Genomic DNA, 72,089 nt, shown 5'->3' on the forward strand with positions numbered 1-72,089 from the left:
TATATGTTTATCTCTCTGTTTATATACTTTTTATACATTTTAGATGCTTACATTGGATCTCAGGTCTCGCAACAGCGATGTCTATTTAACAAGAACTTTATTTTACTCTTACCTGTCTGCCCCAACATACCCCATCTCGTGCACTAGTCGGAAAACAGAGATCTCAGTATTCTGAGATTTGTAAGGCCATACGTGTACACAACGCAGCGGGTTACCGGCAACTGTTCCACGGCGCCGGGAGCAGCAGGCAGAGCCGACCACGTGGCAGTGACGCCCGCCTGCGGCTGCCCGCGAGACGGGAGCGCCAGAAATGCGCGCAAGCGCACACGGGCAGCTCCGTAAGCTTCAGGCCCACGCCGCGCAGGCGCGCTCCTGTTCGCTCGGCTGCGTGGGAGCGGAATCCGGGAGCCCAGCCTGGACTTGAGGCAGGTCGGGAAGATGCTGGGCACCAGCACTGCCTGCAGGGACAGAAGAAAAACTCTCTGAAGGATTGTGCGGCAGTGGCTCGGCCCCGCGAGGTCACACACTCACTGATTTGTGAGCAAAACGGAGACCAGTGTCTACTTTACGGTAACGACCCTCCCAGCAGGCCGCACCTTGACCTTCTGGACGTGGTGTCCCACAGTTTCGTTCACAAGGCATTGGTGGAGCGCCGTGCCACTCTGGCAGCCAAGGAGCAGAAGCCACGGCTCAAGGCCCAGAGGTAGGACCGGCGGGACCAAACTGCAGGGTGCAAGGGGCAGCAGCGAGAGGCCCAGAAGAGGAAGAGCCTGGTGGACATGAAGAGGGCACGGGCAGAGGCGAGGCCAACAGGGACAGTGATGCTGAGGACCCTCGACTAACTGCGAACCGGTGAGTGGTGGAGGGGGGTGATGGGCAGCGAGGAGGGGGTGGGCGCAGAGGAGGATTTCCACCAGGTGGTGGGCGACGAACCTGATGAGGACAAGTTCCTCAAGGTGGCCAAGTGGAGACAGTCTCCCCGGCCCCCAGGCTAGAAGCCTCTGGGAAGTGTGCAGAGACCAGACCCAGGCAGGGACAGAGGTGGTGACCGGAGGCCTCCAGAGACCGCTACTAAGAGCATTTTTACACTTTTGTGAGTTTTATTGGTGTCTTTCTATCTCAGTTTGGTGACGACGCACTTGCTAGTGGGAGGTAAAATGACAGATATATATAGGAAGAGTTAATTTATTTAACTTCTGCATAAACTCTAATCCTATCTCCAAAAAAGTTTGATTAAATTAAAAAGATTAAAGTAAAATCCTATTATAAATTCAGACATAGTTCCCTTGGCGATTGTCTCTTATCCTCCTCCTTAAAACAAGGTTCTTAAGGATTGATGGAGGACAGTGGGAAGAGAGAGGAGAGGATGGCAAAGCCAGGTGGAAACACAAAAGTAACCCAATCTAGGGGCTCAGGGAATTTATCATGAGTCCTAAGGGCTCTCTATTCTCCTAGTGAATTCTCCTGGGATGGGACCAACAAAAAAAGATAACTTTCCAGGAGATTCTATGTGAGCATGGAACCTAGAATTATCACTAAGGGTGTTTAAGTTATCAACTCTCACTAAATGGCCCCAGAAGTCAACCGGATGTCAGAAGGATTTAAATCCTGTAGCCAAAAGTAGGATCTTTACCAACCAGAGGCTTGTTTCCTACTCCCGTAGAATTTTATGAGATTGATTTTTTGGATCATACTTAGGGGTTTTTTGGAAGGGTTTTCTGTAGTTGCAAAGTAAATATGAAATATAATAGAAAATTCAGGTTGCAAACAGCTGAACTGTATAATGAGGCAATTTATAAGGAAGGAGATAAATAGCTATGGGAAGACTGAGTCTGGAAAGCATTTCCAGGAAGCCATGATTAATTGTTTGTAGGGATAAACTCCTGTTCTCTTAAGAAAGTAGTATTGTGTGTAGAGCTCTTAAAATATCCACTGCTCCCTAAGGAAGATCAATTATACTAAGTTTAATACTGAAACAGCAGTAGAAAGATAATAGTAAATCAATAGTGAATTAATATAGAAAAATATTGAATTTATTTTCCATTTAATTTTCATAGAAGTGCTGGTATGATCTGTGAACTCCAACTGGAATGGAAAGGGTTTTTTCTTTTTGTTTTATTTGCTTTGATTTTTAAATGATCATTAAGAGATGTGAGGATTTTAATAATATCATTTGATTGTGATTAGGAAATTGATTGCAATGCTATGTGTATTAGCTAATGTTAAGTCAAATCACCTAAGGTCTTGTTCAGTTATAATGATATTTAAATACATGGAGGAGTTACTCTTTATCATTCACTCATTTATTAGACAACATTTGTCTAGAGCCTGCTGTATGCCTGGCACTGTTAGAGATCCTGAGAAAACAGCACTACAGTAAAGACACAAATGGCCTTTCTTTACGTTGCATATATTCTAGAAGGGACAAAAATTATGAGTAGGCCGGAAAATTAATATGTATTATTCAGTAGTAAGAATAAAGTAAGTTAAAGGGACATAGAGTTTGCTGAGTTAGAGGACTCAGGAAGTGTCCTTGAGAGGATGTCATTTGTCTTGAGTAAAGTAAGGGAATAAGTTGTTTGACTATCTGGGGAAAGAATATTTCAGAAAAGTAAACAGGAGGGGCGAATACTTTAAGGTGCAATGTATTTTCTGAGTTTGAAGAATTGTGTGGTCAGGTTGATTTGGTGATCAAGGAGGATATTGATAGGAATGAGGCCAGAGAGATGGTGGGGAGCCCGATCATGTAAGGACTTGTGGGAGACTTTGAAGGATTATAGGGCAAGAGAGTGACATAATCTGATTTACCATTTGGAAATCTCTGCTCTGTGAACAGTGGTTCATAGGAGGAAAATGGCAGAAGCAGAGACCAGTTTAATAGCTATTTTAGTTGTATAGGAGAAAACGTTGTATAGGGAGATTACAGAGGAAGGGGTGAAAAGTGGTATATTTCAGAAATATTTTGAAATGTGAAGAACTATGATAAGTTCTTTATATATGTAACATCTCATTTAATCCTCAAAACAACTGTCTGAGGAAGACATACTATTATCGCCCTCATTCCTGGAGGAGGAATCTATGGATGAAAGATGTCAGGTAACTTTGTCAGTGTCCCTGCACTAGTATATGGTAGAATTAAAAATGATTAAACCTGGACTTGGCTGTCTCCTTTACTTGAGTTTTTGCTCACAACATAACATTGCCTTTTATTTAACCTCATCTACCAAGTAGACCATGACAGTAGAACAACAATAGGAAACTGACCTCAAATGTCAGACATAGTGTTAACAAAATGGAACTTGTGTTTTCTGTTGAATTGGTTACTTTGTTGCTCACTGGCAAAGGTGGATTTCATGCACCACCTTTGAGTAATAGCTTTAGTTCCAAAACTGGAGAAGGAAAAATTCTAGGAATTTTGGACAGTAAGCCTGTAGATAAAGGAGGAAAAAGCATGTCAAATATCCTTCCTTCCCCCAACATTTCACCGTGAGAACAAGGACAAATTAGGTTTTATTTATTCATTCCTTTTAGGCTGAAGAGTTTAATTTATTTCCTTAATGAATTATTTCAATTAATGATCAATTTGTAAGTGTAAATACACCAAATTTAACAATGGTTTCTGCCAACTAACTTAAAAAAATAAATTTACAATTCACACATTTAGAGTTTACAACCCTCACCATAATGGAGATTTAGAACATTCCATCATCCCCCAAGGTTGATCCCTGCTCCAAAACAACCCTATGAAACCACTGATTTTCTTTCCCTATAAATCTGCCATTTTTAGAAAATTCATATAAATAAAATCATATGTTGTAGTTTTTACGTTTGGCTTCCATCCCTTAGCCTCCTGGTTTTGAGGTCATCCACGTTGTGGCATGTATTAGTAGTTCATTCCTTTTTATGGCTGAATAATATTTCATTGTATGGCTGTACTACATTTTGTTTATCTATTTGTCAATTGATAAGCGTTTGAGTTGTTTCCAGTTTGGGGCTTTTAGGAATAATGATGCTATGAACGTTCACACACATGTTTTTATGTGGACCTATCTTTTCGTTTTTCTGGAGTAGATTCCTAGAAGTGAAATTAATGGGTTATACAGTAGTAAATGTATATATATATTTTAAGAAACATTTTCCTAAGTGGCTGTACCATTTTTATCTTCTCATTAGCAATGCATAATGGTTCCAGTTTTTCAACATTCTCTCTGACACTTAATATTGTCTGAATTTTTGATTATATCCATTCTAATGGGTGTGCAGTTCTGTCTCTTTGTGACTTTAGCATTTTCCTAGTGATTAATAATGTGAGCATATTTTCAAGTGCTTATTAGCCATTCATATATCTTCTTTGGTCAAATGTCTAATCGAAACTTTTTGCTGATTTTTAAAATGGTTTGTTTGTCTTCTCCTTATTGAGCTGTAAGAGTTTATTTTTATATTCTGCATATAAGTCCTTAGATATTATGATATATGATTTTCAAATATTTTCTCCCAGTCTATGGCTTGACTTTTCATTCTAATGATATATTTTGAAGCGCACAACATTTTAAAATTTTGATGAAGTCCATTTTATCAGTTCTTTTATGGGTCGTGTTTGAAGTCTAAGAATTTTTTGCCAAACTCAAGGTCACAATGATTTTTCTCTTCTTATTTCCTAGAGTTTAGTTCTTACCTTTAGGTCCGTGAGAATACTTGACTCATTTACATGGCTGTCTTTCCATTTATTTAGATCTTCTTAAATTTCTTTTTCAATGTTTTATGGTTTTAAGTGTATAAGTTATGCACTTCTTTGAATATTAAATATATTTGTAGGTATTTTATTTTTTGATGCTATTGTAAATGGAATTGTTTTCTTAATTTCATTTTTGTATTGTTCATTGCTAGTGTATAGAAATACAATAGATTTTAATCTGTTATCTTGTATCTTGCAATCTTGATGAAAGCATTAATTAGTTCTAACAGTATTTTAGTGGATTCTGCAGGATTTTCTATATAGAAGATTATGTCATCTGCAAATAAGAGAATTTTGCTTCTTTTCCTTCTCAGATAGCCATGGCAAGAACCTCCAGTACAAGGTTGAATAGATGTGGCAAGAATACACATACAATCTGGTGTCACTTTTTTGTCAGCCTAAAGAAACTCCCTTAATATTTCTTGTAAGGCAGTTCTGCTAGCAACAGATTTTCTCAGTTTTTATTTTACCTTTATTTTTGTAGAATTGTCTTTCCGTGTATAGAATTCTTTTCATTCCTTGAATATTTGCATTTTTTCTCCACTTTAAATATGCCATCCCACTGCCTTTTGACCTTCACTTTTCTGATGAGAAACAGTAAGATTAATGTTCCCCTTTATGTAATGAACTGTGTTTTCTTGCTGATTTTAAGATTTTGTCTTTGTCTTTGTTTCTCAACAGTTGGAATAGCGTGTATCTAAATATGGATCTCTTTGTAGTTATCCTACTTGGGTATGTTGAGTTTCTTGGTTGTGTAGATTATAGTTTTCATCAAATTTAGAAATTTTTAGTCATTATTTTATTAAATACTTTATATGCTTCTTTTCTCTCCTGTTACAGTGATCAGTCTCAATTAGGAATATGCTTGTCTCCTAACCACACAATATCAAACGAGTAGACATGATATGTTGACCTCCCCCACTCACCTACCTCTGAGAAATCACAACCTGGGGATGAGTATCACCTGTCACTCCAAATAAAATAATCCTCTTTTGCCTGATGCAGAGAATCTGAGAGTCCTTGTGGCTTTATGCATCCTGGCAGAGCCACAGTGCTGAGCTAGGAGGGAGGAAGAAGATGGGAGCATACCCAGGCCAGAATGCTCTAGATCTCGCTCTTCTCACTCAGTGTTCAGCAGTTTTCCAACCATAGATACTTTTCAGATCGTATTCTGCCTTTGGTTGATTTTTAAAGCACTGAAATTGTTTGGCTTGTTTTTTTTTTTGTTGTGTTTTTGCGCTATTAGTTTGGCTCTATACTTGTTTTTGCAGGAGAGCATTTGCCAGTCTTTTCAATCAGCCGTAGCCATAATTCCTGCCACTCTTAAAAAACAACTTTATTTTGACCAGTGAATGAAAGTGAGTTAGGGTTTGGGTCAGTGGAGCAAAAAAATCTGCCTCCAGACTTCCTGACACACTGCTTTCTGAAATAGAGGGGCTATCAATTAGGACATTTTGAGATGAAAAGTTGACTTTTCTCTCAGTTCTTTGTTCAAATACAATGCAAAACTTGTTTAAATTATCAAAAAGTCAAAGTTTGCACCACATACCGTGGGGAAATAGATTCTGAGAAAATTTTTCTTTAATGAGATTTTAAAACTTATCTTTAAAGTGCATTAATTCAAAAACTTATTTACTGTTTTTTGTTTTGTTTTGTTTTCCCTTCTATCTCTTGCAAGAAAAGAGGTTCATCTCAGGCCAAACTGTACCTTCGGCTGCTCAAAGCTTTTCTATGCTTTCCTGGATCCCCATCAGGGGATATCATTAGCTAAAGCAATTCAATTGTTAGAGTCTTTGCTCAAACCCTATGAGAACTCAGAAGTGGGTTAAATTGGAAAATTTGATAAAGAACAGTATTTTACAGACAATCACCTTGCTTCAACAAAATACCTCTTTATTTCAATGGGCAGGATAAAAACTAACATGCATTTTAAATGCCTTCATCTGTGTCACTAATTGCGTCATAAATTGCTTAAATGAAACGTTTGTTTCAATGCTTGTTAACTCTATTTCACTAAACTTGGTGGAAGTTCTCTTTCACCTAAAGAAGCCGTAACAAAAAACAAGCTATTCCTTTCTGCCTGAAAATTTATTAGAGATCTAAAGAAAAAAGCGTTTGCCAATATGGCACTGTATTTTTTAAGTATTTGCATTTAAATGTTTTATTTTGATTTAGATATAAAAGGCAAGTTTTATAGCTTTCTGTGTCAGACACTGCTCCTTCTGCCACAATATGAATTTTTATCACCCTCCTCTTAGTGATAGTATCACTTCAGTTTTACCTGTGTTTATACCTGCTCAGCTATTGGCTACATTCTCCTGTCTACTTTGCATCTTGGAGTAGGTATGAAACTCAGCCGCAGAGAGGTTAATTGACATGCCGGATCTCACACGGTAATCTCTTATGGAACTGGGACATGAACCATATCTTTAACCTCTAATAAAAACTTTTGATGCTAAAATAATTTTCTAAGCCATCCTTTAGGGATGGGGTACACTCAAAATTAACCACAGTTTCCTTTTAATATGGATTTCATTCTTGACAACTACTGATCCTATTACTCATGTTAAGGATTTTTTCTTTTGGATGTTTATGAATGAAATAAAAACTATTTTCAGTGAAGAGAGTTTATTCCTACCCTTTTTAAACCTAATCATGTTCAGATTATGTAATAGTAATGATCTACAAATGGCCAAAGAGGACTGACAATTCAAAAGGTCATGAAATTTCCATCAGTCCTAAAATGAGATTATCAGACATTGAAGGTACAACTGCTGTGTAATAGGCCATTCTAAATGCTGGGCACACAATAGAGTCAACAGACCACTAGTTCAGTTTTATCCACAAATAAAAGGAAGAAAATTAACAAATTTTAATATTTTGGTCAACCTCTGAAACAAAGAACATGTAGAATTTAGGTTATATGTACATCGTTTAAAATGGTCCAATATCAGGGATCAGTATAAAAGCAGACATTTTTATTTGGAAGTAATTTTGCATTTTTGTTATTTTTGTTGTTGTGAGCTTAGGTTTCTAGCTCTACCCTCTACCTCCACATCCTTTAGAATGGAGGGAGCCGTCTTGGTGGATGAAAATAAAGTAGCCAAATCTCTTTACTGAACCTGGTTTGAGAATAATTTTCTATTTCATTATTTCTAAGTCCTACTTTTTTTATATCACATTTTAACCTCTTTTAAATTGTCACCTTATAAGAGACAGCATGTTTTCATTCTTAGTTATACTTAAAATGATGATGCGTCTTTTAGTTGTTAGTGTCATTGGCTTGATCAAATCACCTCCAGTCTTGTAGAGGAAGTCTAGAAAAAAAGTTAAAAGTGAGATGCCATTTTAAGAAATTTCACTAACACTTAGGAGTAATGAAATTACTTCTACTTTCTAAAAATACATCTAGACAAGTGCTTAAAAACAAAAGTGACCATAAGGTTTGTTTAATAATGTCAGAACTATGTTCTTGAAATAAAACTTGATTCTCCATTTCAAAAGGATATATAATATATTGGTGAGTGGTGTGGAAAACTGAAAGATGAAAATCAAGACATATTTTGGGCATGCTTATCTTCAAGGACAAAGAAGAAATTCAATGTCAAGGTAGGAAAAGCAAGTTACCAATGAAGAGGAAAATTGAAGCTAAGTTTTCTTCCACAGCAGTATATATCAGAAAACTGTGGGGAAATGTACATTATCTTTTGAGTTAAACAAAATATCACAAAAAATTTAAACTCAGCCAAATTGTTCTTATTATTTAAATAAAGCCAAGAGACAGACATTCTGAAAAGGCAAGAATTCAGCAATTATAGCACTCATTCATTTTTCTTGGAGGATAAAAATCTTGATAATGAAATCTAGGCCACAGAAAAAATGAATTAATAATAAAAAACTTTGGAGTGAATATATGTGAAAGAACTGGTAGTGAGCATTGAGTCAATTTTAAATAAATTTAAAATAATGATTATAGAAGATAATATATATATATGTTAAGAACACTGACAGCTTAAAATTTTAATATAATTAAGAAAATTGGAAGAGGAATGAAATTCTTCCTCATCTTTCATAGCAGAGTCAATTGATATAGTTTAAGCTTCATTAAACTATAAGCTACAGTTAAAAACTAATTATTTCAACCTCAATATTTCTCATGGTTTTTAATTAAATTTTGTATTGAGACATTTTAGTAATACCTTTTACTGCTAAGTAACACTTATTTAAATTTAGTAACTGTTTTACCTAAAAGCCAACATTTTTGTTACATATATTCATTTTAATTGAAATTAACCTTAATATTTTATTTTTAAAAGTATGGAGAATGTTAATCCATGTTCAGTTATGTTTTTATAATTACAGCCTTGTGATTCATTCTATCTATCTATCTACACTGATAGAATGGATTTACAAGATCTTAAGATATATCTATTATCTCAACATCCTGAATTGAAGTACACTGAATGTTGGCAGTTGTTGTTTCTTAGTGGCAGGATTTGTGGTGATTTTATACCTTCTTCTTTATTCGTTTGTTATTTTTTAAAAACTAATGGTATATCTATTTATAAATCTAGAAAGGACAATAAAAGTAAAGTTTGTATGTATACATATCTAACTAAATCCTCTCCACCACCCACACACCCCACCGCACTTCTTGCAATCTGCTCCTGTCTTGTGTGGTTGTACTCTTTTGAACTCTGCTGGTCGTAGCTGCATTTTGCAGTTATTCCTTAGTCAGTCCGGAGGAGTCCATACAAAGATGTAGACAACTGTCTTGCATTGTGTTCTTCAATTAACTATCCCTGAAAAGGAACTGAAAATACCTTTTAAAAAATTCCAGCATTAGCCAATCAGCTGGAAAATCAGTTTTGCGTAGTGGTTAAGATTGTGTCGGTTGAGATCACATAACCCTTGGTCAATCGGGGCACTGCCCATTACGAAGTACACGACCTTGAGAAAGCTACCTAACATCTCTCAGACGTGTTTTTCATCTCTATAATATTGATTTAATGAAAGTATCAAGCTCACAGGTTATTGTAAAGATTACATTATATAACATTTGCAAAGCGCTTAGCATAATGACACGTGGAGAGCTTAGTCAGCAAAAGCCACACAAATAATCAATTGCCGTTGTCCTAATTTCTGCAAACGAGATGTAAAGGGCACTATGGGAGCACATAGCAGAAGGTCCAAACCAAATCAAGAGGGTCAGTAATGTTTCCAGTACTCTGTGAATCATTCATCCTCACCAGTGTTTTCACAAGTTATCTGGTGTAGTAGGGACCTCTGCGAGTTTCTGACGATAGGGAGGAAAAATGATTTCAATAATTGCATTAGAAATATGTTTTCTGTTCTCATAAAAATAATGCAGGAGATGTCATGTGAATTTGCAGGAATTACTTGCCTGAGAGTAGCTCATTAGGTAATAAGAGGTCAAGGAATCTTACCCATTTCATGACTTATGATAACTTTAAGCTTAAAAATGTTTTCCCCCGTTTCTTTTTAAAAATTTTAACAGGAAGTGAAGGAATTTGAAAGAAAAGTGAAATATACCCTGAAAAGTGCCATCCACTACCCAAAGGAAAAGGATTACCAAAAAAACCCAAAACCAAACCACACACTCTCAGCTGAAGATAGACATTTTTAATTGTAAATCCTGCTAGCTGCAGGTTGGTGAATTTTATTGTTCTGACCTAGACACCTTCATTTGATATGCTTTCTGAATCACGCCTTGTGTATAACAGAGACCTTCCTACCAACTGACGTGTAAGGAAACACAGTTGTATAGATAACACCAAATGGATGCTGCTCAGCCCAGGACTAAAATGCCTGCTGGTCACTCTTTTTCCCTTTTTTTTTTGAGGAAGATTAGCCTTGAGCTAACATCTGCTGCCAATCTTCCTCTTTTTTGCTGAGGAAAACTGGCCCTGAGCTAACATCTGTGTGCATCTTCCTCTACTTTATATGTGGGATGCCTGCCACAGCATGGCTTGACAAGTGGTGTGTAGGTCTGCACCTGGGATCTGAACTCGAGAACCCTGGGCCGCTGAAGCAGAACGTGCAAACTTAACTGCTGCGCCACAGGGCAAGCCCCCCTGCTGGCCACTCTTACTGGAAAAATCTCTCTGCTCTGCCTGTGCCACAGAGGGTCAGGGCAGTATTTGAGAAGTTGTGCAGTTACCTTCCCAGAAGACTGTCTGGAAATGGCTGTTAGAATGGAAGTGGCCAGCGCAGCAGATCCACCCAGGCATTCAAGCTTTAGGATGATTGTCTCGAGCGCCTCGCTTTAGAAAGTCTTAACTTACTGTTAATATGACACAGCATTGACTTAGTTAGTGAGGTAGTTGTGGAAAGTAGTGAAATGAACAAAGGAGGTGCTCAGACAATTTGAAAAATCTTTAAGTCCTCTCCATGAAATCGTCAATAAATCTTCAGGGCAAATAAAAACAGAATTCCTCCAGCACCTTCTCAAACATGCTCCAAAAGCTACAGTTTGTTTTATTTGTTTTTGTCTTCAAATCTTTGTTTAATCATCGCTTGAATATAACTTCCCCAGTAGACATATGTTGGGGGAAACGAGGGGCCTTAGTGGTCACTGCTCAGAGTGCCCTTATGTAAGAATGAAGGAAGTAACTCACCTGGGATGATACCCATTTCTTGCAATTCTCCTCTCTCCCCCCACAGGTTGAAGGGTATAGCAACCAAGCATATATCGTTGAAGGTTTTTAAAATTAGGTTGAAGAATCTATCTTACAAATACATTGAAAGAGCAAAAATATTATCAAGAGTCAGTTTATATCCACCCTCCACTGGCACTGGAAGAAACAATTGCTATAATTGCTTCTCTTGCAAAACGTTTTCTAAGTGCCAAGTTATGTAGGAAACGAAGCGTTACCTAGCAATATGGCAAACTTTCCATTATCCGTGCCAGTAGGAGACGGGGTAGTAGAGGTAGTTAAAATTCACAGACTGTCCCCAACCAAAGTTGAGGTTCATCATTTACGTCTCCTCCTCCCGCACTGTGTGTTGGAAGCACTACCTAGAGATGATGTCTTTGGTTCAGGTTTCATCTCTTTTTGTGTTCCTTGTCCTCCAAACAGGGAAAACAACAGAAGGCCTTATTTCATCTTTCTATCTTCAGGACCTAATAAAAAACTCGGATCATAGTGGATGTTCAAAAAGTATTGAATTGTTAGAATGAAATGAAATGGTCACAGTTTGGTATTGTGGAGGGAAAGGATCTTTGTAATTCCCAAATTGGGAGCTGGATATGATCCTTAGTTATTATCGCAGGTGAGACCAGCCAGAGTTTTATGGTATTCAAAGAATACAACTAGCTTTCCTTTTAACGTTATTATACTTAAACTCATTCATTCACAAATGTTTATTAAATGCTTGCAATGTCCTAGTCTTTGTTTTGAGTATTGGACGTTTAGCAGAGAATAAGATAGATAAGATTCCTCCCTTTATGGAGCTTAGAGTCTAGTTGGAGTAGTCTGACTAAGAGCAAATTAAAGAAAATATTAGTGGAGCCAGCCCTGACGGCCTAGTGGTTAAAGTTCGGTGCTCTCACTGCTTCAGGGGCCTGGGTTCGGTTCCCAGTCACAGAACAACACCATGTCTGTCAGTTGCCGTGCTGCGGCAGCGGCTCACATAGAACAATTAGGACTTACAGCTAGGATATACAACTATGTGCTGGGGTTTTGGGGAGGGGAAAAAAATATTAGTGGAATGTGTTAGTGCTCTGAGGAAAATACATGGAGGTACAATACAGTGTAATTAGGGTCAGGAGTGGCATGATATATAGCATAGTTAGGAATTCCTTTCTACTGAAAGATAAGATAGACCCTGCCATGCAAAGGGTTAGAGAAAGAGCGTTCCAGGTAAAAAGGGCTTAACCAGAGAAAGAATTTTGAATCTGGGGATCAAATATTGGGTAGTGTAAAATCTCAACTCTTACCTCACTCCCTCAAACTGGGATCAGCTGTGAGCCAAAAAAGTTATCCTTCTTTCCTCAGTCTCACATAGGACACTTTAAAATGGTAATTCCTAGGTCTAAACAGTGAGTCTTTATCATATTTAGGTCATAAACCCATTTGAATCTCAAATGTATGACTCTTTTGTCTACTTGTAACACACACGCACACGCACACACACACGAGGATCCAGTCTTTTAAAGTAATTCTGGCCTCCAATGACAATAGATAATTTTGTCTTTGGAAGCACAGAAATACTTTATTCAGTCATTTATTGAAAGCCGCTTTGTGTCAGTTACTGCTTTAGGTACTGGGGTTAAACACAGATAAACACCTATGTCTCATGGAGCTTTGTCTAGGGTGTAATTTTTAGGTGGCTTTACAAATTCCTGTGACCTTGTTTTCTGTTGTCACTGCTTTTGGGGCCAACATTCTTGTAATGCCCACTGCCAGGAGCCTGCTAATATGTCGGTGTGATCTCTTCTGAAATATGGGAGAGAAACATAGTGTCCTTCTAACTTTGAACAGTTACCTTGCTATTTTGTTGGATTGCCGAGAAAGTTGCACTCATCTCTATAACTCTGGTATTCAAATTAAGAGAGCCGAGTTTTACACCCTCCTTGAATTCAAAAGTAAATAACTCAAGAGTCTAACTCTAAGCTAAATAACATCTGCTTTTCATCCCTCTGAGCAGAAACAAGTCCAGCATGGATTCCTGTGGCTGGCCACTAAGTGGTGACTGCCAGATGCTTCATGAAGTTCCGTTATTTTCCCTTGCCCGTAGTCACCTATCCTAACACCTGTGAGAGTTGAGGTTTCACCCTAGGGCAGAGAAAAGTGATAAATGATGCTGCAACTCCAAGGAGCCTGGGAGTTGTTGCTCTGGATGAAGTTCCTCCATTTCCACAGTAGGGGGCAGAACCGAAAACTTAGTTTGAGAACCAGGTGTGAAAGTGCACAGCCATTCCCTGGCCGTAGGCAAAAGACCAAGGCTGGCAGCTGTCGCTGGTGGAGATTGGAGAGCTTACTCAGCGCACATCTTACTTCTCCTCCTTCCCAGACGCAGATTGGGCAGTGGAGATCTTGATGAGGGCCTCTCTGGGATGAAATTCAGTTTTTATTGTACTTCCCCTATATCCTATCTGTGTGGAAATAGCGGAGGTTTGTGGAGAAGAGACTAGTCAGCACCTGGGGTTTTTGTGATTGAACAAATCTGATTTTGAGGCTCATGGACTACAGACGTAAAGTTCTCAAAGTGATTGCTACTTATCAAGTCCAATTTGTTTCAGGGTAAAAATTGTATCAGCTAAAGGATTAATAGCACTTTTCTGGGTTTGACCTGTCTCCTCTCAGTGGATGATTTACTTACCAGCAATAGGTTCAGTATTTTTTTTTTCACTTGATCAGTTTATTAAGAAATAATTGCCTAATTTTTGGTCATGAACATTTACACCTGTTTTCTTCTAACGGTTTTAAAGTTTTATCTCTCACATTTAGGTGTTTGAGTGATTTAGAATATGTTGGGAGGAAGATGTCCAACTTAATTCATTTGCATGTGGATATCCAGTTATACTAGCACCATTTGTTGAAAAAACTATTCTTTCCCCATTAATTTGTCCTGGTGCCCTTGTCAAAAATCATATAACTATAAATGTATGGTTTTATTTCTAGAATCTCAATTCAGTTCCATTGATCTATATGTGTATTCTTATGCCAGTACCCTAGTGTTCATTGTGGAGAATACACATGAAATTATGACCAATTTATCCATACAATAGACAAAACAAATGGAACAGGAAAGGTATTAAGCAAATTAATGGCTATTCAGAGTATACAAAAACAATCTTCCTTGAGGAAATAAAGCAGATTATTGGCTGAGAGAAAAGGGAAAGTTATGAGAAAGGTTTTGAAGTCTAATTCTATTTGCAATTTTATTTTATTGTAAAATTTCTCCTTTTGCTGTCTAAAGTGTAATATGCTTCAAAAATAGACATGTCAGATGTCAAGGTCGTTCATGGATGCTTAACTTATCCATGAATTATAGGTTCAGCACCTTAGTCATAATCCGATGGGCAAGCACAGAGACACTTTCATCACTGCGATTAATGAGCTCTTCAGACATAATGAATTGTATTCTGTTTCCACATCCCATAAATCAAAATAAAATGATGATGAAGAAACACTAATTTGTTTACGGTAGTTTTCTGTTGGGGAGGACGTGGCAGGGGGTGGCAGGAAGCAGCAACATCTGAATTTTTTATGCATGTTCTCTTAATTTTTTGTTTGAATTTTGAAATAGAGCATGATAATTAATTTCATGAGAGCTGGCTCAGATTGGGCAGCCAATTCACAGGTGTGGGGAACATCTGAGTCAACCCCTTCCAGTGGTGAGGGTGCCAGAGTGAACACCTGGTTGTGCATAGGAGTTGCTTTGTCTGCCAAAATCATTGCTGTGAAATGATCAGCCGAATGAACAACAATCCACAGACTGAGCACAACTGACACTGAATGAAAAGTGGGCCCTGAGGATAAGAAATCCAAGGCTGGAGCAAATGCTGTTTAAAGGCAGCAAGTAAAATAACTTTTTCAATTATTGTTGTTAAAGATTTTTAACATTATTAAGATGGGAGAATCATTGATAGTTTATTAAAACAACATTGCAAACCCTAGTGATAACACAATCCTTTATGTATAATGTTGGAGTAGGAAGAAATTTTAAAGATCATTTAGACTAAATGGATTGTCTGATATCCCTACAGCCAGGAACTAAACTAATCATGGGTGTGCAGAGGTGAATATACGGTGCTGCCCTACAGAGAAACCATCATGCTGATAAACCATGGATCATAGCACATTTCTGATAAATTACAACAATAAATGTATTACAATCATATACACCTCCTGTTATAAGGGAAAGTATAGGAAATAAAGTTACATTAGAGAGGACGGAATACCAAGCAGGGCTTTACAAAGGAGATTATCAGTTGTGAAGAGCAAAGGGTTTCAGGTGGAGACATGAAATAGCAGAATAGCATGGCACATTCACGCAGCTGTATGCAGGTATTCCATTAATGGCCATCTCAAATTTACGTAGTTGTTTGTTTTCTTGTTTTATTGTTTTTAAGACCTGCCTCTCTTCTGGTGGTTCTTCCTACACTGTCTGAAAAGGACAAAGTTTCTAGCATTTCCATTTGTGTAATCATATTTAAATCACTCTGTAGCATTCTGGTAGTCAGTTTATAGAATTATACTTAGTGCCCTGGAAATGGTTCACTATGAGTGGAATATACTTCTCCATCCAATTATGTTGGGCTTGACCTTGTGACTTGCACTGATCAATAGACTTAGGAAGAAAATGATAGGGTTCCACTTCTGAGTCATGTCTTAAGAAGCAGATTGCCACTCATTTCTCTCAGACTCCTCTGATCCATCATGGGATCAAAAATCTGACCAGTCAGAGTGTGTTGTCATAAGGCACTGAGATTTTGGGGTTGTTTTTTGTATGGCAGTACTGCAGTAAAAAAACTAATAGAGGAGCTATGCTCCTTATTAAAAACTACTGCAAACAAGTTATTGTTGCTTCAAATGAAGAGTATGAATTTGAGTTTTTGAACCAACCTAATACTATGAAGAGGTAACTGTACTTAAAAGATTAAAAAACTAAATATAATGAAAACATTTAAAACGTGGGATAAATGCTATGAAATAAGATCATGCTACAGTCGTGTGGGACAGACTCTTTCACTGGCAATATGAGGGTAATGTAGAAGATTAAAATTAAAAAATTGATAAGTAAAATTAATAAGATAGTGGACCCACATTGTGAGCTTTGCAATAACATATTTGTGGTGATGTGTGACAGAAGCCTAATTCAAAATAGTTTCCCTGCCTGCTCTGTACACATTGTGAAATGCTCTTTCCCTTCAAAAGCACCCACATTTGTACTCTGTTTTATTTTCTTTTCCTTAGCATATATCACTACCTAATGGATTTTAAATAAATAATTACTTACATATCTTGTTTACTGTCTTTCTCTCCACTAGATTGTGAGCGCCATGAAGTCAGGGCTTGGTCTGTTTTGTTTGTAGCTCTATTTCCTTTATCTAGAAAAGTGGTCTAGCAAATCAAAGGCACTGAATAAGTATTTATTGAAAAAAAAGAATAAATGACTTGAGCAAAAAAGGAAATTACTTGCATGTTTGGCCAGAAAGGATGCAGTTTACCTATCAAAGAAATAATTACAAAGAAATAAATTCCTTGGTGGTGGGAATTGGAGAGTTATTAATGCCTCTAGAACACCCCCTCTCTTGTCCATTTTTCAACACTGTAAATCAGCTTTGTTGTGTGGGTTGGGGGGTTGGGGGGGATGTGTGTGTTCACATGTTGGTTATAATATTTTCCTGCTGGAGATGGTCATCTTCCGTGCAAGTAGGAAAGGTGGCCGCGGGCAGCTCCAGGAATATATCTTTTCATAGCAACTTCAGAGGGAAAGAGAATCCTGCTGCTTCTTGGATATCTTCCATCAGCCCCAGGAAGGAATATGCTTTTGGGTCATTTGCTCATCCTTTGTAAGAATTTCTAAAGCTGTGAGGACAGGTAATATAACTGGAAAGCCTGGAACACGTTCTGTCAGTGAGTTTGGCAGTTGTGTTTATAGTGTAAAGAATGAAGCTGCAACGAAATGAATGAGGGAGAAGTAGCGCTCTAAGTGAAAGAAAGCTGGGCAGGAGACGTGCTGCATGTGGACTATGGGTAGAGAAAGAGAGATTCTGCATCCCATGTCATGGCTAACTAATATTAATCAGTAAGTATGCTGTTTCTCACTGACCCTGGGTGTGGCCTTGAAATCTGTCTTATTGAGCCTTGTTATGGCCTTAGAATCCATTTCTGTGTAGACTTCCGTACATCTCTACAAATTGATTGATTTGGGACCTTCATATGAAACCTATTTTGTGTTAGTTCCTAAATAATTGCAGACCACCGGAAAGACCTACAATAACAAGCATGGAAGTAAATGGCTAATAGATCTGTCGTAGAAGAGGCAGTTCTACCTTCATCCAAGGAATGGGGATATGGATTGTATGCCAGGTGGCATGACGTTATTCATGGTAGCCACAGGAGTCAAACTCCTCCTGAGCATGATAATGGGAAAAATGAGTAAGAGGCGTAGCAGGGGTCACTCAACAGCCACAGCTTGAACAAGAATACCTATGCAGATCAAGATCTAGAGATATAACAGTAGCCGTGATAAAATTCAAGATGAAATCAGGGAAGCCGGGAATCCACATTAAAGAAGAAATTGAAGGGTCAATAGGATATTGAGTAGACTCTCATGAAATTGCTCTCGAACATTGTGATTCATCTTTTAGAAACTACAACTCAGGGCCTGTTGAGAGGCAGCTGAATCAGACCTATCATTTGGTTTGAGGCAATATTTACGTAGCCATCTCTTCACATAAATTCAGATCAAGTAATTTTTTTCTACTCTCAACTCCCTGAACTTCGAATAAATATATCATTTGCATGATATATTTCATTCAGTTGGTTATGTTTTTTGGATGTCTGCTGAGGCCATATACAATGTCCCACGCCCAGTCACCATCATTACCATTTGATGCATACTCATTCCTTGACTATTTTCCTTTGGAGCTCTTGGTTCCTTTTCATTCTGGTTCACCACAGTCACTTTAACCACTATCAGGAACCTTCAATTTAAACATGTTAATTACATATAATATCTAGTCAATTTTAAATCAACAATATTTAAATATTATCTTTTTCCTTTGTAAAATTTGGAACTTGTTATTTTCTTCAAGTGGCAAACAAAAGCGAACATAATCTGGACAAAGATTATTGTCTTAAAGAACTTTGAGGGTATATTGTGACCTACATCAGTAGAAATGTTTCATCTATTAAAATCAACGGAAGTGTTTCAGAACATCAGTGTATGGGGCTCTTGTTAGTCATATCGCTTTATGTTTCATGTTAAACATCACATAATAGATGTTGGTGATTGGACTCAAAACATTTACATGCATCAGTTAGTTAAACTTTTATGGACTGAATCGTTAATTTCTTCAAAATAGATGGTTTTGGCAGTTATAATCCACTTAGGAGGCAGGATTTTCTCCTGGTTTGCAGGTTTTCTCTCTCATTAGTTAATTTTTTTTTCCAACAAAACCCCAGGCTTCTTTCTCTTTTTACTTTCCTGAAGCGTAGGAAATCTGAGTTAAACATTTTTCTCTGGCACTGAGTATAGATAGTGTAAAAACTGAGTTACCTTTGGCTCAAATCCTTGCTGTGAGGGTTGTAACTAATGTAGATTCTGTGGTCATTTGAGAGAAAACTGTGCCTGGCCGGTTTAGCCCTGAGGGTTGTGGGCTGCAGATGATTTTGTTAACTGTTTTAATAGCAATTAATAGTGTAAAGTTGGTAGACCTGTTGTCTCACCAGTGTGCTGAGCATGCTCATATGCCCTGACCTTAGTCATTGGTGATGTGGTTCAGTTTTGGTCAGTGATTGCCCCATCTCCAAATTTTCCAGAGAAACTTGGCAAAGATATTTGCAGTTATTCCCACATGCCTCGTACCCAGAATCTAATACCTTGACTGTCAAGATCATGGGAAGCAGGGTCTGTTTTTGCTGTTGTTTATTTTTTTCTCTTTTTCTTTAGCTTTTCAGAAAGAGTATTCTATGAATGTGAAGAAGTCTGCGCTTTCTTTTTGGAAGTTTGGCTTTGGGTTCCACTTATCCTTCTCTGTTTTATAGTGCTAACTGATAAGAGTGTGTTATAAAATAGGGCAAAATATGAGCCTGATTGCTGGCTCTCCTGGATTGGAGCGTATGTGAAGGATTTGTACCTCTCTCCTCCAATTCAAACCTTGGGATGTATCCACTTTGTCTGTTAACCTACTCAGTCATTTGCAGGGAGGAACTCTGGAAGAGCTAGAACATAGGCTGGCCTGGGTTTATAGAGACAGACCATGATTAAGATGCCTTGAGACTGGATGTGAAATATCCAGTGTGCCCGGGTGCAAACAGGTCTGGGAGAGCCAGAGACAACAGGCTGGGTTGCACGTTAAGACTGACCCTAAGAGGGCTCCATCCTCTGGGGATATGGAGGTATTGGATTAGCCCTTCTTCCTCTAATGAGGAAAAGCTAGAAAAGGGAACAAATAAAAGAACCAAGATTTTTCACCCCAATACTATCACACTATAGGAGATAAGAGGAAGTATCGTGAATTTTTCAGGGAAATTTCTTTGCTGTGTTGAATGTCTTTATTTACATAAAGATAAGACCTGATTTAAAACTTAATATAGACAAAAGTAAGAAGAGTTTCAGATTACGTGACTTAAAATGAGGTATGCTGTCTCTGTCTAAAAGTGAAGTCCACAATATTGGCTACAGGTATTTGGGACAGATGTGTTGATTTTGACCCATAATAGATGATACTCTTGCATTATTGACATTCTTAATTAGCATGAAATATATGTATATGCCACAACTCTTTAGAAACCTTTGTCTAAATTAGTATTCCATGGCTGTTCAGAGTAAATCGCATAAAACATATCTTCACATTTGAATACGATTTTTTTTGTCAACACCATTACTCAAACCAGAAGTAGAAAGTTAAGGGCTTATACTCTACACCATCTTCCACTGTGCCTCCAATAATTCTCATTTTTTACAGAAATGCATTTTTAGTTTTGAGACACAACTCAGGGCAAACATGGGCAAATGCAATAGCTGTTTGTTTTTAGCAGGAATCACACATCCGAGAATCTGATAGACTCTATGCATGTTCTCTCTAGAAAAATACACATTAAGTACATATAGAAAATTTAGCATCCATTGTACAGGGATTTGGGGCTAATCCAGGGTCTGACACATATTTATCAGTCTTAGAGTCTCTAATTGGAGAGAAGTCATCGCTATTCGTGAGTTGTGAGTGGTTATCGCAGTGAAAAGACATAATCATTTTTCTCAGTTTCTTAAGCACCTAAAAAACAGCATTTGCTTATCTCTGCCTTCTTCTATGTAATATATTTTGGAAAACAGAAAGAGTTATGACCTGGAATAAGTGTATTTCAATAATTATATAGATTTTAGCCTGGGGTAGTGGTGTCCAAAGTTTTAGATAGAGTGCTTTGTGCTGTTCAATGTCCTGTACCACATTGTGGGCTCTTACGGTTATTGCAGTAATGAAGGGCTGTCTGGTTGAAGTCTTGCTAGTTTCTTATGTGACTTTCACTGATACTTGTACAAGAAAGGGTTCTCAAATTATCATATAGTATTTGAAACCTACATTACATGTGTGTTGTATAATATATAACACTTATATGTAGTATATTCATATCACATATTTGATGTATATGTATATATATGAGATATCTATATATATCATCTATATAGATAGAGAGCTATCTATCTGCCTATCTAGAGAGAAAGAAACTATGTATTTAAAATCTTCCTACACAACTTTCCAAAAAGAGAGGCAAATATACTATCACCCAATCAAAGAGATCAAGGAATCTTTTTTTTTTTTTGAGGAAGATCAGCCCTGAGCTAATATCTGTCAATCCTCCTCTTTTTGCTGAGGAAGACTGGCCCTGAGCTAACATCCGTGCCCACCTTTCTCTACTTTGTATGTGGGACGCCTACCACAGCATGGCTCGATGAACAGTGCCATGTCCGCACCCGGGATCTGAACCGGCGGACCCTGGGCTGCCCAAGCAGAATGTGCGAGCTTAACCGCTGTGCCACCAGGCCGGCCCCGGAGGAATCTTTTTTATATTCTTCTCTGTGGCAGCAAGGAAGTAATTTACTGGCAGTTCTTCTCAACAGCATATCAAAACATTAAATGCATATGAAATGACATGCAGCAAGCCGATTTCATATACTGCCTCTGCTTTTCCACAGCTGGGCTCCAGCCTCCCTCGTTTACATCTTTCCCAAACAAAACCTTCTCAGCCTTAATCTTGTGGAAGTGGTTGCCATATGCAGAGCCCTTCCTCTTCCAGCCCTTTCCACACACCATCAGTGGGCTTCGTCTGGTGCACGTGGTTGAGAGGGAAGTTAGTTCAGGAAGTCACACTAAAGCTGAATTTGTCCTTGCAGAAATGAAAGCAGTCACCTTCTTTATATTTATTTGGGGCATTTTCTTATGGGGGAAAAAAACCAAGTTGTCATATTGTTCTTCCTTTTAATAGTTATTAATGATCAAATTTGTTTTTATTTTTTCTTTTTTGGACTGAGCTGATCCAAACATCAAACCAAATTGACATGAGACTAGATTAACAGGAGAAAGCCTCAGTTTAATATGTATGTATGGGAGATGATAGAGAAATAAGTGAACAGAACAGGCAGTATGTATATCTTTTACGCGAAGAAACAATACATTTGTGAAGAATGACAGGACAGAGAGATTTAGATTTATGGTATGTGATTAGTATTTAAGGAACTTAAGCAGGTCCAAATCAGGCCCTTTCTATGTACAAATCTATGTAATAGTTGTTTCTATGGGACTTTCTGTGGGACTGTGCCTATGTTGGGTCCACCTCACTCTCAGTGTCTCTGTTGTAACCTCTTGATTTTCTACTACCTTTGGACTTTAGAATTGGGTTTTTCGGTTCTAATCATAGTGAAGGGGAATGGAATTTGTCACACAAAAATATGCCTCTTTGGCAGAAAGTTTATTTAGACTGATTATTTTTTAAAAACAGTAAACATGAGAGAAGCTCTGAAAAACAAGTAGAAGTTACCCTTTTATAACAGACATTTACATTTATAAGGGAAATCTCTATTTTTAATAGTGTCTTCCTCTGCTGTACTGGGAAGAGGGGGATGACTCAAACTCTAGAAACTCTTATCAATGAAGAAAGCAAGGACCTAAATCTGCATAATAACCTTACCCTTGTTAACTGTACTTTCTTAGTAACCTCCCGTAACTGACTCCTCATCCCCAACAACTTCTTGTGTCTTTAGCTGAAGATGGTATTTAAGGGGATGGCTTCAGCCATTTTGGTGAGTTGCTCAGTTTTCCTGGTTCTCTCCCATATATGCAGGTAGTATACATGTTATTAAACTTCTGTTTGTTTTACTCCTGTTAATCTGTCTTATGTAAATTTGATTATTAGATCAACCAAAGAACCTAGAAAGGAAGAAGGGAAAATTTTTTCATCCCTACAGCAGCTCTACTAATATTTGAATATATGCAATTATTTAACTTGTTTAAACCTTTATTAAATTATTTTTAAAAATGACTATAATAATTATTATTACATAGATTTGTCTTAAGTAATAACTGAGCTAATGTGTGTAACACACTTAGCACATAGCAAGCACTTATTAATGATTTATAAGTGCAATTTTTATTAGTGAATCAATTGAGTCTAAGCGTGAGACTAAAATTTCTGAAATGCAGCTGATTACAAAATCAAAAAGTGGATAACTTCAGGTATATGCGTTGAAGCATACTTTACACAATCAATTTATTTAATGTATTCAACTTTTGGGATATTTTATGAATGAAGCCAGTAAAGCCAACTTTGGAATCTTTATGTAACTAATTTTTTTAAGGTATTATTATTTTTCCTACAATATGTAAGAGTTAGTTAGTAATAGTATGTACTGTTTTCTAGGTCTCTACTCAGCATCTGAAAAATTACTATTTCCTCAGTGCCTCTGTTAGCGAACCTGAAGTGAGTTCACTCACCCATTGTGCAACAAGCCAATCTCTGACACCAGGGGTGGTGGAAGAAAGTAGGAATTTTATTTTTGCACAGCACTGAGCAAGGAGAGAGGGCAGCTAATGCTGAAATCCCAAACTCCCCAAAAAGCTAAAAGGAAGGGTTTTTATTTGGGGTTTTAGGTAGGGGAGGGGGAGTATATGGCCTTGCTGGTCGGAGCTTTCCCACCAGCCTGTCTTTGACCTTGAGACACTTGCAGAGAGGAGGGAGCCTGTGACCTTGCTGGTCAGCAGCTTTCCCACCAGCCTGTATCTCTTTGTGGCAAGGAGACAATGAATCCAGGTGCTTGTCCTTGGCTGTGTCTCGCTCCATGGAGGATAGTGGATTCTGGAGCCAGGAAGCCAGAGAGTAAACAGAGAATGAGTGTTTTGGTTTTAACCCCATATATGCTGTGTTTAATGTGGGGAAACTGATGTCAGGGTCGCTATCACCTCCTCTCCACTGAGCACTCTGCAAGGCCCCCCCATGTGTGCCGGCTCTGTTCTTCCTAACAACTTTACAAGAGAGGTTTCATTACCTCCGCATTACAGGTGAGGGAACAGAGTTTCAGAGTTTCAGTAAGACGCAGTTAGTAGAAGATTTCAGACTGATTTGGTTTTGGCTTAAAACCATTCACTATACTAAACAATTTTAAACTAGAGGTCTTCCAGTGAGACAGTTCTGCCCAGGTAGTCACTCATTAATTAATAGTCAATTAACATATGATCATTATCAGAAAATCATTTCGAAACGTAAAGTTCAATATATTGACTCTCCTATCACATTCTCATTAGCAATGATTAGTGTCATTATGATTGCTAGGAGGCCATCAAGACATGTTGCAGGAGTTTAGCTCATGTGTTTCAGGTCATATTATGGCTGTACAACAAGCAAGTGACTGGACTGAGCCCAAAATAATTGTCTTTAATAACTGCTCAATTAACTGAACATAAACGTAAAACTGACAACCTCCCTCTGAAACAAATGTATAACAATATGAACAAAGGATCAAACTATACTCAATGTTAAGTGCAAGCAGTAAATTAAATTGCTGTAATATTTGGGGAAACAAATTTAAATTGTAGTGTTTGGGTTGATATTATTGACATTTCATAAGAAGAAGCTGATGTACACTAGCACTGTAAATCAAGATTTTCAGTTGAGTTAAATATATGTATATATGGGGGTGTGTGTGTATTTTTTAAGTTAAATATATATGGGTATGTATACACATCCACACTTACTTTTTGTCTCAAATCTCTCAGTTTTTATGGTGAAGCAATAGCCTCACTCAATTATCTCCCAATTCATTCTTGAGAGAATTAATTCATGGTTGGAGAACAACAATCATAATTACTCAAACAGCTCTGAACAACCGATGCACTAGAATTGCAAGTTGACAAAGTCAAAAGGAGCTCTAATATTTGTAATTAGGAGGAAGAAATAGTATCAGCAGATGCTGCACAGAATCCAAACCAGTCCAATCATTGGTGGCACATGATACCTGTAAGCAAATTACAGCACTTGTTGCAGGACATTTGGAAAGTTGCTCACAATAAACCTGATATTCATTTGGCTTTTCTGGGATGAGCATCAAGCTGGTGAAGCTGACCCTGGAACCACAGAAGACACTTTTTTGCCAGTTATAGATAATCTCTCATAATTGAAATAGAATTAATAACTCAGCTTAGCCAAGTGTTGGGTTATTTAGCTGGCTGCTGTGAGGAGGAACTGCTTTGAAATCCAAAGCACTGTCTTAGTTAACAAGTTGTTGAGGCCTACATATGGGGGAGTTTATGTCTCCTTTCGGTCTCTTTTAACACAGAAGATGAAGAACATGTTACCTTCTTCCATATCCCCAAATTTAAAAAAACCCAAAAAACTGCCGATCATGATTAATATCCTTAATCACTTTAGTTGCTATACTATTATTTTACCTGGAGGGAAGTTGTTAAAGGTAAGTCTAAATTGAGCAAAATTAATAATAATATTAGTTAAAAATTCCTTAGTTTTATTTATTCATTTTATTTATTTATTTATTTGAGGAAGTTTATCCCTGAGCTAACATCTGCCTCCAATCTTCCTCTTTTTGCTGAGGAAGACTGGCCCTGAGCTAAGATCCGTGCCCATCTTCCTGTACTTTATATGTGGGACGCCTGCCCCAGCATGGCTTGCCAAGCGGTGCATAGTTCTGCACCCTGGATCCGAACCAGCGAACCCCGGGGCACTGAAACAGAAAGTGCAGACTTACCTGCTGTGCCACCGGGCCGGCCCTCCTTGGTTTTAAATAATACTTTAGTATTATTTCATTCAATCTTCACAACCCTGTAAAAAATTACCTTATGAATTTTACTTTAAAGATGAAGAAATTGAAGATTAGAAAAGTTGAGTGCTTTACCCAACCTAAAAACTGAAAGAATGAATATTTAAAAACTGAGGCTAGTGTTTGTTCTTAATCATTACACTATACTGCTTTTCCTGTAGAGTCTAACAGACTATAATAACTTGAACAAGCTAATATTGTATATATACCGGGCAGGCCGGTGGCGCAGCGTTTAAGTTCACACATTCTGCTTCGGCGGCCCGGGGTTCGCCGGTTCAAATCCCGAGTGTGGACGTGGCACCGCTTGGCACGCCATGCTGTGGTAGGTGTCCCACAAATAAAGTAGAGGAAGATGGGCACGGATGTTAGCTCAGGGCCAGCCTTCCTCAGCAAAAAGAGGAGGATTGGCAGCAGTTAGCTCAGGGCTAATTCCGTATCTCAGGTGTGCCAGGCATAAGAACAACAAAGAACACAATGGTTTGAAGATATCCCTGTCCTTTTAAGTGCACAGACTATTGTATGAGAGAGAACACGTGTCCAAATAAAACTACAGTCATGAATGTCAAATAAAAGATACAGAAAAAGCACAGTGAGATTTCAGATGCGAGAGCCAGTACTGCTGGGGATAAGTCTAGGTGAAGGCTGTAGTAAAAAAGGAACACCTAGATAGAGTGTGTAGCAAAGTACCTGTGTTTGAACTTTTGCCTTTATGTTTTAGTAATATGTCTTTCGTAGATGAAATTTTTCTGACATTTTGTTGTTATTGGTAAACAAAGCACTTGCTTTTCCTCCCAGGAGATTCCCACCTGATTGCTACTCTCATTACCAATTGCATTGATTCTATTTGTTAAAGGCAACCCACCTGTGAATGTCTTTCCTTTAGCAAGTGATGGGTGAATGCTTCTACAGCACTTAATGAGATGAGATAAATCCCATTACTTTGCTTTTCTTTCTTTTTAAAATTTAGCCACAGTAGAAATGTTCATGTATGCATGAACAAAGTCTACCAGGAATGATCTTTCATGATTTGAAATATATTTATAGTTTCAGAATTACACTAAGTGGAATTCTTGATTTGCATGTTTTGAGGCCTGCATTGGTTGTTTGAAAGAAAAGCCCATTTTAAAGTTGGCGTCCAGATTTCTTCCTGTGGTAGGAGCTGGACTCCGTATAGTACGATTGGAAGGCTACTAGGAAGATATTTCTACCCACGGAATATCCCCAAGCTCTTACAGTTGCTGAAATCCCTCAACAACATTCATCATATGAATTAAGCATTGCTTCTGAATATAACCTCTTTTAAAATGATGGATTTTCTGAAAAGCTTCTCAACTGAGATGCCTCGAATTCAAAGTTAGCAAATTCTTTAATATTCTAATGAACATTGTGAAGCAGGAATAGAGAGAGAGAACATGTAGATGACATATATTGTCAATGTAATATTTAGGTGATATATACAATATATGTAATTATATAGCTAGATAATATGTATTATATGTATGTATATAATGTAGAACATGATTCCTGTTGCTCTCTTAATCCATTTTTATTTTATAGACTCTCATTATGATTAGTAAATAATTTTTGACATTCATTAAATTCCATTGAATTCAAATATGTAATCTCAATATAAGGTGATATATAAAGCAAAATAGAACTGCAGTTTTAAAAATAAGAATTAATTCCAGATGGGGTGGGGTAGGATATCACAATTTTTGAAGGAAGAGATGGCATGGAATATTAGAGAAGGTGAAATTTGAATTTGGGCCTTGAAAAATGACCCAACAGGAGCCAGAGTTTACTGGAGATTCCCTGAAAGATAATCAAAGAGAGACCAAAGCAGTAGTACTAAGATTCCATTGAATTGCTCTAAATTCCAACTCTAAGAGTCACATAATATAAAACCCACTGGTTACCTCTAAATTCCAACTCTAAGAGTCACATAATATAAAACCCACTGGTTACCTCTAAATTCCAACTCTAAGAGCCACATAATATAAAACCCATTGGTTACCTGCTGTATGATCCTATACAACTAGCTCTTTCTTTAGTCCTTCTGAAACCTGTCAAAGAGATCAATCTGAGCCTGATTATCCTTGAGTTTTCCCTGTTTCATCTATATTTTCTTGATGGAAATAATGGCATGAACATCAGGTAATACAAATATAGTTTTGACCCCATGTCCTGCCTGCCTAGTCCAATAGAGTAGGCATTTAGTATAAGGGAGAAAACTCTCTAAATCAATGGTAAAATTTTCTACATTAATGGAGATGTTTTATCATCTCCACTACCCAATATGGTAGATGCTAACCTAATGTGACTATTGATCACTTGAAACACGGCTAGTGTGAACAAGGAACTGAATTTTTAGTATTTTGTTTCAATTTATTTAAATTGAAGTGGCCACATGTTATTAATGGCTACCCTATTGGACAGTGCCATTCTAGGTCTACTGAACAGGAGGCACAGAGGAAAAGAGCCATGTGTATTTGGAAGTCAGAGAGTAATTGTAAATGCTAGAGTGTAGATGAAGGCTATAGTATGTCTGAAAATGAGGCTGGATAACAGGCTAAGATAAGTTGTAAAAGACTTCCCAATTAGCAAGCCAAGTTAAAAGGTTGCCCAGAGACATTGAAGCCTGACAGTTTGACATGATGAAACTTCTTTTGGGATCATCTTCTTGGCATATGAAAGAATGAGACAAGACAGTGGACGGGGAGCGGATATGGAATTGATTTTACAAAGAAACAAGTTAAATATTATGAAATCATAAATTAGAATAGTAATGGAAGGAAATATAGTCATGAAGATGATTTGAGGATTCTAATTTAGGTAATTGATGATAATAATGACGAGGTTGGAGGTAAACCTGGTTTGAGAGAGAGCGTCACTATTACAATAATGCTGCATATCAATCAGCAAGCAGCTCAGTGGCTTAAAACACCCATTTGTCATTGCTCACAAGTTTATAGGTTGACTGAGCTTTAGCTGGGCATTTCTTAGAGAAAAAGAAGGATGATATTACTTAGAGATGCTTATATTATGATTAGAAATTTCTGAGGCTAGTTAAGGATATTCTCAGCTCGGTTTACTGTCTCTGTTACACATATCTCAATCTCCAGCTAGCAAGTCTGAACATATTCTAATGGCAAACCAAGGGGAGAAGCATAAACATCAAGTACTTTTTAAGCCTCTGTTCATGACAAGCTTGCTAGTGGCCTGGTGGCCAAAGCAGGTCATGTGGCCAAACGCAGATTCTGTGTAGCAGGGTACCACAAAGAGCATGAATAGAGGAAGACATGAAAACTTGGAGCCATAAACAAAATTCCTTTTCCATTGTCTTCCCTCTGGCCACTTATGTACTTCTCTTCTACATGCAAATACCCATTTGGCATATCGCATTCCCCTTCAGTGATCTATACAATCATTGATCATTGTATTGGACTCAGAGTTCAGGAACTCATGATTTATATGAGATCCAGATAGAGTTTGTTTTCTCGTGATCCAGAGATCTATAAACTAAAAAGACCAGTTATCTACCCTCCCAACTCCCTACACACTCATAACATAATGAGATAAGGACAGGATAACTGCAACAGTCCATTTCATTTAAAAAGTGGAAGGACGAGAGACACACAGCAGTCACTGCTTCATAAAGATTATGGAATCCAGCTGGAACAATGTTACGAATTACCACTAACCCAGGTTTGGGGGCAGGGAGGTGTGGTGTTCCTTGATTAGATTCAGTTTTTGCTCCTTGGAAAGTGGATTCCTAGACCGTTGTTCTCTACTGTTTCATGTGAATGAGCTGTCTATTCCACTGTTTTTCACAACTTATGGCCCTCCCCGTTGGGATGTCTTTCTAGATCCACTTCCCTCATTTTTTAACTTCTGAAAAGGTCGTTAGAGAATATGCTCTTTCAGCTACTTTCTCAGCCTGATTCTTGCACATATAAAGGTAGAGGTTCCAAAGCTTTTGTACAGTATGAAATACATAGATTTCTTTTACTCTTAACTGATGGCACTTTTCATCAGTATTGCTATCTAAAAAGTTTTCTGGGCTTCCTATGAATCAGATATGATTCTATTCCATGCTTAAAGTGTCACACCAAGAATTTTTTTAGTGAGACATCTGTTCTTTTCCAGACTTCTTCAATGATATTTTGGGTGTCACTGGCTGCAGTGGGGTAATGCCTTTAAGACTTCAAGAAATTCTTTTGACTAGTTAGGTGAATTACTCTTAGTTTGGTTTTTACCCTCAGATATTTTGTTTTGAGAATTGTTTTCCCAATGGAGAATTTGGAGATGAGAAACAAGTTTATCATCAATCCAGAAATACAGGCCCTTCTATCTCATATACAACTTATAAAAGCCAGATCACACTTTCTACTTTTTGCCTGGAAACCTGTTGCTCAATTCAGAAATTTTATTAGGTGCAGCTTACATCTTCCAACTTACTACAAGTGACAATTATGCACATTATTTTGCCACTATGTAACATTTTTTAGCAGCATCTTTAGTATTTTTCTAGTCTTTGCTCAATGCCCATTCTGAAAGCCAATGCAGCATATTTTTAGTTTTTGTTATGGTTGCAAACTATATCCACTGCCAATAACTGTGTCAATTAGCTCCTATTGCAATAATGCTTCATTACTCAAATCCTTAAATTATAATGATTTCCTAATGTTCATGAGTCTAGAAATGATGTTGGTATAAGTTGTCTGACCATTTCTTCTGGCCTCAGCTTGGGACACATATGTGAATGTTTTGTGGTTTCCTTGCTATTGGCTGAGGTAAGATGACTGGGACAAGAGTCCCTAATTCATGTCTTCCAGCCTTCAGTAAGTAGTAGAGCAGGGGTCCAGGAATAGAAGTAGAAATATGAGTGCACTTCTTCAATCATCTGCTTGCATCAAGTTTACTGCTGGCCAAAGCAAGTAGCATGGATAACCAAGTCCAAAGTCAGTATGGGAGAGCGTTAACAAATGCATGGCTACTAGAAAGTATAGAAATTCAGTATATCATTGCAGTCAATCTACCACAGAGGGCATGGAATGAGTTTGGTTTCTGATAAGAGAGGAGACAGAGAAGCCAAGACCATATCATTGAGGTTCATCTGTTCTGAGCTAGAAAGTCTGTATCTATATTGAAGGGAATGAGAAATCACTGAAGAATTTTAAGCAGAGGATCAATATGATACCTTCTTTTTTCAGAAAAATGATTCTGCAACACTGTATAGGAATTATAAAAATATGGCTTTGAAGCAAGGGGGACCATTAGAAGAGTATTGTCTTAATTCAGGTGATAAATCATAAGTAGCTGATAAATTAATAACAGTAGGTCCAGAAGAAACACTACAGGGTACCTCATGGGGGCAGTGAGAAATTAAAGTTTGAAGTCAGTACTTCTCTCTCACTGATTCAAGAGAAGTAAGGAGGAAAAGTAATTATGCCATTAGCTCCAAGATAAAGTTGAATTTTTTTTCGTTAAAAACGATCCCCAATTCCTTTCTTTTAAGTTATACTTCACATTTCAGAAGGATGTTTGGAATCTCCTCCAAATTCACAGTCTCAACCTCAGATAATTAAGTATAAGAAATGTGTTGACACCCGTAAATAAAGGTAACAGAGCTTTAAGTAAAGGAAGCCTGTTGTATTTTGACTGTTCTTCCAAGCTAGAGTTCCTTTAAGTTTTGGTTCTTGATTTTTATTGTTCCCTATTAAATCATACTTTTAAGATGTGGATTAGATTCTGTTGTGTGCTGGGGCTGGCTCATACTGACCTGAATGATCATTTCTGTTGTTTCTGTGTTGTTTATACTAGACACAGAATGAGAGGCTTGTTTCTCTTTGAGCAGAAAATGCTACGGGTGTTAAACAACAACAAAAAAAAAAGTGGTCATTTGTCTCACTGAGGTGGAGCTGACAAGACAGGAGTGGTTTTCTTGTCCATGGTGAAGGTCTTCGGGGATATTTGCCAAATTGTAACAAAATCATATTGCAAAGAAAGAAGAATATTGTGAGATATTTGTTTAAAAATTTCAAGTAAGAGAAATACACATGCATACATATGATTCTTTTATGGGGAAGATTATCTGCTCTTTAACAATTGCATTAAGAAACTTGTGTGGTTGGGGGGAAAAGTTAAGCTTTTTTGTACATTATTTCAATAGTAAAGGAATTCAAAAAAAGGAAGCCTGACTTGAATGTGAATATGTCAAGTGAGGGCCATTTTAAAATTGTCTAAAAAAGCAAACTTTACAAGAAAGCAAGGATGGGCTCTTTTAAAGTAGTATAAGGGGAAACTCATCATAGAAAGCTCAAGTGCACACCTCAGGTTGCCTGTTCTAAAATGCTTCATCGCTGTGTTTGTGGACTCTTTGCTAGAGACTTAGTTCAGATTGTATCTATCTATATTGGAAATTGCAAATTTAGAGGCACCCATTCAAGAAACATTTTTAAGAAAATCCCTGCCCTAGAATGTAACAAAGAACCTTTTTGTCTACCTTAGTGTCCAATGAAAGGATTTATATTCAAATAGTAATTGACCAAGTTAAATCAACAGCATTAACAAGTCAATTTATTAGATAAATACATGTCTACTCTGATTCTTGGGCTATTGACATTAATGTCTTTTGCATCAATTTCTTTTTATGTTTGCTTTTTCTTTTACACGTTGTCCACTCCTATATAGTGTCACTCGTGAATAAAATTTATAATAGGAACTGTCCTGAATACCCAGTAATTAGGTTAAAAGATGAATCATAGTCTTTAGTCCTTGCATTGCTGGCAGGGCAAAGCAAAGATTGCCTTTGCTGAACACTATCCATGGAGAAAGGAGGAAGGGGCAGTGATTATCTCCCTTGTTAGATGTTTCTCTGTTTGACATGCATTTGCCTTTTCCTCATTAATCACAAGCCTTGGAAAATGGAGTTGCTCAGCTCTAGAAAGGAGCGCCTCCTTTCAGTTTCATCTTGGGCTAGTGCACGGCTTGGGAGCTTGACCCTCTGCCTGTTCCTAGAGCACTAGTCTAGAAGTCTCTAGGCATCTCTAGCTAAACTCATTGAAGAATGAGTCAAAGGAATTAAGATAGTCTCACAAGCTCTTGGCCATGTCACCACATTATAAAATCATAATTGGAAGAGAGAAAAGATAGTGACAGAGAAGGAGAGAGGACAACAGGTCCTATCACTGAACAGTGGTGGGTTAAAAATGACCACAGATTATTTCCAGCTCCTGCCATCGAGAGTTGGAGTTTCTTTCCGCACTTCTAGAATCTATCCGAAATTTGCTGAGAGTAGATCTTAAGTGCTCTCGCCACCAAAAAAGGGAAGGAAACTGTGTAATGGATATGTTAGTTAGCTTATTCTGGCAATCACTCCACAGTGTATACATCATGTTGTACACCTTAAATATACACAATAATTTGCCAGTTATATTTTGTTAAAGCTGAAAAATGCTGGAACTGGCCCATGAACTCCTGTGATCAGGCTGCAGAGTGCATGCTTTTAACTACCGCACTGTGCTGCTTTCAGCAAGGTTGCCGACAACTGTTAGAGGAACTTGTCCTCATCTGGAACACCTTTGACAAGAGGCCTTGTGAAGACTTCTGAACTGACAGAGGACACAGCAGTCTCATTACATGATAGTCATGCTGCATATGAGAAAATTAGACATTTTTTCATTAAATCTCTGATGTGATCGCATTGCTACTTAAATTGCAATCTGAAAATGAAAGAGTATTCTTTTAGTCATTAAAATTACACCAAAAACTGTTGTGGAAAGGAGGATTACTATGCAATGAGTGGCAAGAGGGGACTGATTTAGTAATCACATAATTTGTGTTTACACGTCTAAACCCTCTCTTAGCCGACTTAGAGCATACAAGATGTGAACCTGTTAATCAATTACATTTATAAAATAATTTATACTGCTTATTCTTCTTTCCTTCAAATAATTCATAGTCATGGTGCAATTGACATCCCCTAGGGATGTCTAGTAGTGTGTACTTATTGTCAAATGTTGAGAGCTTTAAAAGTAAGTAAAATGTACCAGGAAAGTAAATTAATAGAACGCATGTTGTGACCTAAGTTCTTGATTGACTCTGATCATCTTTGTTTGCTCACTTACCGCAGGGGAAGAGCCTGCCGTTACCATGCAATTAACAATGTTCAACCCTGTTAAATAAAACTGAAAGGGTTATAGATTCTGAATGTTACTCTAATACTATTTTATGACCAAAACTTTATCATTCATTTCCTTTGAAATAATCTTATAATAATCTCAAATTTGCATTTATTTAAGCAGTCATCAGTGTTTTTTCTTTTCCCTTTTTTGGGGGACGGGGTCTAGATTTAACCCTTATACTGTTACCTCAAATGTAAAAATCCAATTATAGTCTATCTGATTCTACAATTTGGAACTTACTGTAGTTCAAGATTAATGAATTTATTTCATGTTCTTATTAACTGTTAGTGGAAAGAGGAGAGACATGCAATGTTTCTGTGACTGAATTCTAGCCCCAGTGACGTATATCTTCCTTGGAGAAGATATTCTTCGCAAAATCTCTTATTGCTCCAAAATCACTTCAAAGTAATCTAGAACTTTTGAAACTGAATAAGGGATCCAAGGAGAATAGTTCTCCCTTGTAATAGCAGCAGCTAATGTTTATTGAATGCAGACACAGTGCAAAATGCTTAACATGCGCTATCTCATCCAGTTGTTCGACAGCCCACCCTGGTGTTGACGGGTATTGGAAATCCACTCTAGACATCCTACTCTTGGGATTTTGCTTCTGCTGACTATCCTGAAGAAAGAGAGTAGTTTAGCTGTAATGTGATCTTAATTTGATCCACAAGCACAGGCAAGGACAATCTTTCTGTTTTCCAAACTTGCAGAGAACTTATAGGGAGAGGAGGAGGCTGGGCTGTTGGTGAGAAAAGCCTCATCCCCGGCACCCTGACGTTGTCATGCGTGGATGCTGGATTTACATGTGGTGTGTGTGAATCTCCATTCTTCCCTTTGGCTTTATTCAATAACTTTTGTAAAGAAAAATACAATCATAAAAATGGTAATAACTCATAGTTTGATTATGGTAGTGAGAAATTGGAAATTATTATATATGATATTTTAAATTAAATATTACTTAGATATGATAACCACTTACAATGCCAAAACAAATTTACCGTAAATATGAAAGGGGAAGACTAACGTGTAAACTGAATATAAACATTGAACTATAGAAAATTGCTTTTGTATGACACGAATGGGGAGGTAATGTGGAAAATTATAATAGTTCTTTTTAAGGTACTGGAACTGAGGGTAAATTTATTTCTTTGAGAATTTACTTACAAATATAAAAGTAAAAATTTGAAGAAAGAATTATTTCAAAAATTAGCAGTAACATCCTGTGCATGATTCTCCTCATTTCTGTGTCTACTAAAAATAAAACAAATGGCTTCTGACCAAAATATAATTTTGAGTGAACAGTACACAGTGGTATTATTCATTTAAATCTAGAGTTTTATTTTTCATGTGTGACTTACTATAGTCCATTAGTCAAAGAAAGCATCCTTGGAGCTTCCAAGGTAGTTAGCACTGTGTGGAACAGTGGCTATTTTCTTAGAATACTTTTAGCTTAAATTGGAATTTGTACTGCAGAGAGTACAGTATAATCCAGAACATCTTAGTTCTTAGTAAAAGTTCCTGTTCAATTAGAATTGCCCCAGGATAGAGATGGCAATTTCACTAGTCAATCCAGAACTTTCTGTCTTGGTTAGTCATAGAACTCTCTGGTTTGCTGTATAATTTGATAGTTAACCCCTTTAAAAGATACATACATTTAATTGAAAAGCGTGGTATTCCTGTAGGAAAAGAAACTAGAATGGATATCAGTATTCTGGGACAACCGTGAGGCAAAGCAATATTTTTTAAAAATCAAAAAAAGAAAATCCCTTAGATCTGTTGTTCAAACATCACACTAGGGAGTGTGTCAGTCGGGATAGTAAACAGCCTGTGCTTCCAGCCCTTCCACCCACTGCAATTATGGCACATTTGGGAATCCACAGGGCCTTTCAAGAGCCGATGGTAACAGTGCCTCATCTAGTTGCAAAAGTGCTGCCAGGATGTTTGAGCCTTCAGCAAATTTACCCTTCATTCCACAAGGTGGAGTTGTTTCAATATGAAAGAAAAGAGCAAGAGGCTCAAAATGAGACATGCTCTTAACCCTATTTCCAGAATACAAAAATATTATTTTGCCTTTAAAGAGGAGGAAAAGAGAATTTTGTGAATGTATGAGAGAGAAGTTCTTGGTGCACTTTATTTGTTCTTTTAGCCTAATGCTTTATCCAAACAAATGTGAAAAAAAGATGATTCTGTTGCTTATTCACTAACCAGGTAACATGAATAATTAAATAATTTGTTAATTCAACAAATATTTATTTAATGTCTCCTATGTGCCAGGAAGTGTTCCACAGCCTGAATATAGGGAATTGAGCAAATTAGTAGAAAACAAACTATCACAATAAAACTGTTCTTGGAGGTTCTCTTTCCGTTAGGGCTGTGGAGGGATCTGCTGAGATGAAGATGGAACACACGTATGTTATATAGTATATTAGAGGATGATACATTCTAGGCAGAAAATCAAACGGATAGAGGATGCCCAGGGCTGAGAGTAGAGTACTGTTACCATTAAATAATTTGTTCTCTGAAGACTTCTCTGAAAAGGTGGCACAGCTTGCTAATGGATTGGATGTGGGAGTAAAAGAAAGAAAGAATGAATGAGTCCAAGATCAGATAATTTATTATGTTGTCAGATTTTTTTCTTAATCCATTAGCAAACGCTCTTAGAAGTTTAGGTTTTAGCCTTTCTATATCTGGTTTGGGGTCATTATAGATTACCCAAGATAGCTTGTGTGTGCTTGAAGTCATGGATCCTTGGATCTACTCCCAGCCTCACCACTATTTAGCTGAATGACTTTGAGCAAGTTGCTCTTCCAGGAAATGAAGGATTGAAGTGGATGGCCATGGTGCTAGATGATCAGATGTCCAAGTGTCTCCCTGCATTTTCCATCCTCTTTGGCTTTTTCATGAGGCTTTATGACTAAGTGATAGTCAATGGTATATGAGAACAGATATAAACCTTTTCTAGATGAAAAAAAGATTTCAATACGTATAAATAACCTATTCCTTGTGATAGTGAGACATTATCATAGGTTAATTAGCAGCATTCTTTTCCTTTTAGACACATAAAATAATGGTGCTTCCTATAATCAATGGTATCTTAAGATTCTGTGAAATGCAGGTAGTACTATCCTGACTATCTGACAGTCCTTAACTTAGTGTCACAGAAAATGTGGCTTTATGTTTTTACACAGATATGATAGTCTTAGAATATAAAAATAGAAAACTATATTTTTTAAAGTGGAAACAAGTTTTCTTTTCTTTATTGTGAAAATTTTCAAATGAGGAGAAGAAATCTCAATTTTATTGAATATTTTTGTCCAATATTAGGCTTGGTGCTTTCATACTAATTATCTAATTATCACAGTAACTTAGAAAGAGTAGGAAGCTATGAGACTCTCTGTTTTGTGTGGGCGATGAGACTGAAAAGGTTATACATCTTGTTCAAGGTCATTCAACAATTGGGAAGTATGGAGAGAAGATTTAGCCTTCGTCCACCAAATCCTATGCTTCTTACATCTTCCAGAAATAATAAATAAAGGAGATCCATTAAGAAGCCTTTTTAAAAATAAATTACAACACACTATTAAAGAGCACACAGACTTGGGAGCCCGAGAGCCTCAATCTGTATTTCAGCTCTTTCACTTGGTGGTTTTGTGACCCTATGGAAGTTCCTTCACTAACCTGTGGTTTGATTTCCTCATCTGTAAAATGTGCAAAATGTTAGTGTGTAGCACATGGAGATATTGTAAGGAGTGAATTAATTAACATCTAAAATGCTTAGATCTTGTAATTATGTTCTCTTATAATTATTGCATTCTTAAGATCAGAATCTGCAATCAGAGTCTCTCAATCTGTTCTAAAATGCCTTTCTAAGTACCCAATGACAAAAGAATTCCCAAACAACCAAAGTTCGAATAAAAAAGGAGGGAAATAGTGCTGTGTAGACTGCATCTCCACAGCAGGAAACCATTTGGAAAGCGTGTGTGTTGGGGAGGGATAAGAAAGAAGAATCAAATTGGTAGAATGAGCAACTGATTTTCCCTGTTTCTATGTCACTCAAACTTGCCATTTCTCCTTATTTCTTGATAAGAGCTGACAGAGATTCCCATGAGAACTAATCTTGCTGCAAATTGGACAGCATCACTGAGAACTCAGTTCCGTACTTGAAATGGCACTATCAGCTAGCAGTCAGAAAATGATGTGAAGGGTGTCTGGTACAGCTATGACAATAGCAGAGGCAGCAGTAAAAGAGAGAGAGCATGACAAAACACTAACTTGATCTATGGCTGTAGGCCAAGAGTGGCAAGACTTCTTCACACTAACGCTCTCTCACTACTTCTGTCTAACATTGCTTTCACTACTTGTTTGTTTCACTAATGAAATTGATTCTGCTGCTGAAACTGAGGACGATCCTTGTGTTTCCAAATTGAAGAGATTGGAAACGACACAGATCGAGTGCTAGTGAAAATGGTTCAATTAACTTGTGTATTTAAGTACCCATTGTGTGACTTGGGTATTTGAGTATCTGTTATGTGACTTGGATATTTGAGTACCTATAACGTGAACCAGATCTTGAAATATGAAGGAAATAATGCCTCAAAGGCAGCAAAATAAGATGTTACAAGATAGTAACATGAAGCATCGTAAAATAAATGCCAAAATAAATCCTGCGTGGTATGGTTCAAAGGGACAAATATCGTATCAGGCTTATGGAATCTTGTGCGATGTTATAGAGAAAGTGTGTTTGAAATGGGTCTTGAAGAATGATGCAGTGTAGACAAATAGACAGAGCAGGTGCTGATGTCCTTCCTAATCCTCACTTTGGTATTTGTGGCTTTCTTGGGGTAGAATTTGTAACAACTGTCTTGCAGGATCATTGGAAAATTTACTGAATTCATGTTTCACTATCATAGGTGTGGACAAGGTAATGTTTTGAATGAAGCTCAAATGATAAATTTCTACAAAGATTTTTATTGGTTAAGATCTTGTCCACATTGCAACGTGTTTTCATGGACCTTCCTCACTGAGACTTTGTCTTCCTGCAACCATGTGTGTATCATAATAGCCAGTGTGAATATTATCGAGAGAGAGTCTGACCCTGCAATTGAAGTCTTTGTTCACAGTTTGGAGGTAGAATTCCTCAGGGGTTACAAATGCTCACCTCACTGGCCCTGGAAATGCAAACTAATTACTATTTAAAGTCCCTCTTCAATGTTGAGAAACTCTGATATTTTGTTAATAATGGTATTGATTAATTATACAAATATAATCTCCAATGTCCAGGATCAATAGTTAAAGCTTTCCTATAAAATATAAGGAAATAAAATAATCCAGCTCTATTAATGTACATAAATTTGAATGAAAAGACTTGAAGCCGTCTTTAAATAAAAAAAAAAAGAAAATGTAGGTTATCATCAAAGACATGATGAAAACCAAGTCTTAGGTAGTGCTGTAAACACCAGTGAAAGAAACTGATGTGGAATGAAGGCTAAAATGATGTTGGAATATCCACTGACTACAGACTCTGCTCTTTTAGCTGTGTGTCTCTCTTAATGACTCCTCATGGATTTATTGTTGAACATGAACTTGGGTTCAGCAGGCCACCCATGGGGGAAAATCCAATGTGGAATTAGGACTGCTGATCTAAATCTCTGCTGAGAAATCAAAACTAGAAATGGAAATGTGGATGTGAAATCACCCTCAGAGAAATGGTAGTGCAACTGTGGGAGTGATTGGCATAAAAGAGAGAGGTTACATTGAGTAGGGTGGTGATCATTAATCCTAAGGATTTCCAGAATCACCCAGCAGGATTTCAAAAACACAGAGCACAGGTTGTATACTAGACGTCTTGGATCAGAATCTTGAGGAAAGGGGAATTACCAAGGAATCTACAAGTTTAAAAAATTATCTTCGTGTACACATGTATAAGTAAAATTTAAAAATTGAAGAAATGTCTTAGAAAAATACCCGCAAGTTCAAAAGCAGAAGCCATTTTTCTCTTCCTATATATAAAAAAAATCCAAAAATACTTCTGTGTTGTAGAGCTTATGCATTATTAGAACCACAGAAAAGTTGAATTAGAAGTCCTTTTGTATCTGTAGTATTAACTAATCCTTTAACTTGTGCCAAAGAATTGATTAATTGTTTATATAAACATTTTCCTCATTCTGTTTTACCAAGTATACGTTAACTATGATCTCCACTACTAGTAAAGGGAATTAACCAGAGTTTCTCACATAATTCATAAACAAATAGCTTGCCATGGAAACTTGCTTATTAACAACTAGCCGCCTCAAAGGACTAACCACTCAATAATACAAAAAGGTGTTATTAAGATTTGGAAAGATTTTTAATAAATGGAGAACGTTTTGGTTACTTCAAATAGTAGTATGGTAATGCTTTTCTTATAGCTTTTTTTTCTTCTGGATATGGGAGAACATTTGACTGAGTGAATTCTAATTTCTGAATCCATATGAGATCCTCTTATTAATAATCCTCTGTCATAAGAATTTTATAAAGTCAAATTTCTCCTTCGTGAATTCTGAACCTGTATGCACTCACTTCCTCTAAATTATAAATGGTTTTGCTCAGGTGAAAGAAAGACCCACTTACTTTTCCACTTTGAAATGCCATAATCAATGTTCCTGCTGAAATGTCCAGGTGTGCATACTCTTCCTGAACTTCCCGCCCATTAAGGTAATAACCATGCCTTTGGCATAATCAGAGATTCTGAAGGATTTTGCTGTGAGCTTGACCAAATGAGACAATTCTTTGTACTAAACTACAGGAAATAGTGCTCATCCACAAATGTGTTCAAAGTTACATATTTTGATATTTAACTCCTTTTGTATGCCCATCATTTTCTCTAAGAAATTTTGAAGGGATAGTTTTCATCACCCTTGAGAAACATCATAAAATTCTCTTCATGTTACAATATCAAGTCAGCTTATATCATTTGCAACCCTGCTATAAATACAGCACTCAGAGTTCTAATGATTTTAAGTAGAGAGTGAGAGACAGAGAAGGAAGGAGAAAGAAGGCGTGTACCCATGTAAGAGAGACAGAGAGAAAGAAGCAGTAGTCTAAATACATTGTACGTGATTGTACAAAACAATTTTGGAAATCAAGAACTTAACAGATCTAAACAAGAAAAGGTATAATACAGATGAAGCATTTTCAAGGCAAGGGCCTGATTAGATTACAGGACAGAATGGGTAAGAAAACTGCATACCTGGGCAAGTGATAACATTTGTCTTGGTACTGATGAAAATAAGTGGCATTACTTTCAATACAACAAAATTTGCCTTAGTAATTTATTCTTATTTTTCTATTTTCATAAAGCTTTTAAAAAGAGGATAAAAACAACCCAAAAGCATATAATGCTATAAAAATATGTTGGAAAAATATGTTGGAAATTCTGCCAATCCACTATCAAGAAATTGAAAAATAAGTTGAAAATTATTTTTTTAAATTTATTCTTTCAACAAATGTTTATCGAGTTCTTATTTTGTAGGGGGCACTGTTCTAGATGCTATGTGAGTTGGCAGTCAAACTACACGTAGTCACTATTTTCATGGCATTTACATTCTGGAGAAAGAAATTGATATGAAACAGGTAGTTTTCATAAAGTCTGATGAGTATTAGCACAAGGGACCATCCAGGGTGCAAAGGGAACTCGTAGCAGTGTTAGAGTATACCAAGCATTCTCTCAAGGTGATAAAGTCAGGGATATCAGGTAGAAGGGAAAACACATCCAAACTTGTGAGGCCTAAGAGAAACTATAGCATTCCAGAGAGTGATGGGAGTTCAGAACAGCTGCCAACTGGCCTGCTAGCAGCAGAAACACTGGAGATGGTGCTGGAGATTGGGAAATCACCCACAAGGAGGTGAAATTATGAAGGCAGGCAGGGCCCAGATGGATAGATATGGTCCCCAATTACCTTCTCCTTGAATTTGAATTGGCTTGAGGTTAGTTTGTAACCAATTGAATTTGGCCCAAGTGATGCAATGTGATTTTCAAGACCTGGTCATAAAAAAGCAACACAATTTCTGGCTTGTTAGCTGGAGAATTTACCTTTGGAGCCCTGAGCCATTATGTGTAAGGACTATCTTGAGGGTACCATGTTTTGAGGAAATGCAGGCCTCATGAAGAGGCCCTGTGAATTGGTCTGGTTGACTGCTCCAGTTTTGGTCCCAACTAACAGGCAGCATTGACCATTAGACACCTTTACCGAATTCCAGCCCCCGTGTTCAAGCTGCCTAAACTTTTGTCTCTTTCCAGCTGAGGCTCCAGGTATGGGACAGATATAGGTTGTTCTTGCTACGCTCTCTATGTATTATAGACACACAGAATCCGTGAGCTTAATATTATTTTAAATGCCATTATTTTGGGGTGGTTTGTTACACAGCAATAGTAACTGAAACAGTTAATGCGTTTCAAACATTGCATTTACAGAGGAGAGTTAATATGCACCAAAAATATTTAAATGAGAATTGCTGTCTTATGGCAACTAGAATTTAATTTAAAAAATACAATGGTCAGGAATATCAAGTCCATTGGTTTCTCTATTGTTTATGTAATTGGGTCGAGATGAGATTAGAAACATAGGAGGCAGAGGTATTATTGGCACTAAATAAGTTTATTTGAATTTAGCCTTTTCAAAGAAAAATTCCCTACTTACTAGGATTGCTTTATAAGACCATCATTAATTTTCAGGCTTTTTTTCATTTGTTTTACTGGACTTTGCATCAAAGAGGGAAAAAATGATGAAATACTAGATAACCGATTTTATAATGCTGTGAAAGATAAAATGAGGAATAAATAAGTTCTAGGATGTGAGAAACTTACTGAATTGTTCATTATAAAATGCACTTGGTTAATTTCTCATCTCTTTTTTCTTCTAGATTTTAGAGGAACATTATTATGTGTGTGTTGTGTTAAGACTTAATCAAAAGGAAGGAAAGCAGACGGTCACATAATTTTAACAATCCAATTTGTATCATTTTCCCTCTGGAGCTTTTTAGACTTGATCTCACATTCAGTGTGCCATGCTTCCATGACACTGTGGGGTCTGCAGCTTCTACTTACTTAATACTGTTTATAATCATGAGGCTTAGGCTATGTCCCTTTCTCATTGCATGGAGATTTACAAGCAGAAGATAAGATCAGTCAAAGTTATGCATATCAATTCAGAAATGATAGATGAGGCTGGATCTCTTCCTCCTTACAAAAGAATGAAGTACATTTTTGATCAAAGGAAAGAAAGTTGAGAGGTTGCCTGTATTTCCTGTTGCTCATCTCTGTTGAGCAAGATTGTGTAATGATTTAAATACTATGCAAATTTTACAAGCATATGCATGTCAAATATGCAAATGTAATTCATTGGAAGCATTACAAAATCCTGTTGGTCTGATGTAAATATAGTGCTGATGAAAGACTGCCAACATGGATAATGAAAGAGTATTTTTCTACAGAACCATGTGTTCAAGCAGCTATTTAATAAATATTCCTCTTTATGCTGCTATAATGCATTGGTGGTAGTCTACATTACTTTGCCAAGTCTTTCAATTATGTCATATCTCTTATTTGGAAGAATTTTTATACAAAATGATGGAAAAATTGTTATAATTAAAAATAAAGCAATAGTTAAAAATCATGTCATTAAAATACATTAAAAACCATGGAAATCCAATTGTTTTCATAACTATTATTCTTTCGAAAATACTTTGAGAAATACGAGAGTATGGTAAGCATTGTATTATTCTTTCGAAAATACTTTGAGAAATACGAGAGTATGGTAAGCATTGCAACAGGTAAAAATATCAATCTGACGTTGTCCCTGACCTCAAGCCTATTTTAATATAGAGCAGGAAATGTGATGGGTGTCAATAACCATAAAACAAGGAAAAGAAGAGTGGACACCCTCCACAGCCTTCTAATCTTCTTTCTTCTCTTCTTTGGTCGCTTCAGTCTGTTCTACATGCAACAGCCAGAAAGCTGTTTTCAAAGCACGAAAAAGATAATGTCTCACCATATGAGGACCCCTTGAGTGGCTGCCTACCTCATCCAGTTTAAAATCCAAATGTCTAACAGAACTTCCAATGCCCTGTGTAATCTGCCCTCTGGCTGCTTTTCTGCTCACATTTCAGGCTTTCTTTCCCTCGTTCTTTCCTCTTCAGCTACACTAGGATTCTTGCCATTCCTTACACACTTCAACCATAGTCTTGCCTCTGCCTGTAATCATTTTCTTCAGATTTCCTTATGGCAACATTCTCTCTTAACTCAAGTCTCTGTGTGCTACCCTTGGAAAGAGATTGTATCCCCTGGACAAAAGCACATTGTCTCAAGCCTCAGATGCTCTCTTTTCTTCTGAATGAACCGAGTCGGTTTAAAATAAACATCAAGTGGAAAAGAAGTCACGAAAGGTAGAAGAAGAAAAGGTTTGTGTGGGATTGGTTAGTCCCACCACTTGGGAAGTCTTGGTAGCGCGGGTATAGTAGACTGGAGGCCGGTATCTGAATTTCAGTTCTTTGTTGGCACTACAGATTGGAGCTCCTCCTCCTAGTGAAGATTCCTTTCTAAAGAACAGGGTGCAAAACCTCACGGTCCTGCCTAGTGACCCAGCGGTAGAGAAAGAGAGAGACAGAAACAGGGACAGAGTGTGACAGACATCAGGTGCTTAATCTGTTCAATAAATCCTAGTGCTCACTGGTATCAAATGGAAATGATTTATCATATATCTTTTCTCATAGAATCATCATTCATTGAATAAGTACCTGATGAGCGTCCGCTGTGGCATCTAAAGTATTGGTAAACTATTGTGTGATGAATCCATGCAAGTGGGCTGAGTTCAAATGAAACTCATTGAATGCTTTCTTTGAGTTCAGGGCTCATTCTTTTGGCATTACAGCCCATATTCGTGTGTCAAAAATATGCAATTACTGTTGGCTTAGCGCAGCTCAGATATGGTAAAATCCTTAAAGACAAAAGAAAAGGAATCAATTCACAGACAACCATTACTGGGTTACAAGAGAAGAAAATAAAGTGAGGAGATGCTATTAATGACAATGACCATAAAGATATTGGTGATGGTGGTGATGACAGTTAAGACATATTAAGTATTTACTATGTCTTATGTACTTTTAAACACAAACTACTGAATTCTCGAACAGTCTTATGATATAGGTATCGCTAAGATCTGTGATCCCCATTTTACAGATGAGGAAAAAAGAAACCCAGAGAAGTTGAAGAACTTGACCAAAGTTGCACAGCTAGTGAGCGACAAAGCCAGGACTGAAATTAAAGCACTCTCTCTCCAGATTTCAGAAATTCTGACAGTAAGATTTACTTTGGATTATCAAATTAATAATACATTTATGAAGTTAAGTGAAATTGGAATAGATAGAATATATTTTTGACAGAAATATTTCCCAACGACTATGTTACATTCCCAATAGTCTAATTAGGGGAACTCTTGATGATGAGTGTGACCCATTTTATAGAGAACAGTGGTGGTGACGAGAGAGGTGGGAGGTGGAAAAGTGATTGGCTGACCTAAGTCATTTCCAGCTCCAATAACCATGAATTTTTGAACTCTCAGGAAAAGAATTCTTATTTGAACTAGCTGATTTTGAGTGACTCCCTCTTTGGGAACTGATCCTAAAGGATGGTCCCAGTCCTGCCCAGAGACAGACTGATGCGGTTTGACATATTGCTGGCGTGTTCTGAATCCACATGCCTGTCAAGATTTTGAAAGACGTAAAAGTAGCTTTCAAATATTCAAACCTGGGCCTGTGGGAGACACTGAGTCTCACAATTCGAAAAGAAATAAATTGTGTCAAGTGTTTACTACTCAAATCCTCCCTCAGAATTGGCATGTCAGACTTGCAGGAGAGGGCGGATCCTTCATGTCGGTTTCCAGTAACAGCAAGGAAGGTGCATTTCAGGTATGTGGCACTTACAAACACAGAAAGGGTGAGAGAGACTAATGTGCAGATTGGATGTCAAGACTAAAAGGCATCAAGGCAATGCCAGGAAAATAATCATATTTTTGTGAATTTGTCCAATTTCCACTTTTCCAGATGCTTTCAACTTGAAGTTATAGCAAGTAGTTCAACAAAAGAAGCGTAAAAAGTGTAGACAGTGATTCCCAAGCAATTTACCAATATAAAGTCCTCTTAATTATTTCATTATAAAGAGTATTATTGCATTTTCACATTGTGAATGATCCAAACAACAGAAAGGCATGTAGACCAAAACACAAAGTACAAATACACTGCTATTTCCGGCCATTCTCTTTGAAGTAACTACTTACTAGCAGTTTTGAGTTTATCGTTGCAGTTTTCTTTCCACATTTTGGGTACCTATTTATATACGTATACACAAATACAGAATGGTGGCTTTGTGAACACTGTCTTTTTTTTAATTTAACAATGTGTCTTAGACATCTTTCCATGTCATTCTTTTCAAAGGCAGGATGGAGTCTGAAGGTAAATATGCAGCATAATTTATTTGATCGATTACACATTAATGAATATTTGGTTTGCTTCTAATTTTGTTCATGCTTTTGTTCTTAAACACAATGCTGTAGAAACTTCACTTCTGGCCCTGATCAGGTAACTGGTTCAAAACTCACCCTCCTGCCATAAGCAGCTATAACACTGGACAAAGGATATGAGACAACTCTGTTCAGGCATTGGACGAGGCAATGCAAGATGGTGATCACTGGGAGATGATTCCACATGTTGTCTGACTTCATGCCTGAGGGGCACTTTCCAGAATACTGTGTTGTGGGCTTAATCACAGAAGGGCAAGGAAGTCTTGCTGAAATGAGAAATCCTAGGCTGGTGAAGCAGCTGGAATGTGGAAGGAAGGAAAGTTTATGGGAAGAAGCTGTGTGGGGAAGCAGAACCCAGAAGTCTGATGAGTTTCTGAGGGTCATTGCCAGAGTGCTAGGCTAACAGACGCAAAGACACACCTCCATGAGGCCTAGCAAAGAGTGACTGCTGTGAAGCTGAGGGCTGAACAGTGATGGCAGAGGTGGGGAAGTGCTGGGAGCCATTGGAGTTCCACCCCAGCCAACTTGGAGAGGTATTGCTAACCGTGCAGCTCAGGCGTTCAGTTAAGACCCCAGAAAGGACACACCTTATCAATAAAGACCAAATTACTGAGTAAAGTCCAAGAACAAAAACAAAATAGACCAGGACTGACGAAACATAAAACCAAGAGCATCTGCCAGTAATTTTGTTCTGACAAGGAGATTGAAAGTTCAACATTCTCTAAAGGAAAACAACATAATCCAGATTCGCTATGATACATCATGCACAATTTTCAGCATAAAATAATGTTGTTTGTCAAGATATGTAAAGAAGAAAGTTTCATCCATTATCAAAAAATGTGTTCTATATAAACAGGCCCTGAGATGATCCAGCTGTTGCAGTTATCAGATATTAACTTTAAAACAGATAGATGTCATAAATATGTTCAAGAACTTGCAGAAACAGAAGTACAAAATAAGTGAATAGTAGGAAATTTTAGCAGAGAAATGGAAACGATAAAAAAAGAACTTTAGTACTGAGAGAAAGGTAGATTAGTAGAAATTACACAATCAATAGAAAAGAGAGCAGAAATTTTGGGGAAATAAATGAATAAGGATGTGTGGAACAGTATTATGTTATCTAGCATACATGTAACTGGAATATTAGAATGAGGGTAGAGAGAGAAGAGGCAGAAAAAAAATAAAGAAGTAATGTCCCTAAAAGTCCCAGAGTTGTTGAAAATATCAACCTTCAGACCCAAAGCTGTCAGCAAAATGCCAAGTAGGATAAATACAAAGAAGAGAAAATCATACGTAGGTGAAATAGTGTATAATAATAAAACGCTTTAAAAATATTCAACTCTGTCAAAATATTTTAATATTCTAATTTCAGTGGACATATGAATCATTCCTCGATTCTGCTCCTTTTGCAGCATGCTATAGAGATGTGTCTGTGGAAAGCAATTCACTCTGTAGAAGGAGACAGCATACCTTTGTAAAATACTCTTTTGTTGGTCCTACGTGGGATGTGGGGGTCTGTGTGATTGCAGGTCTATTGAGGATTGTTCTTTCCTGGGCAGTGGAAAACAAAAATCTGGTATTAGGGAAGTCTGGCTACTAACTGAAAGTCCTGCCTTGTGAATAAAAAACACCATAGACAGAGAAATACAAATCTAGCAGTTTCAAATATGAGTGCCAAAAGAAACTGTGGTAAAAACTTTTTGAAAACTTTAATTTTTCAAATTAAATTAATTTTGAGCCCTAAGATGGAAAGGTAAGCCAACATCTCTGTGGTTGCTGGGACTCAGTTCTAGAAACTTGTTCAGCCATTGTTACATTAAACATTGTATGTCCCCCAATCTCCTTTTTCTCTCCTCAAATTTCTAATAGACATATTTTGGACCTTTAAATTCTGTTGCCCATAGAAAATAACCATTTCCATTCTGTGCTTCATTTTGGGTGATTTCCTTAGACATCAGGTCCAGTTTAATAATTCTCTCTTCAGCCTTGTGTAATCTGCTCTTTAATCTATACACTAAGTTTTTATTGCCAATGACATTTGATTCCTCTGTAAAAATGTACCTCTGGTCAATACTATTTGGTTATTTGATTTTACTTTCTACTCCTTACTTTATGTCTTTAATTATTTTAAACAGATTTTTAAGTAGGTTTGTTCAAGGCACTCTATTATAATTTTCTTTTCCCGAATGTTGCATTATTTACTCTCCCTTGTGAAAGCTCATTTGTTCGTGTGGTTTCTAAGTGTTTCATTTCGAGCTCCTAACTGGTGAGAGCATTATCCTGTGTGGGAGTCCCATGAACGTTTGGCCATGAAAGTGCTTCTATAGGAACAGCTTCTGATTTCAGTCAGACCAACGGAAGTTTCCACAGTTTGATACCAGATTTTGTCGATTTCAGCAATATGCTGTCCCACTTCATAGGGTGAATTTGTACCTCGCATCCACATGTGACATTTGATTTTGCGTTTTTACCTGAGGTCTGGAAAAAGCAAAGCTTGTGGAAGAGGGCTAATATGCTGTTATTTTAAAGGGAGTATAATTACAGAGAGTATGAACATGGGACAAGGGGAGTGAAGCGGAAAGAACAGTGGATGCGAAGATGTGTCTCTGTCTGGCCACTGCTAAGTGTGACTGACAGCTTCATCCCTGGCATCCTGCCTCTGAGCAGCCTTATAAATTGCATATCAGTAGTATCCTTATAAATGTGTCTAAGGCAGAGCGAGGAGGGAGAGAGTTAGAAATCAGAAAGAATTTGTCCACTGGATCCGCTGGATTCTATCTCCCATTGGTTAAAAAGTTCAACCCCTGGGTATGAACTACCTTGTTCTTCAAGGCTGTATCTGTGTGGGTACTCAGGGGAATTCTACAGCACCCTATTCCTCACGTTCAACCTGAAAGCGCCAGAACAGAACAGAGGCAGGGAGCATGCAGCATGCAGGCGGCGAGGGGTGTGGTGTGGTCACGAGGTGAGGTTCAGTGGGGTCCTGTCTGAGTAGGCAGGAGCTGCTAGGAGTACAATGCCTTGCTCATTTTGAACTTTAAGAATCACGTGGCAGCCTGGATTCTGGACCTTGGGATGAGAGCAAGCAATCATTAGAGCTATTTTAATCAAAAGGCAAGTGTGTGATTCTGGGGAGTACGTAATACAATCTAATGTTTTGTGGTTTCATTTCCCTGTGGGGTACATTTTTCCTTTCCTTTTCTCTTGGTAACTGATAATCTTCATCTGCGCATGCATGGGTGGGTGGACACACGTCTGGTTCTTGTATTTTTCTGGAAGTGATAGCTTTTTTATGTTACAGATTGTATGGAGAATGTCTAAAGTGCCGATCTCCTGCCTCCTGTCATGCACAGGTGTATTTGGTAGGCTATTGACCCAAGTGAGGGGTAATCCCATCTCTATGTATATAAAACTTCTCTACCTCCTAGGGAATGATGGAATAGGAAAGGTGAAGTGAGGCATGTATGATTTTTTTAAAATTATGGGATACTTTGTAGGTCTTGTTGTGATATTGGTGCTTATTAATTCATATACTTTCAAAGGGGAAAGAAGTTCATATTTTTTAACACTCCTCAAGTCCTGTGAGAATGCCTTAGTGTATAATTTTAGGCATTATCTCGCCCAGTCTCTAATAGACTCTAATAGACATTAGTCCTAGCTCTGTGGGGTAATGTCACTTAGACATTTTAATGTACTTTTAAAGTAATCATTTTGTATACGTCTAAAGTCACTTGAAGGAGAAAACATATGTAATCTAGACAGTGTTGTTTATTTAAGAAATATTTTGCTTTGCTTTCTAGATTTAAGAGTTTAGCTATGTTTCCTTCATGTGGATCTCATTGCAGACACACCTGCTTCTGTCCTGTGTCAGAACTGGAATGCTTCCCCAACTGTATAAATCACACACCTTTCAACATTAAAGACTGAAAAGTATGATTTCCTCCTCTCATTAGCATAGATACAAATGCATTTTATAAGTTTTTAAAGTATCAATCAGCTAAATTAATATTAAAATATTTAAAATAGTATACTTGATGTGGAAATATATCTAAAAGTTCAGTAATTACTTCTAACTGTCCATGCTATGGTAGAGAATATAAAAAGGAGAAAGCTAGAAAAGACAGAGGAGTGATAATTTACCATAAAACTGAGGCTAAAACACAAAGTAGGAGTAGATTGGCCTTCGAATAAGAACAGTAAGGTGATTTTCTGTGTAATTGCCTATTTCTGTCCCTCACCTCAGGATTGGCCCTGTAAGCACTGTAGTTCACTGTATTTTCTTCTCCTTATTTAACCACATTGAGGCCTTTGCAACGTAGCCCCAGGGAGAAGGGCTTCTGCTGGTATTCTGGGATGAATAAGCAATTATGATTAATAAATACCAGATTATTGTGCACAACATAGACAGTTGTCTTTCTGAGAAGTTAGGAATGATACCTTAGGCACTAAAGGACTTAAAATGTGTGGATGGCAATTAAAAATAAGAAAACTTCTCCTGCCCAGAGAGTTGTAACAAGAAGACATGTCAAAATGCTAACAAAAATAAAAACCTTGAGAAAATAATTAAAGGCAATTAAGTCTTATTTGGCTTAGTACATATGACTGAGGTGGTTCCAATTTGTGAAAACATTTCGACTTTGAGAGGAGCTTTCCTGTTTCACCTAACCTCTTTCGCACTCCTCTCACCGGAGTCTCACAGAAGCCTTCAGTATCGAGTTCTTTGTTCAATCGTATGAGTGCGAGGGAACAATTAGTTTGTCTTTATGATTTAGTCGACGAGACTTGAAAACTTGCTCAGTAGCTTTTAATCTCGAAACGAGAGAGAACTACAAAGAATGTTCAACATGAACGAACTGATATAGCATTCTATAAGAAGGAAGAGATGATCTTTACAGATGCTGTATTCATGGACAATGATTCTGCCTCTTTAATTAGAATAAAAATTAAGTAAGATTATAAAATTGGCTTTGGGTTGAACCGGCAATCTCGCTTCTATCCTAAACAGATATCTGCACAAATGAGTTCTCAACAGTGTGAATATACTTAACACTGCTGAAGTGGATACTTCAAAATGATTCAGATGGTAAATTTTATGTTATATGTTTTTTATCACAATTAAAAATAAAAAACGCAGTCTCTTTTATTATCCTACTCAGTTTTTGAGGGTCAGGAATGCAGAATCAACTTAGCTGAATGTTTCCAGCTTTGAGCCTCTTATGAGATGGCCATCAAGCCGTCAACTCAGGCTGTGGTCGTCCAGAAGCTTGACTGGGGCTGGAGGGTCCGTTTTCAGAATGACACACTCGCATGGTGGTTGACACTTGTTTGCTGGCTCTTGGTAGAGGACCTCAGTCTCCCACTACTTGGCCTTTTTCCAGATCTGCCTGTCCTCATGGCATGGCACTGACTCCCTCCAGAACAAAGGATTCCAAAGTGAGGCGAAGCTCCAGTCTTTATAACCTAGCCTCAGTTGTGATCTTCCGTCACTGCTGCTGTGTTCTTTGTTCCAGCAGACCAAAGCTAATGTACCATGGGAAGAGATTGCACATGGGTGAGAATATCAGGATATGGGGATCATTTGCATTCATATGGGAGGCTGGCTACCATACAATACAAAGCTGACTTTGGTTTCTTTTTTTTTATGATATATTATATTGGACTCACTTATCTATCAGAAATATTTCTTAGGGCTGGCACAGTGGCGTATTGGTTTAAGTTCGTGCACTCCACTTTTGTAGCCCAGGGTTTGTGGGTTTGGATCCTGGGCACAGACCTACACATGGCTGATTAAGCCATGCTGTGGTGGCATCCCACATACAAAACAGAGGTAGATAGACACAGATGTTAGCTCAGTGACAACCTTCCTGAAGCAAAAATAGGAAGATTGGCAACATATGTTACCTCAGGGCCAATCTTCCTCACCACAAAAAAAAAAAATCTAAAAACTACATAAACTGTAAAAATCATTTTTGAAGCTATGAAGGCAACAAAGAAGCCAGGACTTGAAAGGCAAGGGAGCCTGAAAGAATGGAAATGCTTTGAGCTGAGACCTACCTTTACCTGCTTTCTCTCCTTAGAGAGTTCGCTAATTTGTGGCACTGGGCCTGGAGGATAAGCAACCAGCAGTGACAGATTTCCTGGGCTGGGGATAAGAATTTGGAGCGCGGGGCTGCGTACTCAACCAGGAGCCAACAGCTGTCCAATATTATAGCTCTAGGCATTGGGGCGGGCAGTAAGAACTGAAGACCTTGTCCTGTTGCCTGTACTTAATTATCAGGGCATACAACCCTTCTCTTTACCTGCCTCACTGCTTTCCCTCCGGCATTTGATAAATACTTGGATAAATTTTTGTATCAGGCTGGAAACATATGAGAATTAATTCTATTTAGACAGAAGCAGCACATAAATTTTACATTGAAGTCAAACCCTAGAGACTAATACTACTACTCTTTAATTGTTGTTTGATCTTATCCTACGTACGACATTGGAGACCTTGTTCAGGGGAAGGCTTGACACGTACAAGGTCAAGGTAGTTCTGGCCCATATGCCATCTTTGTTTATATAAACAAGGAAGACTTTGGCTTATTTTCTCAGGACAAAAATAATGCATGGATTTTCACCAAATTTGGAAAGTACATTTGATAGGTTATTGTTTATATCCTATGTGTAATGGTTGATGTAAAATTCACTTTGGAATACCTGAGTGACACTTCAAAAGATAGCTGGTTCTATTTACATAGTTATACACACACACAAATATACATATAATAGTAACACATACACATACAATAAATATACATAAAATAATTATATAAATACATGTACCTAATACACATATAATTGTTACATATGTACACATATGTTTGTTTGTTATGTGCTTACTACGAGCAGGCAGGGCCAGTACTTCACAGGCATTACGCCATTTAATCTCTAGAAACATCCTTGTGAGGTAAGTATATCACTAACAGTCAGGCTTAACTACTATAACGTAAAGAAAAACATATAGAATTCTTCTTGTCTCTAACATACTAGTTCTAGGTAACTGGTCCACATCAGCAAGTGTTTTTTCTCTACGTGGTCGTGCGGGGACCTAATTCCTTCCAATTTTTCTGTTTCTTATATTATTGTCCTCATTTACATAGAAAGGTTGATGCCTTAAAACTCAGGTTTAGGGCTGGCCCAGTGGCGCAGTGCTTAAGTGTACACTTTCCACTTTGGTGGCCTGGGGTTTGCCAATTCGGATCCCAGGTGTGGACATGGCACCGCTTGGCACACCATGCTGTGGTAGGCGTCCCACATATAAAGTAGAGGAAGATGGGCACGGATGTTAGCTCAGGGCCAGTCTTCTTCAGCAAAAAGAGGAGGATTGGCAATAGTTAGCTCAAGGCTAATCTTCCTCAAAAAAAAAAAATGCAAAAAAACTCAGGTTTTAGCTAGCTCAAAGGAAATGTGCAAACTGTGAAGAGAACATGGAGGAAGGATACTCATAATCCTAAAGACCTAGGCCTCGAAATGGCATTTATCACTTTTACTCACATCCCAACGTGGAGCACATAGTCAAATGGTAAAATTTAAATGCTGTGCCACCCAGGAATATAGTTTGTAGATAACTGGCAGTTTTTCCTATGGTAGGTGTAATAAAGATGCTGGTTCTTTCCCAATATGTTCTTCCTTTTTATTGTGATCAGATTTTTTGATTTTTTTTGGCTGCATGTAAGTCCATCTAGAATGGATACCATATTTTCCAGCCTCCCTTGCAGCTAGTTATGGCCACATATCTAATTCTGGCCAGTGGGACGTACGTCCTTTGTGCCATATACCTGCTAATTTTTTTAGAGTCCATGTCTGTGTACCCTTTACCTCTCCATCTTTATTCTTTCTTTCCTTCTTGTCCCTGCATCATAATGCTGCTTCCCCTCACTATGAGGCAGAGACCATGAATGACAGAGCAACAAGACAGAAGGATTCTGGTCCCTTGATACCATTAACCACCATCTCAATCCTGGTCTACTCGCTCGGTTTTATATGAGAGAGCGTAAATTTCAATCTTGCTTAAGCTTTTGTTACATTTTGGATTTCTGTCACTAGCAGCTGAATATAATCCTAACGGATATAATTGGTTTTATTATCTTTATTTTAATGACAAATTTATGTCCAGAAGTTTAAATAATCTTTATTTAGGATACAAACTCAAGGCAGTCTTGCTCCAAATTTAGTGCTTTCCTCCCCACAACAATAGCCAAAACAGAAATGCAAACAAATCACAAACTCTTTAAGGAGCAGTGGGAATATACACATGTCTTTTGAGGGGGAGTATTTTAGCAAGTTGTTTAGTCGAATCAATGTGTACTGAACCAACTTTTTGTGGTTGTTTCAAAAGAGTGCCAGCATTCCTCTCCCTAGCAAGCCTCATCCATGTGGCTTTTTGTGTAAGCTCTAGAATTCTGAGCCTCAAAGGAAGAGATAAAGAAGAACGTTGAGTTGTGGAAGTAAATGAAACACAAAAGCAAACAGTGAAATGCGTCAGTTCAGAGAATAAACAGTGTATTTATTCCAGTGTGTGTCTCAAATGCCTTAGAATAGAAGGATACAAATCGAATCTCCTCTCCCTGTATTTTTCTTTGTTGACAAGAGATGTTGTGACCATTAAATGAGTCAGAGTGCTTGTGGGGAGGTGGGTTAGCTGATCCTTCCCAATGATTGGCATCCTTGAGTTGTGGAGAATTGACTGATGTAGAGATGTCTAGTCTTTTGACCTTGAGGCTGTCACATTGAGTGACATGGAGTTTGCACTGGTTATAAGTTGCTGACAGAACCTGATTTTTTTCCCCTTATGAACTAGGATTATGCAATAAATGGGAAAACAATGAAAGCTTAAGCTGCAATAAAAGCCTTTTCTCTGAATAACTATATTAATATTTTTCATGTGTTCTGAAATGCACATAAGGCATGTAGTTACCGATTAAGCTATTATGTTGTGTTATAAAATATTCTATTTCATAAAATAAAAAGATAATATGACATGGATTCACTTTGGCAGTGTGGAAAGAAAGTAGAAAGATGAAGATATGAGTTCTAGACTCAGCTATGTGACTAACTCACAGGGTGACCTTGGAGAAGGAAATGGCCTGAACTTTCTGAATCTCATTTTCCACATCTATAAAATAAGAACTAAACAAGCTCTAAGGCGTCTTTCAGCCGTAAAATTAAAAAGGGAAAAATCTGGGATTCTGTTATCTCAATTCAAATATAAAACTTTTATTGTGCTAATTTCTGAGAGCAGGAATAACTCCCAATAGAACTACTTTTATCAGTATTTTACCATATGGAGGTATTTATTTTTTTGAGGGGACATGACTTGACATCTAGTCTTTTCAGTTTCTGTAAGACCAAACTTTGTAGTAATAACCAGAATGGATCATCACAATATCTGCTAAGAGTTTTCTGCACTTTTTGAGAAATTAAAGATAATCATTTGCTTGAACCTTGGCTATCATACAATTCTCTGTCAACAGTAAGAATCAATTAGTCCCAAATTTTTGAAACATAACATATTTTAAGTGTGCATTTGTAAACTTTCTCATGGTAATTATGTTGTGAATGATTGCTATTATTTTAGAAACTAAGCCATATTGATATAAGGAGTGAAATAGCAACATTGTCATACATAGGACTCTTAAATTTCTAGGGAGGCAGTTTTATTTTGCGACTCTTCCTCTTCCTGATTCTGTAAACAAAGATGGAGACTAGAAATACCCTCCAAATCTTTCAGGACTCCATGACATAGAACCTAATACTACGAAGCTCAGTTTATTAATTATTATAATCTTTATATGCTAATTTGTTAGTTATTCTAGATATATAATCATTTATATATATATACATATGTATAGAATGTCAAATGTATGGAAAATTACTTGAGTATAATTTAACCAAAACAAATGTCCCCACCACCCAGTTTATGAATATTTGTATTTTATTTGTTTTGGGTATCTTTTGTTTTTCTTTATTATAATCTTACTAATACAGTTGAAGCCTCCTTTTTACTCCTTATGTCTCTTGTTCCCTTCCTTATTTGCCAAATATAAACCCTATCCTGAAGTTGTATCCTATGAATTACGGTCGTGCATCGTTTAATGGCAGGGATGTGCTCTGAGAAATGCGTCGTTAGATGATTTTATCATTGTGGGAACATCACAGCGTGCTTACACAAACCTGGATGGTGTAGCCTACTACACACCTAGGCTACATGGTACTAGTCTTATGAGAACACCCTTGTCACATATGCAGTCTGTCATTAATCAAAATGTCATCATGGCTTATGACTGTACTCACACCTACAAGCAATATATGCACTAGCTTTTTAACTTTTTCCTTAAGTTTATCTTTCTGGCTGCATCCTTCTAATTATTATTGTTTAGTCGGTAGAAGCTATGGATGCTGCTAAACAGCCTATACTCCACAGGACAGCCCATGACAGAATAAGTAGAGCCAAAACATCCCCCAATTCTGCTAAAGTTGAGAAGTCCTGATTGACCAAACTAAGTATTGTTATTTTATTGTATTATATTAATTGAGTCGAAATCCACATATATATATCGTTCTGGGGGAAAAGGCAGGCATTCCACACTATCTTGATTCTTGCAATTTGTGAAACACAGTGCTACTAACTTGTGAAGAAAAACAAGGGTCTATGTAAACATTTTTTTTTATTTTTTATTTTTTGAGGAAGATTAGTGCTGAGCTAACATCTGCTGCCAAATCCTTCTCTTTTTGCTGAGGAGGACTGGCCCTGAGCTAACATCCCTGCCCATCTTCCTCTACTTTATATGTGGGACGCCTACCACAGCATGGCCTGACAAGCAGTGCCATGTCCGCACCCCGGATCCAAACTGGGAAACCCTAGGCCACCAAAGCAGAACTTGCGAACTTAACTGCTGCACCATTGGGCCAGCCCCTGTGAAAACATTATTGATGAGCACGTCTCCATATATATCTGGGAAAGCATTCTAAACATTCACTTTGGAGTCGTTTTTTCCCCCTTTCTCTTGCTTTTAGCAAGAAAGTTGGGTTTTCATATTTAACTTTTTACAAGTATGTATTTTAACTTAATTGTCAAAATTGTGTTAATCTCTTTAACAGCCAGAAATAATTTGCGTTCTTTTATAATAGCAACTGTTTTGCTTTTTTCTCCGTTGTGTCAACATCAGGATGTGTGAGGAACTAGATCCTAATTTAGAGAAATGCCAGTTAGTTTCACTACTTTTTAAAGACAATTTTTAAAAAATTTTGGGGTCAGTCCGGTGGTGCACTGGTTAAGTTCACACATTCTGCTTCGGTGGCCTGGAATTTGCCGGGTGCGGACATAGCACTGCTTGAGAAGCCATGCTGTGGCAGGCGTCCCACCTATAAAGTGGAGGAAGATGGGCACAGATGTTAGCTCAGCGCCAGTCTTCCTCAGCAAAAATAGGAGGATGGGCAGCAGATGTTAGCTGAGTGCTAATCTTCCTCAAAAGAAAATTTATATTTTATTGAGGTATAATTTATGTAGCACAAAATTCACCCATTTTTAAGTGTGCAGTTAAATGACTTTTAGTAAGTTTACTAAGTTGCATAGTCATGATCATAATCCAGCCTTAAAATATTTTCATCATCCTGATAAGATGACTCACATCCATTTATGGTTAATCCCTATCCCCTCTTTCCCACCAACTCGGATTAGTCAAATGCTGATCTCTTTTCTGTATCCGTCGATTTACCCTTTTCAGACATTTCCCACAAATGGAATCCTACAATATGTGGTCTTTTTGTGCCTGGCTTTTTTCTCAAATACATTTCATTTCTTTTTTCACAGGAGACTTCAGAAGTGTGCTATTATGGTTTTAGTAAGTGCCTTGGGGAAAGGCACTAAATTTTAAGGTGGAGTTTTTAATTGTGATGTCTAATGAGCTGCAGTTGGATGGAGATCACTGAATAATAATTGGCAGCCACATGTTGAAATGAGTTGAGAGCATGGCTGTATCTCGTTTATGTACATCGGTTTTTTAGAAAATAAAAAACATTTTCATTGTTGTCTTCTTGAAAGTGACATAGAACCTAACCTCATTCATTACCCATGTTGAATGCTTACCATATGATATCAGTATGTTTTATGCCTTCACTGCTGTGACAGAAGCATACGATTATTTTCAACACGTTTGACATTTCATTTAAACACCTTTACAACATTCATTCATGGTGAAGATGATTCACAAAGTATTAAGCATTTTTGAAGCCATCCATAGGGCAAAACAGGAATTATAATATTTTTTAGTGCAAATGGCATCACATTTGGATTATTATTATTATTGCAGAGGTAAACGTATTTTATGCTCATTTTGTTTTAAGCCTATCCTAACATGGTTAACATTGTCTTTTTTTTCTTGGATTAAAATTGAGAAATATGAAATCACCAACACAGAGTTGAAATACAGCAAACACAAAGCACATGCAAAATCTTACATGGCAGTAGATATCCTCTGTTTTGTTCTTCCATGTCACGGGAAAACATTAGGACACCTGAAAAGAAAACATCAAAGGTTGTCACCCTTGAAGAAAGTAGAGGAGTTCTAAATTTAACTGCAAAAATCTTCCTATTTCAAATTATTCTTAGGACAAAGAATATAGAATTTTCTTCTGCTATTGAACGTACTGATTCACAGGAAATTTCAAAAAATTAAAGGAAACATTTTTGAGACATAATATTCTACTAAGAGATTTTTTTATTGATAGTTTCCCCTTTTCCTTTTAAATGGACTTAAAATAAAATGCAGAGATCTTAAGTGGTAAGTTCAACGAGTTGTGACAATTGTTTACACAGCTATAATCAACACAGAAAACAATATATACAATAATTTCATCATTCTAGAAAGTTCTTTTGTGTCCCTTCCCCCTCATCTTAAAGTCAACTACTCTTAGATTTCTGTGACCATATATGAATTTTCCCTGCTTTGGAACTTCATATAAATGAAATTATACAATATTTAGTGTTTTATGACAAGTTTATTTTACTCAATGTAATCTTAATGTTTATATAATTTGATAAAGATTTATATAACTTTTGTATTTACGTATGCATTCATCTATGTTTTTGTGTTATTGTGTTTTTGTTTCTTTTTATTAAGTAGTATGGACAAATTCTTAATTATTTTAAGTTTTAATTAATTTAAATTTACCTTAAATGGCAATATTTGTTATTGTTAGTGCTGTGGAGTTGATTCTGACTCCTAGCGCCCTGTGTACAGCAAAGCTGAGCTCTGCCTGGTGTTTTGCACCATACTTTCACTTTCCAGTGCTGTAACAGAAAATGCTCCACTCCTGTTCACATCCTTTTCATGGCCAATGTTTTTGGAAGTGGATAGTCAGGTCCTTCTCAGTCTGTTTTTGTCTGGAAGCTCCACTGAAACTTGTCTACCATGGGTGACCTGCTGATGTTTGAAATCCTGGAGGCATGGCTTTCAGCAACATGCAGCTGCCACAGTATGACAACCGACAGGTGGGTGGTGTGGTTCCCTGACCCAGAAATGAACCCTGGCCATGGTGGTGAGAGAATCTTAATCACTAGATTACCAGGGCTGGCTGCCAGTGTGGCCACTAGCTACTGTATTTGTCAGTGTCGCTGTAGGGATTACAGTAAACATCTTTAAGTTATCATTGTTTGCCTTAAAATATTGTTGTACTATGTCATAAACACTGTGCATCTTACAAGTTTGATTCCATATACCACCTCCCACCATTTGAGTTTTATTGTCATATGCTATAAATCCCACAGTAAGATTTTATGATTATTGTCTTTACTTCATGTAGTCAGTAGTCATACACTCACACGCACACACACAAGTATATATGTACAATTAGAAAAGATCTGTATGTTCTTTCTAGTGCTCTTCATTTCTTCCTTCGTGGACAGTGTATCTGATGTTATTTCCTTCAATCTGAAGAACTTCTAGAATTTATTGTGGTGCAGGTCTGTTTAAGAGCATCCTCTCAGTTTTTGGTTGTCTGAAAGTGTCATATTTTCCTCATATTTGAAGGTGTAAATGGTGAGTTTAACATTTCAGGATTTAGCATTCCAGACAGATTTTGTTGTCTTTCCTTTTCAGCACTTTAATGATGTTGTTCCATTGTCTTCTGCCTTCATTGTCTTCCGTGCAAATCACGTTATCATTCTGTATTAGTAATCTCCTGCTACATAACAGTATTCCTACAAACTTAGTGACTTAAAACCACACAGATTTTATCTCACAGTTTCTGTGGGTTAGGAGTCCAGGCACAGCTTAGGATCCCGTATTTAGCATCTTTTACATAACTGTCATCAAGGTGTTTGTCCTTAATGAGGTCTCATTTGAGATTCAGCTGCTTCCAGAGGTTCGCCTCCTAGCTCATGAGGTTAATGGAAGCATTCAGTTTTTTGTGTATTGTCAGACAGAAGGGCTTCAGATTTTTGCTGGCTGTTGGTTGCATGTGGCCTGCAGTTTCCTGATATGTGGTCTTCTCAACATGCCTGCCTCTTTCTCTAAGTCTCCAGCAATACGAACATTATAATCTCATGTAACGCAATCCCACAATCTAATCACATAAACCTATGCATGTGTGTCCTGCCATCTTTGCCATATTCTGTTGATAAGAAGTGAGTTACAGACCCCACTCACCCTCGAGGGGAGGGGCTTAGTGTGTGAATAAGAAGACACAGGATTATGGCAGTCACTGTAGAGTTTGTTCACCATGTATTTTCCTATTGCTGTTTCCCTATGTATAATGTGTCTTTTGCCCCTGCATACTCTAGGTTTTTCTTCATTTTTGATTTTTCTCAGCAGTTTGACTATGTGTCTTTATACTGGTTAGAGTTAGCTGAGCTAATTAGATTTGTAAGCTGTAGTCTTTCATTAGTTTTGAAAAATTCTCAGTCATTATCTTTACACTATTTCTCTGCTCTATTCTCTCTCTTCTTTCTGGACCATGAGTTACACTCTTTTTCTCTTTCATGCCTCAGATTGCTTGTTGTGTGCCACCTATTATGTAGTTAAGAATGGTAGAGACTAAGTAAATGATATTTATCTCTAGAAAAGAACACATTTATTCCCTCTCAGGTCATTAATGTGTGCTCTAGTTGGGTCTGGACCATTCTTTATGCCCAGCCTTTAGCATCCACTCCAGTGTATTTCATGAAGACTGGAGCTCATAAGAGGGTTTTCTCTCAGATTTCCTGACATACCCAGTTTTTGGCAGCCACTTCCTTGCCCTTATGGAGGTCTCGGGTGCTGTGGAAGGATTTCTCTTAGCTCTTTTCTTCTGTCCTCAAACTTGAGCATACTCCCACGTATGCGTTGTAAACACTGTGTGCACAAGTTGACTTCTGGGTACAGATTCAGTGTGTGTGAGATTCTGGGAACCTAATCTATCACTCTGCCTCCCTTGTGGTCATTAAAATTTTATAGGAAATCCTGTGTTTCTTCACTGCCTCCACTGGTGGTAGATCTCTCATCCTTTTGCGTCCTTCCTACATGAGTGATGAAATCAGGCCTGTCTCGATGAAGGCTCCTGACTTTCTAGAATTTAGTTAATTAAGATTCTTTGCACCTTCAGCTATCTAGTTGTTTTAAAGAATTGTGATGTATCTTACCAAGCTATTTCTCTTGTGACTTTTTTCATGTTAAGCAGAAGTTGAAATGCCATAAACTAACTTTTACTATTAGACCAAGGTTCCTCAACCTCAGCATTTGGAGTCTAACAATTTTTTCCTGTGGTGGGCTGTCCAGTGCAGTGTAGTGTGTTTAGCAGCATTCCAGCTTCTACCCACCAGATGCCACTAGACCTCCTTATCACAGTTGTGACAACCAAAAATATCTCCAGACATTGCCAACCGACCCTTGAGGGGCAGAATCGCCCCCAGTTTGAGAACCTCTGAATCAGGCACATGATAGATAAATTCTCCTCAATACATGTGTCAAAAAACTATCTACTTGTAGAAATATTGATCAAGAGGATAGGCTTAGAAATCATTCAATAGTAAATTACAATTCCAGTTCCCACCTTTCAAAGCTGCAGGATTTGGAACTAGTGACTTAATCTTTTTATACCTCAGGTTTCTCCTGTTTAAAATATTTTAGTAATACCTATTTTATAAAGATACTAAGAGTATTTTTATGGCAAAAATTTTAAATGCCCAGTAAAATTCTTCAACATAGGAAGAGTTCAGAAAATTCTTGTCCATCTAGTATGTATCTCCATATTATGATCTCTAGAAGTTTGATGATAAAGGTCAGGGAAGCCAAAGCAGTAATGTGGGCTGAGGCTTGGGAGAGAAATGCAAAGCCGCAGATAAATGGACCTAGAAAGGTAAAGCTGATGAAACATAATAATTCTGTGAGGTGGAAAATGCCATTTTAGGGCTTAGTTGTCATCAGTGCTCTTCGCTACATTTACAAGTATATTGAGCTCCCTGTAATCTCATTTGTGAACTCTCTTTCTTCATTTTGTTTTCAAACTGTAAGCTTTTAAAAGATTGTTTTATTTTAGTTTATATTATAATAAGAAGAACTTAAGAACTTGTGTGCACATTTGCTGGCTACTCTAGTTGATACTGAACTGCGGGCCTGTCTCCTCGCAGAGGTCAGAATTCTCTCGTTCAAGAGTTCTTGAAGATTGCAGTGAAAAGAACAGTTAGTTTATTGGTCACTGGCCTTTTCTCAAAACAGATTCCCTGACTTAGGGACTTTAGGATTCTACTTAGGAAAAATATGCAAACAAAATCACCAACTCAAATGACTAATTTAGGTTATATGAACTTGGTCAACTCAATCTTTTTGTACATCAATTTTCTCATCTATAAATCGTGTTTGTGTCTCAAGTCCCATTTAGCTATAACAACATAAGACAATAAGTAACATCATTTACAGCTTTTTACCTGACTTAATAACCTTTGGAGGTTCTGTGCTGAATGCTTTTGCCATAATATATCTTCAAAGAAGAATTCAATGAAATTTGCATACTTTCTATAATGGATATATATTGAATTGATTATATACTAACATCTAATTATTGTCCAGCTATTTCACAGAATAGCACATTGGGATATTATGTATAAAGGAGTCACACTGAGGCATTATTTCTGTTTCATGTATTTAAAAAATCAGTATTATGTTAACCCCATCCCATATCATCCTCTAACATCCTCCATGTTTGTATATATATCTTTTTAGCACTTTTGTTGAAAAAGTTATTAATATACTTTGTCTTCTTTGTCAATTACCCCATTCTAAGTAGGTTTCAGACCAACACTCTACAGTGCATACTTTTCATGACTGATCACCTCTACGTTACCAAACAACTGATCACATTCGCCATGTTGCCTACTTTTACCAATATCTTTATCTTTTTCAACTTTGTTAAGCATTTGGATTAGATGATTATTTCCTCTACTGAAGCCATGAGATCCAAAGCTGGAGGGAATAGTTTAGGAAGGAGAAAAAATAATGATGTAAAGGCAATAATAGGGAGCAAGGAAGACACATTAGCATATCTCTTCTTCTGCCTCATTGGAACAAAGTGGTACACGATAAATGTGTTCACCTCACGCTGGCAACAGGGCAATCAGGGAAGACCCATGCTTCATTTTATAGAAGATGATGAACTGAATGTCTCAGAAGTGGTTGAGGATGTAGGGCAAGTGTAAGATGACATAGTTAGGCATAAGTGAGTATATCAACTGGAAAAGTTCTGATAAGTCATTTAAAAAAACTTGCTTTAATTTCTCCACCTATAAAATGGAAATAGTAATGACTGACTTCTTTTCTTCATGGGCTTATTGTTAGGGGGACGCTTGAGCTAATGGACGTAGATATATTTTGTAAATTTTAAAGCATTACATAATTTATAGATATTATAATTAATACTGATTTTTTTTCTCATTAATCCAAGATATAGATCATTGGTTCATTGATTTTTGAATTCTACAAGTCAGGATGTGTGTGTGTGTGTGTGTGTGTGTTTTAATTTGCTACTGACATACATTTACTAAACTATTAGTTTTCAAAAAGATTTACTTATCCTCTTTGCTACAATTTTTTGAAAAGAAAAAAAATGGTTAGAAGGACAGAAAAGATAGTGTTAAAACTGAATACATTAGCTTTATGAAAAACTCCTTACATTTTCATGTTTTTTCCTCATTCATCTCAGATAAGTGAAATCTTCATCATGGACTCTGAGGCCGAAAATCAATGTTGAGGCACCAGTGCTTTAGATGCTACCTTTAAGAGGTATAAACCTTTTATTGCTTCAGATAATATCACAGAAGATGATTTTGTAAATTCAGGAAACACTGACACATTATTAAAAAGTAACTTTAGTCATAACCTCATAAATGCCACACACACTAAACTTTGAATGCAGCCCTACTGTGAAATTACCACTGTAAATACTGGTTTATTTGGCCAGGTGAAGTGTGAAAATATTCATGGAATTAGCGCATGTATTTCTGCTTCTGTAGTAAATAATAAAGAGAGGAAATCTGCTCAGAATCTACCTGAATTGTTTACCTTTGGCTCTGCATCTGACTTGTCAAGGAAATTATGAGTTTTTGAAAAAACACAACCATATCTCAGTCTTTTGTGTCTTTCACAATAACAGCCAGAATACTTCCTTTTTTTCTATATAGGCACGGATAAGTGTTTTGGAGGCCAAAATAACATTTAATATCAAGCTTAGATAATTTAAAACAGTACAGCAGTCTGAATAATGGCTCCCAAATATGTCTACATCCCAATGCCTGGAATCTGTGAATGTTACTTTATATGGCAAAAGGGAATTTGTGTGCATGATTAAATTAAGGACCTTGAGATGGGGAAAGTATCCTGGATTATCCAGGTGGGTCTCCTGTAGTCACAGCTATCCTCATTAGAGGAAGGCAGGAGAAGGCAATGGGGATGATGGAAGCGATGACTGAAGTGATGCCATCTGAAGACAGAGGAAGGGGTGAGGAGCCAAGGAATACAGGTGGCCACTGGAAGATGAAAAAGGCAAGAAAAAGGATTCTTCCTTCAAAGCCTCCAGGAAGGACTGGCTCTGCCAACCCTGTGACTTTAACTCGGTGAACATGTTTTTAGACTTCTGACCTCCAGAACCATAAGAGAATACATTTGTGTTGATTTAAGTCACTGAGGTTGTGATAGTTTGCTCTTGCAGCAATAGGAAATCAGTATAAGTAGTAAGCAACATTCAGGCCCTTTCAGAGTGAGAGCCTTAGCTACTTGCAAAGGATGCCACTGCTTGAATCTGCTGCATCTTTCACACACATGAGGATTAGAGAGCACTGACAAGCCAGCTTTGACCTCGCGCCATATCTCAGGGGTTAACAAGGATTGTTTTCCTGTTCACTTTCTTGGCGTATCATTTCCTTTCACTTTCTGGGGAGGCATTATATCTAATTAATGGTATAATATATAAGACATGTTTAAATGCACTAAATGGATTTATAATATAAAATACCTATAGCAGCCATGGTTAGCAATTAGCTGTTATTGTTTTTATAATTGTTATTTTGCATGTCACAATAAGTGAGGTTAATTATGTCTTCACATATCGATCAACTGCTTGAGATTACTCTTCCATGAATAATCCAATAGACCCCGTACAGAAATATTAAAAGCTATTATTTTTTTATATTCATATTTTCCTTTAATTCAATTCTATTCCTAATTTGCTAAGACTTTTGTCATGAATCAGTGTTGGATTTTGAGTTCTTTCTAGCACCTATTAATATTACCATAGTTTGTCTACTTAAAATCCATTAAGGTGGTTAAATATTTTTATATTCTTAAAAAAATATGTTGAACAGAGAGTGATGTCAGCAACATGGCAGAGTGAGCTGTTCACTTTGTGTCTTTCCCCTCAAACTACAACTAAATGGACATTGATCAGTGGAGGATACCCACACAGCACATCAGGAGGTCTGAGAGACGTGTGCAGCTGTACATCTGAAGATGGATGGACTACCCCTGGGGAGGTGGTGGAGATAGGAGAGCACTCTCTGGCCACCAGGCAGCCCAGTACACACGTGCAACTGTTCTCCCAGCTGGAGAGCTCATAGCACTGCTGTAGCCCAAGGGCGGGAGCGTACTTCAGCACAAATGTGGAAATGGGTGACAACATCTCTGAGCCTCCATGTGATCACTTCTCTGTCTGGTAGGAGAGTCAACAGGGCCACACAGTCCACAGGTAGTGGCTCAGGCTCAGACTCAGTGGGGAGGCCCCAGCTACCAAGCCAAGTGGCTGGTGTAAACTAGCAGCAGATGGCAGTGGAGCTGCAAGTGTGGGTGAACAAGTTTCCAGCTGCCACGAACACCCATAGTACTGATTTAGCCCTGAAGGGGGTTGTATGTCTCCACAGAACTATGGGAGCAGATGGCAGCAGCCCTAAGCCCCTGTGTGATTGCTTTCCCAATTTTTGGAGACCTCACAGGGCCACTGTGATCCCAAGGAGTGCCCCAGGTCAGACAGGCACAACTGACAAGGATCATGGTGTGCTCAGATTACACAGCCCCTGCCCCTCATTGCAGTGGTAGCAGGTGGAGTGTGCAAGCAGACACTGCCACTATGTGACAGCACAAACCAACTACATCAAATGGTACGAAAAAATGTATTAATGCTCCAGACCAGAAGGAAAAAGAGAAACATCCAGAAATCAATCCTGAAGGGACAGAAATCTACAGTCTACATGACAGAGAATTCAGAACAGGCATTATAGAAAAATCTCAGTGAGTTACAAGAGAATTAAGAAAGACAGTTCAATGAAATCAGGAACAAAATTAATGAACAAAAGGAATTCTTCAAAAAGGAGGTCAAAACTATACAGAAAAATCCATCAGAAAAGTTGGAAATGAAAAACACCAATGGATGAGAGATAAAGAAAAGTCAGGAGTCCTTAAATAACGGAACTGATATTATGGAGGATAGAATTAGCAATCTAGAGGATAGCAACAAAGAAATACTTCAGATAGAAGAGGAGAGAGCACTAAGATTGAAAAGAAATGAAGAAGTTCTCCAAGAAATATCAGACTCAATCAGGAAATCTAACATAAGGATTATAGGTATCCCAGAGGGAGAAAAGAGGGAGAAAGGAGCAGAGAGCTTGTTAAAAGAAATAATAGCTGGGAACTTCCCAAACCTGCAGAAGGGTCTGGAATTACATGTAAACGGAGTTTATAGAACTCCTAATTACATCAATCTAAAAAGATCTTCTCCAAGGCATATATTAGTAAAGCTGGCAAAAGTCAATGACAAAGAAAAAATACGAAGGGCAGCAAGGCAGAAGAAAATAAACTTTAAAGGAACCTCTATCAGACATTCAGCAGATTTCTTGGCAGAAACCTTACAGGCTAGGAGAGAATGGAATGATATATTAAAAATTCTGAAAGAAAAAATTTCAGCCAGGAATGCTATATCCAGTGAAAGTATCCTTCAGATATGATGGAAAAATAAAAACTTTCCTGGATAAACAAAAGCTGAGTGAGTTCATTGCCACAAGATGCTCCCCCTTACAATATTTGATCAAAAAGGTCCTTATACATGAAAAAAGAAAGAAGAATGGCTGCAGTTCTCTATTAGAAGAAATTAATTATAACTCTAAGGATAAAAATAAAGAAAACATCAAAAATAAATATAATCACTTCATTTTAACCACAAATTCACAACACGTAACAGAATAAATTGTGACAACAGCAGCTTAGATGTGGAGTAAGAAAGGGATGAAACCTACTTAGATTAAGGGAATAAGAGGCTATCAGAGAATGGGCTATCTCATCTATGAGATCTTTTATATAAACCTACAGTAACCACTAAACAAAAAATCAGAACAGGGACACACATGATAGATAGAGAGAAAACTGAGAAAACCATCATAGGGAGCCACTGAACTGAATTTGCAGTGTGAAATACATGGGATGAGAAACAAGCAAACTACAAAACAACTGGAAAACAGGCAATAAAATGCCAGCATTAAGCCATCATATATCAATAATCACACTAAATGTAAATGAATTTAGTTTTCCAATCAAAAGACACAGAGTGGCTGGATGGATTGAAAAACAAGACCCAACAATTTGCTGCCTCCAGCAAACACATTTCAGCTCTACAGACAAACACAGATTTGCATCCTTTGAATGGAGGATGATACTCCAAGTTAATGGCTGACAAAAGTGGGTGCTCCCATACTTGTATCAGACAAAGTAGATTTCAAGATATATAAAGACAATGAGAGACAAAGATGATATATGGTATATGATGATAAAAGGGATACTCCACCAAGAGTATGTAACACTTATGAATATATTTGCACCTAGCAGAGGAGCACCAAAGTACATAAAGCAACTATTAATTGACCTAAAAGGAGACATTAAGAGCAACACAATAATAGTAGGGTGTATTAACATTCCACTGTCATCAGTGGTTAGATCAACCAGACAGCAAGTCAACAAGGAGATAGTGGAAGTAAACGAAAAACTAGACCAGATGGACCTAATAGATATATGTAAAACACTCCATCCACAATCAGTAGAATACACATTCTTCTCAAGTGCACATGGAACATTCTGAAAGATAGACTACACACTGGGAAACAAGCCAAGCCTCAAAAAATTTAAGAAGGTTAAAATCATATCAAGCACCTTTAATAATATGAAACTACAAACTAACTGCAAGAAAAATGCTGGGAAAGTGACAAACCTGGAGACTAAACAACATGCTACTGAACAAGCAATGGATCAGTGAAGAAATTAAAGGATAAATCAAAGAATATCTGGAGACATATGAAACTGAAAATACAGCAGACCAACTCATATGGGATCCAGTAAAAGTGGTCCTTAAAGGGGAATACATAACAATACAGGCCCACTTTAACAAAAAGGAAACATCTAAAATAAGCAGTCTTCAACTACACCTAACAGAACTAGAAAAAACATAAAGTTCAAAGCCAGCAGAAGGAGGGAAATAATAAAAATTAGAGCAGAAATAAATGAAATTGAAACAAACAAACAAGACAGTAGAAAGGATCAATGAAACTAAGAGCCGGTTCTTTGAAAAAGTAAACAAAATTGACAAATCTCTAGCCAGACTCACTGAGAAAAAAAGAGAGATGGCTCAAATAAATAAAATCAGAAATGAATAGGAAGAATTATAACAGATACTACAGAAAAAAAAGAATTATAAGAGAATACTATGAAAAACTATATGACAACAAATTGGACAATCTCGAAGAAATGCATAAATTCTTAGACTCATACAACTCCCCAAAACTGAATCAAGAAGAAATAGAGAATCTGAATGGACCAATTACAAGTGACAAGATTGAAAAAGTAATCAAAAACCTCCCCAAAAATAAAAGTGAAGGACCAGATGGCTTCTCAGTAGACTTCTACCAAACATTTAAAGAAGATTTAGTATCTGTCCTACTCATACTATTCCAAAAAATTGAAGAAGATTGAACACTTCATAGCACATTCTATGAGGCCAACCTCACCTTGATCCCAAAGCCAGATAAGGGTAACACAAAGAAGGAAAGATACAGGCTAATATTGCTGATGAACAAAGATGCAAAAATCCTCAACAAAATTTTGGCAAACTGAATACAGCAATATATCAAAAGGATCATACACTATGATCAAGTGGGATTTATACCAGGGACACAGGTATGGTTCAAATCAATCAATGTGATACATCACATTAACAAAATGAGGAATAAAATCCACATGATCATCTCAAAAGTTGCAGAGAAAACATTTCACAAGATCCAACGTTGATTTATGATAAAAACTCTCAATAAAATGGATATAGAAGGAAAGTACCTCAACATAATAAGGACATAAATGACAAACCAGCGAACACCATAGACAATGGGGAAAAACTGAAAGCCATCCCTCTCAGAACAGGAACAAGACAAGGGTGACAAGGAACAAGACTCTTGGCACTCTTATTCAACGTAGTACTGGAGGTTTTGGCCAGAGCAGTTGGGCAAGAAAAAGAAATAAAAGGTATCCAAATTATCAAGGAGGAAGTGAAACACTCACTGTTTACAGATGATAGGATTTTTTTTTTTTCTTTTTGAGGAAGATTAGCCCTGAGCTGACTACTGTCAGTCCACCTCTTTTTGCTGAGGAAGCCTGGCCCTGAGCTAACATCCTTGCCCATCTTCTTCTACTTTATACGTGGGACACCTACCACAGCATGGCTTGCCAAGCAGTGCCATGTCCGCACCTGGGATCCAAACCAGCAAACCCCAGGCTGCTGGGAAGCAGAACGTGCGAACTTAACCGCTGCACCACTGGGCCGGCCCCATGATTTTATATATAGAAAATTCTAATGAATCCATCAGAAAACTATTAGAAATAACCAAAAACTACAACAAAGTTACAGGGTAAAAAATCAACTTAGAAAAACCAGTTGTGTTTCTATACTCTAATAATGAACTATCAGACAGAGAACTCAAGAATACAATCCCTTTTACAATTGAAGCAAAAAGAATAAAATAGGAGTAAATTTAACAAAGAGGTGAAAGACCTTTATAATGAAAACTATGTCATTACTGAAAGAAATCAATCATGACATACAGAAATGCAAAGATATTCCATGCACATGGATTGGAAGAATAAACATAGTTAAAATGTCTATACTACCTAAAGCAATCTACAGCTTCAATGCAATCCTAGTCAGATTCCCAATGACATTCTTCATGGAAATATAGCAAAGAATCCTAAAATTCCTCTGGGGCAACAAAAGACCCCAAATAGCTAAAGAAATCCTGAGAAAAGAGAATAAAACTGGAGGCATCACAATCTCAGACTTCAAAATATACTACAAAGCTTTAGTACAAAACAGCATGATACTCGTGCAAAAACAGACACACAGATCAAGGGAACAGAATTGAAAGCCCAGAAATAAAACCACACGTCTATGGACAGCTAATCTTTGACAGAGGAGCTAAGAACATACAATGGAGAAAGGAAAGTCTCTTCAATAAATGATGTTGGGAAAACTGCACAGCCACAAGTGAAAGAATGAAGGTACACCATTATCTTTCACTGTACAGAAAAATTAACTCAAAATGGAGTAAAGGCTCAAAGTTAAGATGTGAAACCATAAAACTCCTAGAAGAAAATATGGGCAGTAAGCTCTTTGATATTGGTCTTAGAACTCTTTTCAAATACCATAGCTACTTGGGCAAGGTAAACAAAAGAAAAAATAAACAAATGGGGCTTCATCACTAAACAACTTCGGCAAGACAGTGGAAACCATGAACAAAATGAAAAGACAACCCACCAACTGTGAGAAAATATTTGCAAATCATATATCTGACAAGGGGTGAATCTCCAAAATATATAAAGAACTCATAGCACTCAACAACAAAAACCAAACAACCCAATTAAAAAATGGGCAGAGGATATAAACAGACATTTTTCCAAAGAAGATATATGAATGGCTAACAGACACATGAAAAAATGTTCAATATCACTAATCAACAGAGAAATGCAAATCAAAGCTATAATGAGGTATCACCTT

Source organism: Equus asinus, chromosome 17, assembly GCF_041296235.1.
Source record: "Equus asinus isolate D_3611 breed Donkey chromosome 17, EquAss-T2T_v2, whole genome shotgun sequence".
In the NCBI taxonomy this organism is placed as follows: domain Eukaryota; kingdom Metazoa; phylum Chordata; class Mammalia; order Perissodactyla; family Equidae; genus Equus; species Equus asinus.